The 68,627-nt window shown below is 52.6% G+C and overlaps 3 protein-coding genes across 8 annotated transcripts in view; all 3 read left to right on the top strand.

Moving 5' to 3' along the window:
* The first annotated feature begins 18,303 nt into the window (after window positions 1-18,303).
* ACTB (actin beta) lies at window positions 18,304-23,286 on the top strand. 3 transcript variants are annotated; one of them, XM_027656675.1, is made up of 6 exons: window positions 18,304-18,397; window positions 20,016-20,144; window positions 20,454-20,693; window positions 21,228-21,666; window positions 21,984-22,165; window positions 22,539-23,286. In XM_027656675.1, exons 2-6 carry the CDS (start codon window positions 20,022-20,024, stop codon window positions 22,680-22,682), a joined length of 1,128 nt encoding a protein of 375 aa, XP_027512476.1. In that variant the 5' UTR covers window positions 18,304-18,397; window positions 20,016-20,021; the 3' UTR covers window positions 22,683-23,286. The 3 variants fall into 3 exon arrangements, with proteins under 3 accessions (XP_027512476.1, XP_027512477.1, XP_027512478.1); XM_027656676.1 differs by lacking the exon at window positions 18,304-18,397 and adding an exon at window positions 18,558-18,653; XM_027656677.1 differs by lacking the exon at window positions 18,304-18,397 and adding an exon at window positions 18,620-18,731.
* A 6,189-nt stretch (window positions 23,287-29,475) lies between these two features.
* Window positions 29,476-53,523, top strand: FBXL18 (F-box and leucine rich repeat protein 18). Its single transcript, XM_027656744.1, has 5 exons — window positions 29,476-29,569; window positions 30,377-30,577; window positions 31,427-32,967; window positions 35,614-35,832; window positions 47,709-53,523. Exons 1-5 carry the CDS (start codon window positions 29,552-29,554, stop codon window positions 47,863-47,865), a joined length of 2,136 nt encoding a protein of 711 aa, XP_027512545.1. The 5' UTR covers window positions 29,476-29,551; the 3' UTR covers window positions 47,866-53,523.
* A 9,118-nt stretch (window positions 53,524-62,641) lies between these two features.
* Window positions 62,642-68,627, top strand: part of LOC113953525 — an 18,560-nt gene continuing 12,574 nt past the window's right edge. For 2 of the 4 annotated variants that reach the window (XR_003529899.1, XR_003529898.1), the window contains exons 1-4: window positions 62,642-62,865; window positions 63,944-64,011; window positions 64,678-64,862; window positions 66,734-66,797. Coding sequence is in view for 1 of the 4 variants with exons in the window: in XM_027656756.1 (XP_027512557.1) it covers window positions 63,092-63,189; window positions 63,944-64,011; window positions 64,678-64,862; window positions 66,734-66,797 (415 nt within the window). In the remaining 3 variants the exon portion in view is untranslated. Of the gene's footprint in view, window positions 63,190-63,943; window positions 64,012-64,677; window positions 64,863-65,847; window positions 66,134-66,733 lie in introns of those variants that run through there. The other 2 variants (XM_027656756.1, XR_003529900.1) reach the window with 2 other exon arrangements.

Here is a 68,627-nt window from a genome sequence, read left to right as displayed (position 1 = left end):
CAGGGCATTTTTCAGGACAAAATACCAGGCAGCAGGGGATGTTTTCCAGCCTTTCAGAAGAAGATTAAAAACAAAAAACAAAAAAAACAAACCAGGAAAAAAGTTAAAATCAGGACATGTCCATCCTTTGCCGCCCATTTTGCAAGTGGAGGGTGTGAGGGCCCTGGGGACTTTTGCAGCCAGGAAGACTCCAGTGCCAGCCCCATCACATGTCCCCGCTTTTAACTCCCCGCCGCAGCGCGGAGTCAGCACCGAGGAGTTTGCAGGGAAGAAGAAAGTGTGTTATCAGCATCTGCCCACACAGCTCCAAAATAACCCGGCCCAGGCAGCGCCGGGCGGAGCAGGTGACTCAGCGTGCGGCAGCGGCTCCTTTCTGCTCCGATTTCCTCGCTCGGTCATGCCCAGATCCATGTTTCCCACTGCAGTCCGTGCACTGTGTCCGATGCCACTTCTGCCCGTGGCCTCATCCAGGGCTGCCAAAGGGTTTGGTGGGTAGAGGAGGGGCAGGCAGGGAGAATTCAGGCATTCACTGCCTGAATCGCCAGAGCATGGCTGCTCTCTCCGGACCCACAGCATCCCAAAGCTGATCCGAGAGTGGCTGGGATGGTGATCCCCATCGCCGGTGTGACACCGCTGTGACCCAACACAACCCAGTGGTTCCATCCTCACCTTGGGATAGAGCACAGTGCATCCCAAAGAGAACATAGGAGGGATGGAGAAGCCTTGGAGCAGCTGGAAATGAGTCAGAGGGCAGCAGTGGAGAGGTCAGGAACAGAGGACAAGCATGACGATATGAAGCCACCGAGGACGGGGATGGGGAGGAGGTGACAGCTCACGTTTTTGTGTTTGCCATCTCCCCATTTTCTCGTTGCAGGATTTGGAGTGGACATGGACACCCTTTGCAGGATGCTGCTGCAGGGAACTGGTGCCAAGACCCCCCGTCCCCTCAGGGGCTGCACCCATGGGTGCACAATTCCCCTCTGGTGGGGTGACAGAGCCCAGGCTCAGCCTGCAGAGAAACCAAGGCCAAGCCCCAGCAGGACCAAGGGGTTCCCCAGACACCCCCAGAGCAGGGGGGGAATCTCTTCAAGGATGAGGTAGCGGTAATAGGAGCCGTAATAGGAGCAAGCTGGGATGCCCCAGGGGATCCCTATAAAGGGCTGAGAGGGACAGGGGGGCCTTTCATAGCCTGTGGCTTGGAGAGGAGGTGAGCGGGGTATTTGATTTCTTGGTGGAGGTATTTGGGCATGCTGGCACAGGGTGCAGGGCAGCAGCAGAGCGTGCACCCTCACCTGCAGGGGGGGACATGGCATTTTGGCCCAGGGAAGGGGGTGGAAGCTGTGGTTTTGAGGCTGGGGGAGGGGTGTCAAACTTCCCTGCCCAGCCCTGGCCCCACCAGCTGTGCCTTCCTGAGCCCGGAGATCCCCTTCCAGATGGATAACTCCATTGTCCATGGTGAAAAGAGGCCATTAGTCAGGATTAGGAATGGGGCCTTTGGGGATTAGCCCAGCACCTTCCACCAGCCCTCCCCACTTCTCTCAGGTGCTGGACAGGCCTCTCTCTACCTCCTTGGCGCACTGTAACCCCACCTTTTTTTTTTTTTGGATGCAGAAGGGAATGGGACTCTAGTTTAACTATAGGGCTGAGAAATGTGGGAGATGGTGGAAAGAGGTGAACTGGGTCCCCTAGTGACTCAATATCCTGTGCATCCTTGTAGGGAGGCTGGAGGGAGTTTTCACATGGGGAAACTGAGGCACAGGGAGTCCAGCTGTTTTCACCATTTGGCATCTGGAAACTGCAACTGGGATTAAAGTTCCTGTGGCATCTGCAAGGAGTGGCAGCTGGGGTGGGGGAACACCCAAAACCTGGAGCCCCTAGTTGAGTTGAGTGTGACTGGCCATGTGCTCTGCAAAGAGGGGCCAGATCCGCCCCCTGGCTCAGCAGACCCAGGGCCTGCTGGTGTGAAACCAGTGGCAGTGAGAGCTGGGGGGCTTTCAGCTACCCTGTCCCAGAGCTCCCTTTGCTCCCCATTGCTGGTAGACCAACTTTGTCCATGGGCAAATGGCTGCAGGGAGGGATGGGGGGCTCTGGCCGGGCTGGCCGTGGGAGGCCCCCCGGGAAGGCAGGAATGTGGGCGGGGGGGCTGCCCTGAAACCCAAAACCTCGGCACAGGGGCCCGGTCTGGGCATCCGGCCGGCGGCTGCGGGCAGGAGGCCCTGGGCTGCAGGCGGCCAGGGATGGGGATGGGGGGTGGGGGAGATGGCCTTTGCAGCCCCCTCTTTAGCAAAGGTGCTGGTAGCCCCCTCCCCAGCCCCTCCTGCTGTCCCCCAGATGGAGTTCAGTCCAGCCATTCCCCGCTGGAAATGAGGGTGAAGGAGAACAAACCCCAGTGATGTGGAGTTGGGGTCTGGGGGAACTGAGCACCCCCAGATCTGGGCATGCACCCCAAAAGAGGGCTGGAGATGGCTTCCTGGGGAGGGCACTGTGGCCCCTGTGTAGAGCCACCCTGAGGGTCCCTGGAGGGGACAGGAATGGCCATCTCTCTGCAGGATGAAGTGAAGGACTTTGGTGAGGGGTGGGGAGCAGGGAGAATGTGCTGTCTTGGGGGACTGGAGCTGGATTGCCCCTTAATCAGTGGGCAATCCACTGGGGCCTTTGATTCCTTGTGCCATGTGTGTGCTGGGGTGACCAGTCTGTGTGCAATGTGCACCTTGGTGTGTGCCATCCCGTGTGCAGGGTGCACTCTGTGTGCACTCCCGTGCCCAGTGTGCAACATGCATGTTGGTGTGTGCGCTCCCTGTGCACGCAATTCCTTGTGTGACCTGCATGTTGCTGTATGCACTTCCACATGCAGTGTGTTCCCTGGTACATGTGATCCTATGTGCAGTGTGCGTGATCCCCTATGAATTGTGCATCTGTGCAATCCCACGTGCCATGGGCATGTTGCTGTGTGCAATCCCACAGGTTGTTTATGCAATTCCTTGTGCACCACGCATGTTGCTGTGTGTAGTTCCATGTGCAGCGTGCAGCATGTGCAATTCCTTGTGCACCACGCATGTTGGTGTGTGCAATCCTGTGTGTGGTGTGCACATTGGTACATGAGTCCATGTGTGCTAGGATCACACCAGAGTGCGTGTGTGCGGTCTGTACCTCGGTGCACGTGATCTCACACACCGTGTGTGCATGTCAGTGTGCAAGGCCCCATGTGCAGCCTGTGTGATCCCATGTGAAGCATGTGCATCTCAGCAGACGTGATCCCATGTGCAGTGTGTCTCCACACACGGCAGGTGTATCTCAGCGTGCACGGCCTTATGTGCCACCAGCGTGATCCCACGTGCAGAGTGTGCATCTGGACACGCGTGATCCTGCGTGCAGAGTGCATGACCCCATGTGCATCTCGGTGTGTGTGATCCCCCACGTGTGACCCTGTGTGCAACATGTAACTTGCGTGTTCTCATGTGCAGCGTGCATGGTCCTGCATGCAGCATGTGTGCATGATCCCATGTGCAGCACGCATCTTAGTGTGCATAATCCCATGTGCAGAGTGTTTTGGCACGCATGATCCTGTGTGCAGCGTGCATGATCCCATCTGCAGAGCGCATCTTGACATGTACATGATGCCACGTGTAGCATGCACCTTAGTGTGCATGATCCCATGTGCACTGTGCATCTTGACATGCATGATCCCATGTGGAGAGTGTGTTTTGGTGTGTACGATCCCATGTGCAGCATGCAGGATCCCGTGTGCACTGAGCCTCTTAGCATGCATGATCCCATGTGCAGCATGGATGATCCCACGTGCACTGTGCCTCTTGGTGTGCACGATCCCACGTGCAGAGTGTGTTTTGGTGTGCGTGATCCCATGTGCAGTGTGTGTGATCCCACCTGCACTGTGCATCTTGGCACGCATGATCCTGTGTGCAGCAGGCATGATCCTGTGTGCAGCAGGCATGATCCTGTGTGCAGCAGGCATGATCCCGCAGGCAGAGCGCCTCTTGGCATGTGTGATCCCCTGTGCGCTGTGCCCCTCGGTGTGTACGATCCCACACGCAGGGTGCGCGATCCCGCGCACACGGTCTCTCGCTCCGCGTGCGCGGTCCCGGTGCGCGCACCCCCCGCGCACCTCCCGCCCGGCCGCGCGCAGAGCGCATCCCAAGAGCGCATCCCAAGAGCGCATCCCAAGAGCGCATCCCAAGAGCGCCACCCAGCAGCGCGCCCGCGCTCTGCAGCGGGACGGGCGGGCGGCTCCCGGGAATCCTCCCCGGCACCGGCAACATGGAGCCGAACAAAGCGCCGAGGGAGCGGCGGGGGGAGATTCTGCCTGCCCCGGCCCACGGGAGCGTTGCTGGTCCCCTCCTGGGATGCCGCGTCTCTCCGGGAGCAGGTCGCTTCCTCTTGGACATCGCTTGTGAAAACAAACCAGGGCTCTATGTGGCCGCGGGTGCTGCAGGGTGAGAGTGGGCATCATAGCACAGGGGGCTGGGTGCCCCGGTGCCACCAGTCCCTGCCAGTGAAGTCACGGGCTCAGTGTCGCTCACTGCAGACTTCAACTTGTCCGCTCGGGCTGGTTCATCTTGCGCTGTGATTTCACAAAGCCATGGTGTAACTGCTCACTCTGTCACAGCCTCATCCACAGCCTGGTACCCAGTGCAGGGACAAGAGAGGCTGTGGGTCCCCCAGACCCCCACCCCACATGATGCTCTCAGCATCATCCCCACTGCTGCTCCCTGTGGCTTGGGGGGCACCTGGCCCCCGCACAGACCTCATCACCTTTCACCAAAGCACGTGGGGAAACTGCACCAGGAAAGTATAAAGTACTCCAAAGCAGCCCCGGCCATCCCCAGGGCTCCCTTGACCCCTGGGACACTGCACACCTCATGGCCCTGCATGTGCCTTTGGTGCTGTGAGATGTCACCAATACTGTGGGACGTCACCAGAACATTTCCAGTCTTTTATTGCTGGGGTGAATCATTTACTGGGGCAGACAGGCTGTCTGCAAAACACTCATGATAGCTGATACCAGCTGAGCATGACCTCTCCAGGAGTATTTTGAGGTGTTTACCCCATCATGCAGTGGGGATTCCACCACCCTGATTCCCTTCCTTGACTGAGGGAAGGCTCCAAACCCCACAGCACTGCTGTGTCCCCATGGTGAGGTGAGAGGGATGTGTGGGTGATACAGCCACCCAGATCAACACCCAGGCTGTCTCCTGGGGCAATGGGAGAAAATGCCACTTCCTCACACCCTGGGGCATTTACTCCCTGTTATACTCCCAGGTGAATGTGACACACACGGGCAATCCTGCAGGGATGAGGCGAGCCGTGGTAGCACAAGGTGCTGGTCACTTCTCTCAGGCTTGTTTAAAGTACCCCAGGACAGAGCAGGTGATCAGCTCTGCTTCCTCCGTGGGGAAATCAAGGCAGAGCCAGGGCTGGAGGAGGTGGCATGCGGGGGACTCAGATGCCCCATGTCCCACTCTGAGCCAGATCTGGGGCCACCCTTGGAGCCATCCTGCCACCAGGATGGGATCAGCATCCGGTCCCTGTGCTCCGGAGGGGTCAGAGGTCCCTTATATTGATGATGTGCTCCATGACACCTGTCCTGCAGGCAGCAAACAGGCATCACCCACCGAACTGCAGGTGCTTCAAGGTGCTCCCAGGTACGTTCACACTTCCGTGTCTGTGGATGAAAATCTTGGCACAAAGTGATATTTTGGCACCTGACGAACAACGATGCCACTGCACCGGGTGCCAAACTTTCTGCTTTCCCCAGGACGTGCATTTCCCCCTTGGATCTTGTGTGGGACCATAGCAGCATGTCCCCAAGCCCAGTGTGTCCGGCAGCAGCCCTTGGCCGTGCCCGGAGCTTTCCACATGGTGTTGGCCGAGGCAGAGCCGCTCCGCCCTGTCCCCCCCGCGCAGAGGGGAGCGCGGGGAGGAAATTGCTGCTGACGGAGCTGCGAGCGCTGCCGGACTGGGGATGACTAAGTTTGGCAGTGCTACCTGCTGGCTGTTTTTCCTTTTATGGAGGATTTGAGCGAGCCGCTGGAGCAATTCTCCGAGAGAACCCAAAGGGATCCACCCTGACCTTGGGGATGGGCACTGCCGGGTTGGGGAAAGGGTGGCTGGGGAGCAGGGTGGGTGGTGAGATGTTGGGGCGGCGCACGGCTGGTGGAGGCGGGGATGGGCCCCCCTCGCCCATCCGGATGGGGCACCCAAATGTTTTCACTTTCTATTTTAAGGAGCTGGAATGTGGCCCCGAGCAGAGGCCTGGCCCACAGTGCCAGCTGGGGCGCGTGGCTGCTGGCACCCTCTGTACTACCCACCTTTGAGGCCACCCCTGCATCCCACGTCCGTCTCAGAGTGGCTTTTCCACAGGTTCTGGGGTGAAAGGGAGAGAGGATGAAGGGGGACGTGTCTCTGCAGGGGGACACCTCACTGGAAGGGGACACAGCTGCAGGGTTGAGGTCATTATCTGCTCAGGAACACGCTTCTGCAAGGTGACAGCATTGCAGGGACACATTGCTGCAAAGGGACACTCTTTGGGGGTTGGGGGCACAGCTCTGCACTCCAGGGCTGCTCTGTGGTGCTGAGATGGAAATGAGGCAGTCCAGCCTTGGAAAGTCCCCAGCTGGTGAGAAATGCAGAGAAAGAGAAACAAAAATAGCACCTTTCCAGTGACCATGGTGGAGTGGTTTGTGGAGTCAGGGCTGGGCTTTGGCCCGGCTCTCTCAGCACCTGGGGCCACCACCCCACAGCCCCCAGCCTGTGTCAGGGGCTGGGACTGGGCTCCTCAGCTGTGTCCTGCATTCTTGGCATTATTCTCCTTTTTTCTCCTCCTCCTCCACCCCGGGGACGGGGACGGCTCTCAAACCTCTCCATTTATGGACAGGAGGTTAGGTCAAGTGGGAGGGTGAGGGGACGCCTGGGTCCCTGGGGAGGGACGAGGGTCCCACTGCGGGATGGGGGCTGTGGCCACCCCTGGAGGTCACAGCAGCGATGATGTGAGGAAAGTTGAGGGTCACCTGGGCATTGCCCCAGGGATCATGATGCCCGGTGCCAGTGGGACCCCTACACAGGGTGGTGGTTGGGGGTCATCCCATCCCCTCAGGATGCTGGAGTAGCCTGAGCTGCTGCAAGCAACAGGGAGAAAACAGCCCCTGCAGGTGGGGAAGGGATTTTCCTCTTGTTTCATCATTTTATTTTGAAGCCAAAAGCTGCCAGTTTTGGGGGTGAGGCTGCAGCAGCTACACCCCACCCTGGGGGGAGAAGGCTGGATGTGTCCCCCGCCCCAGGCCACCGAGGAGTCACTGGGGCAGGGTGAGATGACTGTGAAGCCACTCCAGATGACGAAACGTCCTGACTCATTCTAATCATTAATATTATTTGGGAAAAAAAAAAAAAAAGAAAAAAAATAAGTGACTCAGGGCAGCTATACTCTGCCGTTGGGTGGTGATGGAGCAGCTGCTTGGGGTTAGGTTTTTGGGGTGGATTTTCCCCCGGTCTCTAATAATACCTTGGGGTGTTGCTGATGGCAATGAGCTGAGGGAGAGGCGAGTACCCAAGGAAGTGTGCTGCTGGGGACCCTCCCACTCTGCCATGCTTTAAAGGATGTTTTAAAGGGCAATACATGAAAGACCCCCAGCCTCAGGATGTCCCAGGTTGTCCCCCAGCTGGGGAAGGACTTCAGCATCTTGTTGGGACCAGTGAGATGAATAAGCCTCAGCTGTTCTTTGGTGTGTTAACCAGCCTTGCAGCCCCCCAGCAAAAACCCTGTCCCCAAGGGCTGGGGGGCAGAGGGAAGGACCCCAGGGACTCACCCCTGCACCCTGTGGGGGCCCATCGACCCCTCCCTGGCTCCCAGCTGACTCAGCTGGACAGGATTCCCACAATTTCCGTCAGATGCTGCCTGGAGTAAATGGGGAAGAGGTTTCACAAGCCTTAGTAATTAATGCTAATTACAGAGCAGCGACATGGGAAACATTTCTTCCCCAGGTGTCCTTCCAAAAATGGCTTTGTGCAGGTGTGGCACCATCCTTCGCTTGTCATTAGCGCTGCTCCGCCTCGGAGAAGGCGAAACCTTCGAAGGCTGGGACTGTGGGAACGGCGTGAGGGAGGACGGTCCCCGCAGCCCCGCGGGCGCCCGGCCCGGCTGCGGCTGCTGGCAGCTGGGTTTGGCTGGAGGGCAGGGCTCACACAACCCCGGGTCAAGACAACCCATGGGGAAAAAATACCCTCCGACCTCCTTGAGCAGCGTGACTCCTCCTGGCAGCTGCTGGCAGAAAAATAAAACCATAGAGAAGGGGCTTAGAGTCCCTTTTTTTTCTTTTTTTTTTCCTTTTTTTTTTTTTTTTGTGGCTTGGTTCTGCTGCCTGTATTGGAGGGACAATGGGGTCCTCCCAGAACCAGGAGCTCATGCTGAGTGGGGCTGAGCTTCTCTGAAGCTTGAAAAAGTTAGGCTGAAGGGGTTTAAAAACCCTTTTCATCTTTGTTTTTCTTCTCCTCTCTGAGCTGCTCATGCTCGACCTCCCCAGGTGTGAAGTGGTACAAATAAAGAGGGGTGGAGGTGGGCTGGGAGACCTGAGCAAGCTGAGATGGGTTGGAAAAAGCCTCTCCCACCTTAGAGCATGCCTTAGGCCATCCCCACTGCTTCTGCTGCAGGGAATCTCTGCTTCCCTTTATCTGGGTGGAGAAAAGAAGTTACAGGAGATACAACTGAGCAGAGGAAGGGACTACCTTGTCCCCCATGGCCTTGGTGACCGCTGGCAGAAATCCTGGACTGGACTGTCAGCAGCAGAGACGCAGAAAAGAGATGAGGAAACCCTCTCCATGCAGACTGTGAGGTCTCCATCCTTGGATCATGATTTTACATGATTTTTATGCAAGATTAAGCAATGGGAAGGAGCTTGGAGGTGGCCCAGTAATGCCAACTGTTGGTGGCAGCATCACCTTTAGTGGTGACAATCAGCTACCCTGGATGGTTGCAGGGATTGACTGCTCTGCTGGCCCCCCACAGCCCCATTTTGTTGTTTAAAATTGGGCTTAGAATTGTGGAATTTGCATCTCCACCCAGGGATGGTTGTGCCCTATTTATCTTAAGGCTCAGACCTTTTGGAGCAGAGGGAAATGAAGGGGCTGTTGCTTCTGTTTGATGAAGAAGAGCACATCCCATGCTGGAAACATATTTATTTAGGAGTGGAAACAGTGTCAAAAGACTTGGATGAAGCTCACAGAAGAGGAAATCAGACGGGATTAAATCCACCCAGAGCCAGTTTCCAGGTCATTTCCATACTTCTTCTCCCAGTCCAGGGGCTCCGGCTGCTGCGACTCCCCATCCTCTGGCCAGTTGGGGTGGGGACCCTGTGACAGAGCGGGGCTGGCGGGCAAAGCCTCATTCCCACTGGGCTGGCAAGCTGGGAAACTGGTCCTGGCACAGGAGAAAGCCACCTCCTCCACAGGCTCAATGGGAGCTGTGACTGTCTGCGGGGTGTTTAAATAATCGTGACTTTGCTGAGATGATTCCTGTTTGATGTGTGCAGACTTCTCCCTCTGACTTTCCCTTTGCAGTTTTCCCTTGCAGCAAGGGGAGTTGCTGAGCATATCCCAGTGGATGGGTCTTCTCCTACTGCTCGGTCCTGGCTCCTGTCTGAAGGTGGGGAGGAAAAGGGCCACACCAAACCCAGCGCTCCGGTGCACGAGCCAATTCCCCCAAGGACGGTTGCTTTAATGAGATGTCACAGCTAATGAGTCTGCTGGCAGAGTGCTCATGGAGAAACGTGCTGGGAAATGGTAACGCAGCAAGTCTTGGCGTTGGGAATCACACTGCTTTCCAGGTTCTGTCCTATCCCAGGGAATCCATGGGAATAGCTGAGTGAAGGACCTTGTTCTCCACCCCAGCATCAGCCAGGAGTGTCTTGCTGACAGCCCACTGCCTGCTCGCTATCAGGATGTGATTGAGCCAAGTGTAAGGAATAAATTCACCCCAAAAAAGTGGGATGGCAAATAAACCAGCCAAAGCGATTATTGAGAAATACACCAATACACCAGGCACCAGCACATGATCCATTAAGTGGGACTGGTGATTTATGGGAAGAAATTCATGATTCTGATGGGCTTGTCCTGCACTGTGAGACCCCCCTCTGCCCACAGCCCAAGAAAGAACACCAGCCTCGCTGGGGTCCTTAGGCTGCCAGGAGATCCAAGGCTTTCCTTTACGGCAGCTGAGCTTGAAAAAAAGCTGAGCCTCAAAATCCTCGAGGGAGGAGGGGTGGGACAGGGCCTGGGGCATAGGGGGGCTCCTGTCCATTGTTCCATGAGCTGATGCACAAGGGCAGGGAAATACAGACACTTCTTCCCTCTCTGTGCTTTTCCCAGGAACAGGGATGTAGGATGATCATGGAGTGCAGGATCTTTCAGGATGCAGGATTATCAGGGGGTGTAGGATGATCCAGGATGCAGGATGATCGAGGGCACCCATCCCATGAGGAGGGCACCCCCAGCACCCAGACAGGGCAGGGGAGGGAGGGGATAATTTCTCAGGTATATTCCAGGTGGATTTAGGGTTTACAAAGCGATGGAGGGGGGCAGAGGGCCTCAGCTGCTCTCTGGTTTCCGGTTTCCGCTGCCTTTCTCCAGCTGGTTACCGCAGACAGGGCCAGGTTTTGCCATTTAAGGCTGATTTCCCCAGGCTGGGCTGTGCTGAGAGCTGCTGGGGAGGTCAGTCCCTCGGCCACGCGGCGTTAATTAAAGTGTGTGCCCAAAGAGAGGTGGGTGCTCTGGGTGAGGAGGGGGAACTCTCACTATCCTGACCTTTCTTTGTTCCATGTCTTCTTTCACTGATCTCAAAGGCAGAGGAAGGAGCCAAGGCAAGGGATCTGGGTTCATCTGTGGAGCAATCTGTGGAGTGTTGGATGAGCAAGACAAAACCTTTCCTGCTCCCAGAAAGGCTCTGGCAGGAGGCTCTGGTCCCAGGGGGCTGGGTGAGCAGCCCCCCTGCCTGCTGAGCCAGCCCTGAGCGAGAGACCCAAGCTGAGCAATGCCAGGGTGAAGCAGGGACACCCTTTGCCCTGCCAGGCTGCTGCCAGGACCAAGTCCAGGCTGTGCCAGCCCATGCTCTGGGCTTCCTTGTTCTCGTCACTGCAGCTGGTGGCTTTGCCTTCCTCTTGCTTGTCCCCATCCCCTCCAAGCTCTTGCAAAACAAGAACAAGGGCTCCCACAGAGTGAAAGGTGCTGTGCAGCCATCTCACAGCCGTGGGTAGTGGGTTTGGAACCAAGGGGGCTCCTGCAAAGCCCCAACAGGAAAATCATTCCGTTTTTTCTGCATGCTGACTTGCCTCTTCTTTGGGCTGAGAAATTGTAGACAATGGCCACTCTTCATGTCTCTTTGAGCCCCACTATGGTCCTGGTGGCTCCTGTATCTTCTTGGCTTCCTCTGCTGCTCTGTGCTCCAGAGGTGGAGGAGCTCTGCAACCCACCTCTGTAATCCCACACATCTCTGCTTTGGCATGGGGAAGGGAAGAGAGCAGAAGGGTGGAAGTAATAACCCCAATTATTGTTAAAGGCTGGAGGAGGGAGAGATGTGCTCAAACACCACCCTGCATGTGCCAGCACGGGGTGCCTTGGGGACAGGTGAGGCAGGATGGGCAGGGAAACCCCAGGGCTGTGCCATTGCTCCAGTGAGTGCCACCTACGAGTACTCGAGGTTCTAATGGGACTTAAGTGCATTTTTCAAATATTCTCAGAGCTGATAACACCTCCACCACCCTGGAGGGGCTCAATGCCTGCCCAGGCACACATCACCTGCATGGGACAGCAGAGCACAAGGGTGGCACAGGGTCCAGGAGAGTGCACAGCTCTGCTGTCCTACTTCTGACAACTCACAAGTCCCATCGCATTTTCACCTTTTGGATCTTTGTCCCACAGCTCAGGCCGTGGTGGGATGAAGATCAGTGTGTCCTGGCCAGTCCCAGGTCACAGCTGGCAGCAAGGTACCTGAAAGTGTCAGGGGAGTGACAGCCAGCACAGGGCAGCCAGGGCTTTTGTTTGCCTTTCTCTTGAGATCTTATCACCTGCCGGCAGGAATGTGTGAAATGAGCCAAACAAAGCACACGTGGAAATACTGTCTGAGGGAGAGTGAGGGGCAGGGGGGCTTGGTGCCTCTGCACCTGGGCTTTGTGTTGGTGGTTTCCTCTTGTCCCCAGTCTGTGTTCGAGCTGCGTCAGGACGGTATCAGAGGGATGATATTGTTGCAAGCTTGCCGGTTTGCTCCTGGGTTTGCTACAGATCTCAGGGTAAGTTGGACCAGAGGGGCTGGTTGGGAGCAGCATCACCCTGCAGAGCACAAAGGCTCTCTCCTCCCCTTAGTGCCAGCCCATCGTGAGCCTCACTGTTATCTCAGCCATAGGGACCAGGAACAAGCCTGATTGCCTGGCACAGAGTGAAAACCACCTGGCCATCCTCCCATGCACCTGCTCCCCAAGGTGGGGGCGGATGGATGGCCACTGGGTTTCAATTCTGATGGCTCTGTGAAAGGGCTGAGTGCTGTGTAAGGGCTGTATCACCCCTGAGGGTTTATCTGAACCCGAAGGAGGGTGGGGAGTGGTTGGGGCATTGACTAGAGCAGGTCCCACTCCTCCCCTGCCGTCTCCCTGCCTGGGGTGAGCCGCTTGCGTCACAGCTCCGGCACCGGCTGTGCAAACAGAGCCGGGGGCCAGCCCGGGCAGGGATGGGGCTGGGACGGGGCCCAGAGCAGCTCCTGCATCCCTCCTTCTAGGAATGGGCAAACCCTGTCTTGCCTGCCTGTTCCCTGAGCACCCCTGGGCTTGCAGGAGGAGGAACCAGTGCAGTTCTGGGGTCACCTGGGGTGGGGGTCCCCATCTGTGCACCCACAGCATCAAAGCACAGTGGTCTCAGACCCCTGTGACCCCACTGCTGGAGATAAATGGGGATTATGCCCCAAACCCAAACCAGAACTGCCTGCAGTCACAAGTGCTTTCTATTACTTGGCACGGGTGGGAGAGACACCCTGAACAGGAGGCAATGAGCATCTCTGCTCTCCACACCTCTGTTTCTCACATGGAGAACAAAGGCAGCACTATTCCCTCCCTCTCCGAGGTGGGAGAGGTCACCTCTGCCAAAGACTTGAAGCTCTCAGATGGAAAGTGCCGTTAGCCCAGCAGAGATCAAAGCAAATTTCCCGGCGTGCTCAGGTAGCCCAGGATCTGTTTCATTTCCTAGGTATGGTACAAGCAGAAAACTCCATCCAGCTGCTTCCCTGCCTTTATCATCAGAGACCAAGAAAAATCAATTCCCAAAGTAATTAAGCAGCAGTTGAAAATGCACCGTATGGCTTGGCATAGCACTGTGTAACACTTGTGGGAGCCTTTTGCCAGGACAGGGAGACAAACACTAGGGAGAGTCTTTTAGGGAAAGACCTCCCTGGAGCTGCATCATGGAAGAGGGGTCATTCAGTGGCATTTGGGTGATGATGCCAGTGGGGTAAGCTGGGCCAAAGGGCTGAGACTTGCAGAAAAAAACCAGGAAGAATCAGCTTATCAGCTTTTTCTCTTCTGCTTCTGGTTTTTTTTTTGGGGTGTTTTTTTTTTTTTTTCAGCTGGAGGAAATATCCCCCAAAGTTGATGCCAGGCCTGGCTGGAGGGGAGGGTTGCTCCACCGCTCTCTGTCCCTCAGGGAAGCTCCAGCATAGGCTTTAGCTTATACCTGTCCCATTGCTGTGGAAGAGGTGGAGTCCAGGGATGCCCAGGGTGGCTGGGAAGGCTGAGTCTGGGAGCCTGGCCGGCATCGCCCCAGGATCTGGCTGTGCCGGTGTAATCATGCTGTGCTGGGGAATGACCTTGGGCTGAAAACAATTCAACACTTGGGCCTCACAGGCTCTTGCTATCAAGGTCAACCAAGACAGCCCTGGCAGCACATTTAACCAGTGGGGGAAGGGAGGGCTTTGCTCTGCTCTGGTGGAGCCAACACAGCCTGGGGAGGGTGGTACAGCTGCATGACACCAGGATGGAGCTGGGCAGAGGGTCCCAGCCTGGGGAACCAGCTGATGGATGCTGACCTGGCTGCCTAAAAGGCTGGGAATGAAGCCCTGCTTTCTGCGTGGGCTGGGGGACCCTGGGGTCAGCATCAGGATCTGGAAGTGTTGGCACAGGGGTCAGCATTGAAGGCACGGGACATGGAGAGATGAGACTGGAGGCAGCGAGGACAGGCAGGGCTGGGAAAATGGGTGGAGAAAAATCACCGCTCAGGGCTTCAATCCCTCCAGCAAAGTCCTGTTATCAGGAACAGCAGGCTGTAAAAACCAGGCACGTGTCCCCTGCCATCACCTCGGCTACCTGGGCAGGGCTGTGCCCTCTCCAACAGCCTCAGCAAAACCTGGCACAGGTCATCTGTGCCTTGAAAACGGAAAAGAGTGAATTTATACAGTTTTCCAGCATGATACAATGTAATGATTTTCCTTCCTTGTGGATGGGAGGGATGCTCGATGCACCGTTAGCCCACCCATGCGGATGCAGCAGATCAGGGGAGAACAGCCCTTGCACATGGAGGTCTGCGGAGGGAAAGGGTGTCGTCTCTCTCTGATAAAGGCACTGATAGATCGGAGAGAGCTCGAGGATCAATACAAAGGAGCAGGAACCTTAGGGAGGGATGTATGAGAGAGGAGAGGGATGATTAAAGGGGGAGAGGAGAGTCTGCAGCTCGTCAGGGATGAGCTGGCATCAGGGATGCAAAGCAACGAGCCAGGAAAATGTCAGGGGCTGTTTTGCTTCAGGTTTTAATGCTGAATATGTTCCCATAAAGGGAGAGGTGGGGGCTGCAGAGAGGCCCCCAAACATCTCCAAAGGGGGAGATGGGCCTGGGGTTCCTGCTTAGATTTTAGCTCATGCAAATTCCTGTTACAGCTGATGCTGCAAGGAGAAAACTGAAAGAGGAAGGTGCTGAGATGGTCCCTGTGCCTGTGAAACTGGGGATGTGGTCAGCACCTTTCCTTCTTCCCCTTGGGGAACAGGAAAGGAAAGGCAGCGCTCCAAAAAACCTCCATGATTTTTGTGTGAGGGTGATTTAAAGCAACTGGGGTGGATTCAGGAGTTTCCACCTCTCTTCTCATTGTCACAATAGCAGGAGGGAGAGAAGGGAGGCCCGAGCGCATGGCAGGGTTAGTGACTGAGGAGCTGGCACTGAAGGGGATGTGTAGAAATCCAAGCCAACTCCAAAAACTGCCAGGATTATTTTCCCACTTAGACTCTCCTCTCCCCAAAAGCGTGGCACATGCCATTCCTGCATGGGCAAAGGGCTTCTGCTCTAGGGGAAGGGCTGGAAGAAGTGAGTGGAAAGCAGAGCTCACATGTTGTCCCACAAGTGCAGTAATTCAAGCACGGCCGTATCTGCTAGTGAAGGGCAGGAGGATCCTCCCCTGGATAGTTTTGTCCAGAGTCAGTGTGAGCCAAGCACCAAGGACAAGCAGGAAGAAGTGAAGCAAAACAGGGAATCTGGGGAGCCAGTGATGTCTGCCCAAGGGTAACACAATGGCTGGGAAGCTCTTTGCTTGGTTCCTCTTTCTCTCCTCTCAGCTTTTGCAATACCCCAGGAGGGATGGGAGGGGAGCCCCAGCCATGGCCAGGGAGTTGGCCTGGTCCACCACACTGTGTGTGATCTGGGTGGTGAACACAGTGACTGGCTGGTGGCTTCACTGCCAAATGTCTTCAGTCTGGGAGGAAGCCGTGGCACTGGCTGTGTGCTGGAGGCCACATCCTGCTGTCCCCACCGAGGCCAGTGCTCGCCACCCCGAAAGCCAGGAGACGTGGGTCCAGTGCTGCTGCCCTCCGGATGCTGGTGGATTGATTGCTTTCTGATTCAGTCTGATAATCAAGAGACTCTAATTGCCCAGCACTTCCCTCCCTGCCTAATGGACTGTCTCGAACTGCGGCTCCCCAGCCTGGCTCCACCCAACCAGCTCACCAGGGTGCAGCGGAGCACAGCATCCCATCCCTCTGATGCCCGTCCCATCCAGCTGACCAAGACCCCCATGGGCCCTGGTGGTCTCCACACTTGGCCCTGACCTCCTGCTGATGTTCCCCACCCCAAACCTATCCCCCTGGTGCTGTTGTCGGACTTTTCCCCACTTCATCAGCACGTTCATGGACCACAGTTCACACCCTCAAGGGCCATCAGCTCTACCCATGCCTTGTGGCTCCCCTTATTTGACGTATAATCTTCTAATTAATAATCAGTCTTTTATAAGTGGAGCACAAACATTAATTAATTCCCCGTGAGGTAGGTAATTAACAGCGATGACTCCCATTTTACTGCAAGGGAAGCTGAGATACAGGGATCTTGCACCAGGCACCCGAGGTGGCAGAGGAATGACTGGGCAAAGGCAGCTCTGCTCTGGCACAGCCATGCAGGAACCCCTGGGTGGGTCCCCTTGCACTGAGGGTTTCCCATGGGGACAGTCCCTGTGTGCTGGGGTATCTTTGCTCCATCACCACGGCCACCTCTGCCCTGAGGGATGAGGCATGTCCCTGGAGTGGCCCAGAAGAGCCTGCAGGTGTCCTGTCTCTCCACACCATCCCCTCCAAAGCACCCATCCATGAGCAGCCATGGTGCTGGGATTTGGGGCACCTTCACCAGGACAAGGTGCTCTTGGAGAAGGGGATGCCATCCAAAAGGAAAGGACTGCTCTAGTGTTTCTATCCATGCCCAGTGTCTCATCACCTCCCATCCCCCCAGGTAATTACAAATCTCCATCTGAACAGGCTTTTGCAGGTTCTTTCTGCTGCTCTCCTCCTTTGTTTGTCCCACAGCAGGGAGCAATAAAGGGGGGGGGAATAATGCCTAGGTCCCCCCTCAGCCAGACCCCACACTGGCAGTCTGGGGAGGGAGCCCCATCCTCATCCCCTCACTGTGATCTCTGCAGCTCCCTGGTGACAAAGAGCTTGCTGGTGTGAGCTGCCAGACCCTGATGGCAGGGCTAGCTCCCCCTTCATGATGCTGGGCAAGGGGTGTCCTCTGGAGAACAGGCACTTTTAGCTTTTTTTTTCCTTGAGAATTTTATTTTTCTTCCCTGTCATCACTGTTTTCAGACGGCTGAGATTACACATCCAAGGTCCTCATGCTGAAGTCTGCGCACTTCCAACCGGCAACAGATTGCGAGTGGCTGCTGCTACTTTACTTACAGGGCTGCTTAATTAACTTGATTAATCAGCCTGTGTTCGCACAACACTCTGGAGACGCAAAGCCCTCTGGTCGCTGCTGCCTGCTGTTCCACGGCCACTGCCCTCGCCTTTATCCCCAACCAATATTGGATGGTCATAGCCAAGGAGGGAATCGCAGAAAGGCAGCCTGGGCCGGAGCAGCCACGTTTCCCACTCCAGCAAGGTTTGACTCAGAGGACAAAACAAATATTGCCCAAATCCGACCAAACTACTGCTCCCACGATGTCCCCTGCCAGCGCGGGGCAGGATGAGGAGCAGGGACCAGGGCCCCCTGCTTGACTTGACACCCGAGCCAGAGCCGGTGGAGCGTTCCCTTCTCCCAGGGTTCCCTTCTCCCAGGTGCCACCGCAGGCACACGGCCTTTACTGGTGCCCGGTGGCGTCGGCGGCGCTCTCGGTTGCCCAGGTGGGTCCAAGGGCCGAGGGCCTGGCAGGAGCCGTGCCCTGCTGACATCAGCAGTGAACTTGGCCCCGCGTCCCGCTCCGGGCCGGGGTCACCGGTGCCTCCCCGACCCGGGGGGTGCAGGTGACGGGCGCTCCACGTGCCCCGCGCGGGCAGCGCTGCGGGCAGGGACAGGCAGCACCCCCGGGGTCCTGCCCCACACCTGCACCCCGGGGTACCCCCATCCCTCCCGGGGGGCTGCAAACTCCCCGCTCCCGCACAGCCCGGGGGGGCGAACGGGCCGGGACCCTCCCCACCCGCGGGGCTTTGTGCGAGGGCTGAGGTGTGTGTGGGGGGTGCTGCACGGGGGCACCGGCGCAGCGCGAACCGCGGAGCGGGGCGAGCGCGGGGGCGAGCGCGAGACAACAGCCCCGTTCCCAAACCATCACGGCGACACCCGAGGGGCTGCGCCCCCCACCCCAATTCGCCTCGACTCCCCCTCCCCCCGATGCTTCCCCTCATGGCGGGGCGGGGGGCGCTGCCGGGCGCGCGCGGCGGGGGCGGGGCGGGGCGCGGGGGGCGTGTCCGGACCGGGACCAATGGGAGCGGCGCTCTCCGAAAGTTTCCTTTTATGGCGAGGCGGCGGCGGCGGCGGCCCGGATATAAGGCGCGCGCGGGCGGCGGGCGGGAGCCGCCGCGAGCTCTGCCTGCCCTCACCGCGCGCGCGCCCCGCTCCCGCCGCCGCCGCCTCGCGCCCGCCCCGGCTCCGACCGCGCCACTCCACAAAGGTGAGAGCGGCACCGCCGCAGCGTGGGTAGAGCAGCAACGAGATCAGCAATAACTCGATATTGTTGTTATTATTATCGGTGTCATCGGGGCTGTCGGGACAGCGGCGCGCCCTTTGTGCGCTGTGCGGGGTGGCGGCCCCGCAGCGCGCTGCCGTATTCTAAGGGCTGTAGGCGCAGTTCGCAGTTTAACGTTCGTTCGGGGTGCGATGCTCGCGGGGGGGTCGCGCCTCTGCCGCCCGTGGGGCTAATCCGCCCCGTAAGAGGATTGCTCGTGGGGCCGGGGGGAGCGGGTGGCTTGGCTGGTGTGTCCCGCCAGCGGCGGGGAGGACGCGGGGTGCGGGGCTTTGTCTGCTCCGGGAGCCGCCAGCGGGGGGCTCGGGACCCGGGGGCGTTGTCCCCGGTGGGGAGGGGCGCGGCTCCCCCACTCCGCACATGCGGGCAGCCCCCGTGGCTGCTGCTTGTAGGGAAGGGGTGGGGGTGGCAGCCCCTGTGCGGGGCGAGGCTGTGGATCGGAACAATGCGGAGTTGGGAGGCGGAGGAGGACCCCCCCCCCCAGTGTGCCCGGAGCCGTGGTGCGGGCAGGGTACCTGCTCCGGCACCGACTACACTTCCCAGGCTGCCCGTGCGGGGCGGCACATGTGCGGCAGCTGCCGCCGCCCCCCGACACCGGATTACACCGGCGCGGCCGAAGCCGCCGGGGCTGAGCCTGGGCGGGCGGCAGTTGCATAAGACTCTGGCTCCTTGGCGCTAATCCGCCTGTGGTGCCGCCGGTTGATGGGGCAGAGCCCCGGTCACGCTTGGCTGGTGGGCTGGGCGTGGTGGCCGGCGTTTGTCCTGCTGCGGTTCCTTATTAGTGGCGTGTTGAGGCTTTGGGGGCTGCCAGGGCAGCGCCGCGTGTGACCCCCGGGTCTGTGCAGGGACATCGAGCCCCGCTGGCTGTGCCTGACGCACGGTGGGGCACCGGGACGAGCACCGTGTGACCCCCGGGGCTGGGTGGAGATGTCGAGCCCCGCCGCTTGGTACAGGGTGGGGTGCTGGGATGAGCACAGGGCGTGACCCCCGGGGCTGTGCGGGGGCGTCAGACCTCACTGCCTGTGCCTGGCACACGGCGAGGCACTGCTAAAAGCACTGAGTGACCCCTGGGTCCGCACGGAGGTGTTAAACCTCATTGGCTGGCACACAGCGGGGTGCTGGGGCGAGCATCGGGCGTGACCCCCGGTGCTGCGCGGAGGCGTCGAGTCCCGCTGTCCGGCACACGGCGGGCGCTGGGGTGTGGCCGCCACGCCCGGGGTGTGGCCGCCGCCATCCCCCCCGAAAGCCGGTAGCGGGAGAGGCTCGGTGCTCCATCCATTGCCTTTTATGGTAATAATGCGAGAGGGCGCAGGGACTTCCTTTGTCCCAAATCCGCGCAGCGCCGAAATCTGGGAGGCGTCGCCCCCTCTAGCGGGCGCCGAGCGAAGCGGAGCTGCGCCGGCAGGAAGGAAATGGGTGGGGAAGGCCTTGGCGGCATCGCCTTCGCTTCCCGCCATCGCCTTCGCTTCCCACCCGCAGCCATGGGGACGGGGCTCGGTGTGGGACCGGGGATGCTCACGTCTCCTGCTTTCCTCTCCTCCTGCAGCCAGCCATGGATGATGATATTGCCGCGCTCGTTGTTGACAATGGTTCCGGTATGTGCAAGGCCGGTTTCGCCGGGGACGATGCCCCCCGTGCTGTCTTCCCATCCATCGTGGGTCGCCCCAGACATCAGGTAGGTGGCTGAGTTGCCTCTTACCCGACAAAAATGAGCAGTTTTTGGTGGAAGCGGTTGCCTTTCATAAGAGCAAGAAGCTCTTCTATTTGGTTTTATACCATTAGAGGCTTCTGTGCTGCAGCACAGCTGGTGGGGAGTGCAGCCTCCTGCAGAGCCTTTGTGCAGTGTGTGTTGGAGCAGCTGGCCAAATGCCTTTCCTGATAGAATAGGGACAGTAATTGGAGACTTAGCTTTAGGAAAAGCAGGTTATCCACCCAGTTGGACTTGTCCTTCAGCTGTACTTAATGCATCTTCTTTGTTGTGCAGGGTGTGATGGTTGGTATGGGCCAGAAAGACAGCTACGTTGGTGATGAAGCCCAGAGCAAAAGAGGTATCCTGACCCTAAAGTACCCCATTGAACACGGTATTGTCACCAACTGGGATGACATGGAGAAGATCTGGCACCACACTTTCTACAATGAGCTGAGAGTAGCCCCCGAGGAGCACCCCGTGCTGCTCACAGAGGCTCCCCTGAACCCTAAAGCCAACAGAGAGAAGATGACACAGGTATGTAGAACTCTGGAGCTTGGAGCTACAGCAGATGTTGCTGCAGGCGAGCTCTCCTCTTCCATGTTGTCCTCTCTCCTCCTTCACCACTATTCTCCCTTTTTGCCATCTTCACAGGGTTTTCCTTTCCTGACCTGAGTCTCCTCTTTGCTGGACCTTGACAGGTTTTGTTTGCTCTTCTAAGCTGGCTTTCTCTGAGACTGAACTAGCAACTTGTCTAACTGCTGTTTCTGACTAGGCACACTAATCCATTTACAGCCTTGAGTGACTGTACTGTAGTTTACTTGGCATTTGTTTTGTTCCTTGCTGTGGCATAGAGATGGCTCTGGTGGTGGTCTCCCTGCTCAGGCTCTGACCTGGCAGGTGCGGGTGGGGAACAGGTGAGATAAGCATGGACTCTGAGGGGAAGTGGAGAGATCTCTCTTATCTAGGGGCAAAAGTAAAACTACTTGCATGGACTTGGTATAGACTTGTAGCAAGAACTGTTGGGGTTTTTTTTGCTGTTGACTCAACCCTGTTCTTTTCTTTCCCTAGATCATGTTCGAGACCTTCAACACCCCAGCCATGTATGTAGCCATCCAGGCTGTGTTGTCCCTGTATGCCTCTGGTCGTACCACTGGTATTGTGATGGACTCTGGTGATGGTGTTACCCACACTGTGCCCATCTATGAAGGCTATGCCCTCCCCCATGCCATCCTCCGTCTGGATCTGGCTGGCCGTGACCTGACGGACTACCTCATGAAGATCTTGACAGAGAGAGGCTACAGCTTCACCACCACAGCCGAGAGAGAAATTGTGCGTGACATCAAGGAGAAGCTGTGCTATGTCGCCCTGGATTTTGAGCAGGAGATGGCCACAGCTGCCTCTAGCTCTTCCCTGGAGAAGAGCTATGAACTCCCTGATGGCCAGGTCATCACCATTGGCAATGAGAGGTTCAGGTGCCCTGAGGCCCTCTTCCAGCCATCTTTCTTGGGTAAGTCCAACTCTTGTAGGATATACCTTTTTGCCCCCCAATGTTCCTTATGTGACGGGTGACCTGGAGACCATGGCAGTGAGATACCATATTACTGCTTGTCTGTAGCAAGGTTTATGCTGTCCCACCAGTCAGCCTCACTTCCCACACAGCCTAAAGCTGTTAAAGGGATTTGGGGAGAATTGACCAGGAGCCATGGCTCTGTAGTGCCTTCCTGCTGGAGGAGCTGCTGGTCCCCTGGTTGCCCATAGTAGCTTCTCAGGCTTCCTTGGCTGTGTCTTAGCCCTTGCTGACTTGAGACTGCTTTTTCCTCACAGGTATGGAGTCCTGTGGTATCCATGAAACTACCTTCAACTCCATCATGAAGTGCGATGTGGATATCCGTAAGGACCTCTATGCCAACACAGTGCTGTCTGGTGGTACCACAATGTACCCTGGCATTGCTGACAGGATGCAGAAGGAGATCACAGCCCTGGCACCCAGCACAATGAAAATCAAGGTAGGATGGAGTTGTGGGAACATCTCAGCAGTCCTGCTAGGCTGAAACACAGGGTTGGGTGCAGGGGGGATAAGCTAAACTCCTGCTAAAAAAGATAGGAGGTGTCTGCATCTGGTGCAGCCTTAATGGCCTTGGGTCTGGACAGGATGGCACTCACCCAACCATATGAATAATGGGATTAGTGTAAAGACTGGCTGCAAAGGAGGGAGGTGGGGATGTGAGATTGTGTCTTGATCCTGTTTGGACTTCATAGTATCTTTGCCACGGCTAGATAAGGGAGTTAGGTGGCTCTGCCTTGCAGAGCTGTGTGTGGGCTGTGAGCGTAGTGTAGTGTGATGCTGTGTCTGACTGGTTCCTCCTCTTCCCTCTGCAGATCATTGCCCCACCTGAGCGCAAATACTCTGTCTGGATCGGAGGCTCCATCCTGGCCTCCCTGTCCACCTTCCAGCAGATGTGGATCAGCAAGCAGGAGTACGATGAATCCGGACCCTCCATTGTCCACCGCAAATGCTTCTAAACCGGACTGTTACCAACACCCACACCCTTGTGATGAAACAAAACCCATAAATGCGCATAAAACAAGACGAGATTGGCATGGCTTTATTTGTTTTTTTTTTGGCGCTTGACTCAGGATTAAAAAACTGGAACGGTGAAGGTGTCAGCAGCAGTCTTAAAAACAAAACATGTTGGAGCGAACGCCCCCAAAGTTCTACAATGCATCTGAGGACTTTGATTGTACATTTGTTTCTTTTTTTAATAGTCATTCCAAATATTGTTATAATGCATTGTTACAGGAAGTTACTCGCCTCTGTGAAGGCAGCAGCCCAGCTCGGAGGGAGCCGATGCCAGTTACTGGTGTTAGGTTATAATTGCTTGTCTGTAAATTATGTAACCCAACAAGTGTCTTTTTGTATCTTTCCGCCTTAAAAACAAAACACACTTGATCCTTTTTCTCTTTGATTTGTCAAGCAAGCAGGCTGTGTTCCCCAGTGATAGATGGGAATGAAGGCTTTACAGTCCCCCCACAGGGCCGAGAAGGGCCGGTATGTGGGGGAGGGAGGGGCTACCTGTACACTGACTTAAGACCAGTTCAAATAAAAGTGCACACCATAGAGGCTTGACTGGTGTTGATTGTTCATTTTCTTTTCATGCCATTTCTTGACAGTTGCTCCCTGCTCTGATCTTGCCCTGCCAGGCTGCACAGCTCTGCTATCGGGCTGAGGGGATGCTGGTGCTGCAGGGCACAAGGCAGGTGGCTCTTGGTGATATGGGGGTAGGGGTAGAGCTGAACATGCCAAACCTGTGGATCTCCAAGGCTGCCTTGGGCTGGAGCTTTCCAGATACTGACTGTGTAATGGAGCTGTGAGAAGAGCTGGATTTAGCGGGGATCCAGCTGCACCTTCCCAAATGCTGCCCTGTGTGTGTCTCCTCACTTGTATGTGTAGCTTTCGACCGATGGAAGCAAGTGGGGTGTGGGGAATGCTATAACTGTGCCAGAGCAGCTGCCTTGTCCCTCAGCCAAGGCTCCTTTGAGTAGTCTGCAGCCTCATGTGGGGCAGTATCCCATCTTCTCCCTGCTCCAAGTGTCAAAGCTTGTCTGTCCTGCTGGTTTGCCCTGGGAGGGGAAGCCTGGGTTCAGGCTGGGAGACTCATGCTCTTGCAGGGTGCTGGTTAGGTGGAGCAGCTTTCAGGTGAGAGCAAGAGAAAGTCTCCTGTGAAGTGGAAAAAATTTGACTTCAGAGAGCAGGGCCACTGGAGTGTTACATGGGTGGGGCTGGGAAAAAAGTGCAGGGAGGAGGGAGGAAGTTCTGGCAGGGTGAGTGACACAACTCCAGAACTTGCTGAGGGCAGTGCAGGTACCTGCCTCCAGCCCAGCCTCTGCCAGAAAGATTTGCACGGATTCTTGACTCTGACCCCATCTTTTGGGCTTCTGAATCCTCTGTGATGCTTCAGCCTTGTTTGATCAACTCCAGACTCTGGCTTCATGGAAGAGAGCAGCTGCATGGGGGTACCCTCTCAAAGCTGTGCTGGGAGATGAGACCCTGTTGGACATAGCAAAGTCCAGGAGTCCCTAGGGCTGGAGCCACTGCTGTGAAAAGGAGACAGGATTGAGGCTGCTGGATCAGGACCAGGGAGAGCCGAGCCAGGTGACACTGTGCATTGCCAGCTTGGGTAGACCAGACCTGGGAGCGTTGCTCTCAGGTGTGCTGGGTTCCCAAGGCTCCACCAGCCTGCCTGCCTTTGAAGAGCTAATGGCTGTGATTGTGTCATGCTTCCAGCAGATGAAAGGCAGGGAACAGGCTCCAGTGTCTCTAATTCTCTGACTGGCCTGATCCTGCTCTGGTCTCATGCTATACTCAGGGTGGACCTGCTGGTTTCTGCCCTTCATCTCCCCAGCCTCCCTCCTGGGTGCACTGGGAGCCTGGCAGGGCTGGAGGTACAGACACTGGGCTGAGCTGACAAGTTACTGGAAGCACCAGTTTGCAACAGAGAAGGTAAAACAGGTTCGAGCAAGGCCCAAACTGGGCTTATAACCTGAGGTCTTGGGGAAATGGGGTGAGGAGGAGGCAATGGCAGCTCCTGGGGAGGGAGCTGGTAGGAGCGGGGTAGGAAAAAGGCCAGGAGGCAAGACGAGATGACAGTAATAGGGAAATGGGGTGCCTTTCTTCAGCCCTGTCTGAAATGGTCACTGATCACTGTGGGAAAATGTGTTGAGACACAAAGAACAGAAGAGATGATGGTGAGAAACTATAGAGCAACAAAATGCTGGGGGCCGAGAGCAGCTCAAGTGGGCAGAGATGTAAGCACAGGGAGAGGGCGAGCGCTGGGCTGGTGCAGAGCTGTCAGATGCAGGGCAGCCAGGATGATTTTTCTGCTCCAGAGCCAGCTGAGGTTTGCTGTTAGTTAACACTTTGCAGAACTTCTCCCTTCTTCCCATTTCACTTGCTGTTTTGGGCAACCAGCTCCCCAGTAAAATGAGGCTGAGCCTTCCACAGCCCTTCCCGATGCCTCTCCAGCATGAGGCCAAGACTCTGTTTATCCCTCCTCTGGGCCATTACATGCTGGAGAAAAGAATGTGGTGCCGGGCAGGGACCACTGGAGCATTACTCACTGCTCCCGACTCCAGCAAGCAGGGGAGAGCCCCGAGTGATTTCCTCTCAGGAACATCAGGCGCTGGAAGAGGGGGATTTTTTTTAACTGTAGTTTCTCTGTCATCAAGTTTCAATTCGCCTTTCGCTGTTTCACAGAGTTGGGGAAATGCCAAGTGGCCTGTCAGGAAAGGCAGCAGAGAAGTTGGTTTAGCCATGGCCTGGCTCTAGCCATGTTAGACTCAAAGGAGAAGACGTGTAGGGAATAATCAGTGCCCTGGCTACCTCCTCCTCCTCTCCAGCACAAAAATAGCCAGGGGTTGTGGGGAGACCAGGAGGTTTAATAAGTCCACCCACAGGCCGGCCTGAGCGCGTCCCCCTGTCTGGCTCAGCCATGATGACATTCCAGGATTCCTCAGGCTGCAGAGACGGCGGGACTCAGCTGTAGATCCTTGCAAGCCACCCAGCCCTTTCCTGCCTCCCTGTAGCTGCCCCAGGAGTGATGGCTCAGCTCAAGGGAGCTGAGCAAACACGTTTTATGTCCTTCCTTCCCTCAGAGCTCCCAACTTTCGATCCCGCTGGAGACAGTCACTGGCACTTCACCTGCAATTAGCTGGTGACCTGGAAAGTCACCTCACTGAGCCGCTTATGGAATCAAGCCACCGCCGGGAATTAGTGATGTCCTTGGCAAAGGAGATGGTTGCAGCTCTCGGGATTTAGCCCTGAAGGGCCTCATTGTCTCTCAGCTGTGTCAGGGACAGTTGACCAGAAACGGTCCCTGAACGGGGAGGGTCCTGTTCTCTCGTTAGTGAGCATGTGCTCCTCTAGAACGGGTGCCAGCTGGCTGCGTGCAAAAGTCCCAGGAAATCCCAGAGCATTCAAACTACACTGACCTCCTTGTAGAAGTCCCCTCAGAAGGTACAAAACATCACCTTCAGAAAATGGCCTTTCTGAGGTACCATGTCAGGGATGGGACTATGCCATGGGCTGTGCTTGGGGCAGGAGCAGTCCTGGTCTCTGAAGTTGTTCCTTGCAGGATTGCTGACCTGGAGCCTGCCCTGACTTGCATTATACCCATCTGTAATCCACTTTAGCAGGCCTTACAGTATTAAACTGTATCAAGGATTGAGAATCACTTCCAGCAGTGGAGCTAGCACTCCACCCAAGCATACCAAGTGTTCTGGCTGCTGCAGTCCAGCTGGGCTTTAGTCACGCTGTCAAAAATATGTCCAGGTTGTATCAGTCTTAGGAATCAGAAGAGAGAACTGAACAAGACTTTTCAGAGGTAAAAATATAAAATCCCCAGGTCACTCTAGCCTTGAACAGTTAAGAGATTTTGCTTTATACAGAGCAAAATATCTTGACAAAATATCTTGACACTGGTATTAATTTGTTTGCCTACCTGGACTGGGACAGCAGGGTATGTGTCTGCCTTCCTTGGGCTGAGAAAACTTGTATTAGTTGTAAGATGACCAAAGTTTGCCCTGAGATGGCCCAGCCCTGAACAGAACCCAACCTAGCAGCAGGCTCCCAGGTGCCCACATGAAGAAGAGCATTCCCGAAGTGAGGCACAGCAGGGACGGTTTCTCCTCACTCTGTCTGGCCACCTCCCAGAGCCACCAAGAGAAATGCCAGAGTTCAGTGTAGTTGTTCATTTCCTTCCTCCTTTATCACCTGCTACCTCCTCATGTTCAACCTTCATGTCTTATCTGCACCAGTACCCTGTTCAATTATTTGGTGGATCGCAAGTTCAAAAGCAGCTCCTCTTACAAAGCCTGGTTTCTCCTCAGGAGGTCCTTACACCTATCTCTGTTCCCAGTTCTTATTTAGGGTTGTCAGCTGCTGTCTGGTCCATGTATGCCCCAGGGCTGGAGGGAACCTGTGGCTACTCCTAATTCCAGCTGCTCCAGCCGCCCTGGCTCTCTGGGCGGGGCCTTTACTCTGCCTTTGGGACTCCCTGATGATTTTATTTACCATTTGCATTGGAAATGCAGCTCTCTTCCACCCTGGTCTCCGCTTTCCCTGATGACTGCAAATATGGTAGGTTAGTATATTTCCCAGATGTCAAACAAGTTGGTCTTGACTGAAGGGCTTCCAGATTTAACTTGTCATTACCCTTTATTTAAGTGAAACACATGACAAACAAAGCAGGTACATATCCTCTTACTGAGGCTCTCCCTCATCTAAAGGTTGAGGTTTTCCTCTTTGATTCCAGACCCCTCTCATAGGCCTAGAAGCAAAATACATAATCAAGACTTGAGGCACTTGCTATTTCTAAGTGAAACCCCCAATTAACCCCTAATGTAATTCATGGCCTTAAATGGCAATAATCAAGCAGGAAGAAAATAGCAACTTATTCATCTTCATCTTTAAAACACATTTTCTATGGACAAAATTCCTGAAGCATACACGTAACTGGAAATTCCAGAGCTCTGGTCCTGTCTGTACTTGAGATTTGGGATGAGGAGCTAATATAACCATGCTAAGCCAGCTGCTCTCCTTGGACATGGCTGTGTGTGATGGATGTGCTCACATAAGCCCTAGGTGATTCAACATGGCCCTCCATGTATCAGTGAAGTGTAGGATAGTGATATTAGGAAGAAAGTCTTCCCTATGAGGGTGGTGAGGCCCTTGTACAGGTTACCCAGAGAAGCTGTGGCTGCCCCATCCCTGGAAGTGAACAAGGTCAGGATGGACGGGGCTTGGAGCAACCTGGGCTAGTGGAAGGTGTCCCTGCCCACGGCAGGGGGTTAGAACTGGATAAGCTTTAAGTCCCTTCCAACCCAAATCATTCTGTGGTTCTATTATTTCACAACCACAGCCGAAGTTAGAACATTTAACCTGGTTTGAGCCCAGATTGATGATGGCTGCACACACAGACAGTGAAACTGAAAGTGATAGGTATATATTTAGGGTTTTTACTGGGAGGAAGGGGTAGCTGCACCCACTTTGTTCATGTCAACCCATTCAGTACTCATGGGTGTTCTATCTTCCTCACCCACTTTGTGAACCAGGAGACGATCGTTCTCCCGAAAACGCTGTTGCCTCCATGGAAAACCAGGGTGCAAATGGAGTGAGCACCCTGGTGGCTGCAGGACATCCCAGCACAGGTGTCCTGCCAAACCAGCAAGGCTCCCTCTGCCCTCTGAGTCACTCCTGCACCCTCGGGCTCCTCGCAGGGTGGATTTACATCTTTGGAGCCAACTCAGGGCTTCATGGGCTGATGTGAGTCAGCGGCCGAGGGCAGAGGAGGACGAGCACCCCAGATACCACAGCGCTAGTGGCCGTGGGGCTGAGGCGAGGGAGCTGCCCCCTGAGCAACTCTGGTTTTGTCCTCAAAATGATGGTGTCCTCAGAGCCCGCTGAGATGTGAGGGGACAGCTCTACACCAGGCTGGATGGGGCTCTGAGTAACCTGGTCTAGTGGAAGGTGTCCCTGCCCAGGGCAGGGGGGTGGAACAAGATGAGTTTAAGGTCCCTTCCAACCAAAACCATTCTGTGATTCTACCATCAAGACTAGGGCAGTGATTGTCTGCCTGTACTTGGCACTGATGAGGCCACATCTTGAGTGCTGTGCCCAGTTCTGGGCCCCTTAATTCAGGAAAGACATTGAGGGGCTGGAGCACATTCAGAGAAGGGCAACGGAGCTGGGAAAGGGTCTGGAGCACCAGGAGCGGGAGGGAGCTGGGGGGGCTCAGCCTGGAGAAAAGGACGCTCAGGAGGGACCTTCTCACTCTCTCCAACTCCCTGACAGGTGAGTGGAGCCAGGTGGGAATCGGGCTCTTCCCTCAGGCAATGAGTGACAGAACGAGAGGACACAGTCTTAAGCTGGGCCAGAGGTGGTTTAGGTTGGACATAGGAAGAATTTCTTCACAGAAAAGGTGATTAGACATTGGAATGGGCTGCCCAGGGAGGCGGTGAAGTCACCATCCCTGGAGGTGTTTAAGGAAAGACCGGACATGGCACTGAGTGCCACGGTCTAGTTGACACGTTGGTGCTTGGCCAAAGGTTGGACTCGGTGATCCCAGAGGTTTTTTCCAACCTGATCCTGTGATCCTGTGACTCCACGGACCCGCCACTCCCACATCATGGCGGCGCCGCCCTCAAGATGGCGACGGGCAGCGGCCGCGCCGCGCTCAAGATGGCGGCGGGGCGGGCACTGCCGCGGAACGGGTCATGGCCGCGCCGGAAGAGCCGTGAGGCGGCCGGGCCGGCGGGGAGCGAGCCCGGAACGCGGCCGCTCCGAGCGGGGCGCGGGGAGGCGGTGGCGGCTGCGGCGGGGCCGCGCGGCCGCCGCCATGTTCCGCTCTGGAGAGGTGAGTCGGGGCTTGGGGGGCTCCGTTCGCCTCCCGCTTCCCTTTCTCACCGGCCCCTCGGGGCGCCGGTGACCGGGGCTGAGGGAGCCGGGAGCCCCTCAGGCGGGATCCGGGCTTGGGGACGGGGAGGGCGCTCGGCGATGGGGCCAGGCCGCCGAAATGGCCCTCCCTGGGGTGTTTTCTGGGGGGGTCACAGGGGCTGTCAGGTGAGAGCAGCCCCCCTTCCCCTCAGGAGGTGCCATGGCGTTAATGACTATTTGGGCTGTGGTTTCGTGGTTAAGGTGTGGGCATGTGGCAGGAGAGCTGTGGGTGGTCCGGTGCTGGAGTGCAGTGTTGGTGTGTGTATGTGTAAATATATATATATAACCATAAACACGCATATACATAGATGTGGTTATATAACTCTTAAGGTTATTGAAACGGATGGCGCTTGGAGGAAAGATATAGAAAGAGACGGCTGCGATATATTTAGAAAAGAATCAGGGACAGTCACTTTTCCAGCTGCAGACTAAGTGGAATGAATGAAAATGTTTTTTTCTCCCCATTCCAAAGCCCCAGCAGCGAAAAGTGGGTGAAAGTACTGTGGCTCGTGTGAAGTTTTGCACTGTCTCCGTGTTGTCTTCTTAGGGAAAGCTTTTTGGTTTCTTCATGCAGATGGAAGTACTTAAAGATCCAGGTGTTTCTGTTTTGTCTCACTTTAAAAATCCTTATCAGACTCGGGGTATCTGTTTACTCAAAAGTGTTGCTGAAGTTTCTGAGCCAGTAGCTTTGCTCTTTTTTCTTTTTGTTCTTCTCCCCCCCCCCCAGGGAGTTGTAAGCGAGGAGAGTGAGGAGGAAAGCAATGGTGTCAACTTGATGGAGTTCTCAGATGAGATCCTTCTGCACATCCTCAGCTACGTCCCTTGCACAGACCTTGTTCTGAATGTCAGGAGAACCTGCAGGAAACTCGCAACGCTTTGCCTTGACAAGAGTCTGACACATACAGTTCTCCTTCAGAAGGACTATAAGGTGGGGAGAGTAGCTTACTTCTTCTGTTAGCTGTGAAGACAAATCTGACTTCTGAAAAAACACCAAGTAGAACTTTCTAATGTGTCTGCATGAATGGACTGTTCTTGAACTCTGAAATCAAGCACACAATAAACTGTTTTATAAAAGCATTTGTTTTCCAGAATGCTTTGTTAGAACAGCTCTGTGCTCCCTTAGTTTTATAAAATACTGTCAGTGTAAACTTCTCTGTGTTTCTGGAAGCTAAAACAAAAGTAAACGTGACCTGCCATTTTGTAGCCATTTGAGTTACCATTTTCTCAAAATATGTTTTCCCTGTTGCTGTGCAAAAAATCTTGTGTGTGTTGCTCTCAGGCATGCAGTCAGTGAAACCAGAATTTGTGTATGTGCTATGACAGAAATAAAGCTTGGGACTAAACAGTGATAATGGTTTTATGGGAACTGTATCACCAAGTGTGGGCAAGGGAAAGCCTCTCTTACTCATTTCCAGAAGAGGAAACTGGATGAAGAAGAATGGAAACATTCTTGCTTCAGTTTGAGTTTCCATAGATAGTTCTGCTGAAATAGATTTGCTGGTAGAAAATGGAGGTGGTTCCCATTCCACTCTCAGCTGCTGAACAGCTGTAATGTAGAACTGTGCAGGCTAAGAAGCTAAAGGATATGTAATCTTAGGAGTCCAAAGCATGGCAGACTGAGGTGCCAGCAGTGTAATAATTCTTTGGCTGGGCTGCCATGCCCAAACCTTTGGATGAGCCACATAATCTAAGTGCCAAACACTCTTATTCCCATCTCCAGCTGGGAAACTGAGTCAGTGCCTTATATCTCATTGACTGTGGTTTTGTTTGGGTGCAGGTGAACAAAGACAAAGTGAAGCAGCTGATGAGGGATATCGGGAAGGAGATTTACCAGCTGAACATGGCCGGGTGCTACTGGCTGCCCAGCTCCACCATCGATCACGTAACACGCTGCAAGAACCTGGTGAAGCTCAACTTGTCCGGGTGCCACGTCACCTCTCTCCGGCTCTCCAAGATGCTCTCCACGCTCCAGCACCTGCGCTCCCTGGCCATCGATGTCAACCCGGGCTTTGATGCCAGCCAGCTGAGCAGTGAGTGCAAAGCCACCCTCAGCCGTGTCTCGGAGCTGAAGCAAACCCTCTACACGCCGTCGTACGGCGTCGTCCCGTGCTGCACGAGCCTTGAGAAACTGCTGCTTTATTTTGAGATCCTCGACCGCTCGCGAGAGGGGTTCATGCTCTCTGGGCAGCTGATGGTGGGCGAGAGCAACGTGCCCCACTACCAGAACCTCCGCATCTTCTACGCCAGGCTGGCTCCTGGCTACGTCAATCAGGAGGTGGTGAGGCTGTACTTGGCAGTGCTGAGTGATCGGACGCCTGAGAACCTCCACGCCTTCCTGATCTCTGCCCCCGGCAGCTTCGCGGAGACGGGAGCCACCAAAAACCTCCTGGACTCAATGGCTCGAAATGTACGTCTGGATGCTTTACAATTGCCCAAAGCCTGGATTAACGGCTCCGGGCTCCTGCAACACTTGAAGTTCAACAACCCTTTCTACTTCAGCTTTAGCCGATGCACCTTATCTGGTGGGCACCTGATCCAGAGGGTGATTAATGGAGGGAAGGATCTTAAAAGCCTGACCAGTTTGAATCTCAGTGGCTGTGTTCACTGTCTGGCTCCGGAGTCCTTGTTTCGGAAAGCGGAAGATGACATTGACAGCAGCATTTTGGAAAGCCTGGTAGTGTCTTGCTGCAACCTGAGGCACCTCAACCTGTCTGCAGCCCACCATCACAGCTCCGAAAGCATTGGGAACCACCTGTGCCAGCTGCTGTCCAGGCTAAAGCACCTGCTCTCGTTAGCACTGCCGGTTTGCTCCATCACAGATGTTGCTGCAACCGTGGAGAAGCCTCCCACGGCTCCTAGTTTGGTGCCCCAAACGTTTGGAAGGAAAGTTCGGATTGGGATACAGGCATATCCAAGGAACTTAGCGGACCAGGCAAATCAGAAGATAGAGTCCTCAGTGTTCTGGGCTCTGATGGGAAGCCTGCGGTTTTTGGAAACCTTGGAAATAATTGGGTCCAGTTTCTCCTCTGCCATGCCCCGCAACGAGCCAGCAATTCGGAACTCGTTGCCTCCTTGTGTCAGGGCACAAAGCGTGGGGGATTCAGAGGTGGCTGCCATTAGCCAATTGACTTACCTGCAGAGCCTCACCTTAGCACAGCTGCCAAATATTCTCACTGGCTCTGGGCTCGTTAACATCGGGCTGCAGTGCCAGCACCTGCGGACTCTTTCCTTGGCCAACCTGGGCATGATGGGGAAGGTGGTCTATATGTCTGCTCTCATGGACATGCTGAAACACTGCAAGTGTTTGAGAGATCTCAGGTGAGGGGCTGCCCTTGAACATCTCCCATTTTTGTTTGTGGATCTCCAGAAGTGTAGTGTTTGGTTTGTTGTGGTTACTGTTAAAACTGTAGGAGCTGCAATGGCTTGAAAACTGGGTATTTTCCTTCCTGACTTGTGGAGAATGGGAAGGCATCACATGTGTTCCTTGAAGGCTCAGGATGTGCCCTTTAACCAGTGTTTTAAGAGCAAAAAGTGCTGTGACTGCCTTCCTCTTAGATAAGAAAGAGTGGATGCTGCATATTTTGGAGCTAGCAGCCTGTCAGGGCTGGTTAAATACTACGAGCCTTTGCTGACTTTTTGGCTTTGTGTATATGTACATCTCTTAAATTTCCAGGAAAGAAGAGGTTCCTATACTGTCCAGATAATGTAGAGTTCTCCTCAGGTTTCCCAATGAGATATTTTTCTGCCTTTGGTTTGTATTAAAATCTCACCTCTTTGTTTTTTTATTTCTTTTCTTGATAATTTACCGAAAACATTCCAAATTTACAGTTTGTCCTGTTGGTGTTCCTCTCCTGGTAGGATTTAAAGAATCTGATCCTAAGGGGTGCACAAAGGAGCTTCATGGTAGCCAAAATGTGCTCGTGAAAGCAAAGGGCACAAACTGATAGTTTCCTTGCACCGCTCCTGGATGAACACAAATGTTATTACTTTAGAAAGATGCTTTTTTTCCTTCCCTTCCCCCCTTAAATCAGGTTATTTTAGTGAAAATGCAGAACCTGTTAGTCCCATTGTCACAATGGGACTGTTCACAAAAGGGTCCAAAATGCTGAATAGTTGTGGCAGCGAGGTCACTCTGTGGGCACAGTTCAGTTGCTGTGACTGAAATGGTTGCTCATCACCTGGGACTGTTTGTGGGCCTGTTCCTGATCCACTGCAACAGTGAAGGGATCCAGGGTGGCTAAAACACCTCAGGAGGGTTTTCATGTTCCACCACTTCCCATTTATAACAGGCAAGGAACATGGAGATCTCTCACCCAGGAGATGGCAGCTGTTGGAAATTCATTTGCTCGATGTCTTGGGTTACGTGAAAGTGTCTTTAACCTTCAGGAGAGCAAAGAGCCAGGGGAGGACTGAGGGCTGGGGAAGGAGGTTTGGGTGTGCAGTGTTCCTTTGCTCAGCCTGGGCTCTGTAGTTTCCAGAGGCTTTGAAATGGAGGCCAGGAGCAATAAATACAGGTGGGAGGCAGCATAGAGCCTGGAATAAAGGCTGGAACAAGGATGTCTCCTTGTACCATGCTTCCATGGAAGCTATCATTCCTCTTTCCTGACTAAGATCTCATGTTTTATGTGGGCTTAAGATGGTTTTAGTGTTTAGCACTTCCTCCTGATAATGTAGTTTCCTTTTCATTTGACTGATTCCCTGCTGTTCCCACCCTTTTTTTCCCTTCCCAGTATTCCAGTCTAAGGCGATCTTCCAAAGCAACATTGCCATCTAGCGAGTGAAGGGCGGCATTGCAAGCGTGGCTGGCGTGTCTGAGGGATTCACCTGCAAACCTGCTGTCAGGATGCTGAGCTTTTTGTCCTAAATTTTCTGAGCTTTTTGTCCTAAATTTTAAGTGACCCAATAATGCTGTTGAAAAATGGAAGACGATGCCCATCTCTTTAATATTAATTTTAATTTATTACCCGAAGCACTGATATGCTCTTAGGATCTCTTCAGGCAATGCCACCCGACAGCAGTTGCAGGCTGAGACTAAAACAGAATTTATCAATTAACAGGATTAAGTTGCTGAGATACCCCTGGGTACTACAAAAGCCTGTGCAGAGATTATCCAGATCAGGTTGGGACCGACAGCTTGTTATCACCTAATGGATTAACCTTCTTGGAGCTCTTGGCCTTCCTGACCCAATGACTGAGATTCCCAAGTGCTCTGAAGCCCTGTAGTAAATCTGCTCTAAGCAGATGAACTCTCCTGGTAACACCAGCCCTGAGCAGGTTCTGCTTCCTGCAGGCTGGTTTCTGTGAGGGAGTCACCCAGATATGCTGCTGGTTAAAACACAGGTCCCACATTGGCCAGGTATGGCTTCACTGTGTCATTTTGCTTTCCTGCTGGATTACCATGACAGAGGATCCTGTCTCTCTTCTCTGGGCCAAGTGTTTAGGATGAAGGTTGGGTTGATGGTGGTTGTTCTTCCCATGGGCAAGGAGTACCTCTGATCCTTTGCCAAGGATGGTTGTGGTCACTCTCTTGGTCCCAGAGGCTTAAGTTCTGCATCCCCCTGTGTGCACTGTGTGTTTTTCATGCCTGCTTCTCTCTAGGCAGTTTTGATCAGTGCTTGTGCACTGGAGCAGAATCCACATCACCTGCTCAGTGGATGTCAGGTAGCAAAAGCCAGGCTGTGCTTGTAGGACCAGAATGGATCTGGTGCTCAGCACCAAGGCTTGTCTTACCCAACATACTTTGTGGAAAACTTGCAAAACCACGGTTATTCCAGGGTTGCTCCCTGCGGGCGCCGGAATTCTGCAGTTTAGGGCCTTTGTGCCCATTTGTGTCCTTGTCTGTCAGCAGTGGCGACACTGCTCGATCCATTTGCCACCCCCCCATGAATGCGCTGCTTTCCCTCTCGTCTGAGAGCTGTCCCAAGTGTGAATTGCCCATTGACTTGTTTTTGTTTATTCCCGCAGGCTGGAACAGCCGTACTTCTGTGCGGGCGCCCAGTTCTTCCAGGCACTGAGTCACTGCTCCTCTCTCCAGCGGCTTTGCATCGTCTCCCGGAGCGGGACTCTGCAGTCTGACGCAGTGATGTCATTCATGGCCAACTGCCTTGAGGTCATCATGTGCCACATGTTTATGGGAGAATCTCTTACCGTTTGCAAAAATCTCCAGCAATCCATTGTGCGGAGGTGAGTGCGGAAGGGGGCCGATGTGGGATTTTTGGAGCTGTTGGAGATTTATCTCCCGTTTCCTTGCTTGCCAAGGTTTATATGGCTTGGAGCGCTTGTTCCAAGAAGCTAATAGGTACTGTGTAACTGCTTGGCACGTAAACCGGCCTCTTACTTTAATAAGAGTGAATCAGTGAAGTATCTGAAGGTATCATATGAATTTTTGATTCCATTCCCACCCATGTTCTCTGCAGTTCCGTAGGCTGAGTTGAAGCTCTGGATGTAAAGCTCCATCATAAATCAAATGACACTTTTTTGTGTAAACAAAACATCTGCCGACATTTTAAGTACTGAGAGATTTGACCTTGAAGCTTTCCTCCTTTCCCACAAGTGACTAAGATAATTCTCTGTCCTCTAATCACTTGTAAATGTCACTTGCTGATAATCCCCTGGCAGCGCAATTCAAAGCCTTTAAAGGGTTGTTGTGAAGGGTTTTTTCTTCTGGGGGATGCGTGAGGGGGGAGAATTGGTACAAACTGCCTTTGCACGTTTGGCAGTTCTTAAATGCATTTTGCTTGGCCCCTTGCAGTGTTCTGAGCCTCACGTGGTGGGAAACGTTTGTGTGTGAGCCGTGAACTGCATTTGAAAAGAGAGCTTTTAATTACGCTTGGCATTTGGAAATCTTCTAATAGTGGCAGTCACCTTACAAAATATTTCCCATGCAACAGACTTTCCTTTATTATTTTTTTTTTCTATAAGGCTTTTTTCCCCGCCTTCAGTCTGTTTTCTTTGTCACCTACTGTTGCTGGGCCCTGTTAAGCTCTAATAAAAATTTCAAATCACACGGCGTTATTAGTGCATCCTAAAGGGTGCTCCTCCCCCCCCAGCCTTCCTCCAGCTTCAAACTGACTTATTACACTTGGCTTGTTTCCGTGGAACAAATCCAGAAGAGCCTGTGACTATATTAGCTCCCTACCAAACTGCTCCCGAGATTGTTACTGCCTCTGAAAGCCTCTGTGTCCTTCTGGGATAGGGATTGTTGGAAGACTCTGAGTAAATTCCTTGTGATGCGACAAGGATTCTTTGAGTTTGTTTTTCACGGGGCTTCTTATCTGTAAAAACATTTCTGGTTTGATATCAGTTGTGCTTTGGGGATCCTTAGAAAGAACCACAAATCCACAGTTCCTGGTTTTTATTTTCCCTCGCCTCTGAGGTGCCGTTGCAGCACTGGCCAAAATTTAGATGTCCACTTACTGGGCAGAAATACACCATTCTGCAGTATTTTCTCCCTTGTTTTCTCTGTCATGGACAGAATCTCGCTGCATTCTGTACCTCTTTATAATCTAAACCCTGGGAACTTTCCAAAGAGCAGCTGATGCCTCATGGAAATGTTAAAGAACTATTTTTGTATTTAGCGACAGTTCTGGCTGTCAAACTTATTTTTTTCTTTTGTATTTTATTAATAGCGACACTTGTATCAAAACAGGATTTTTTGAAGGTTGGGTTTTATAATATTTTTTTCTTTTTCTGCTGAAGAGAGCATCTGCTCCCTCTGCAAATTCTACACCTGAAGTCATAATCCTCTGTGACATTGTAATTGGTGGCTCTGGAAACGATTTTGATGTCACGTAAGATTATGACTTCAGGAGGAGGATAAGTAGGGGGAGCAGATGCTCTCCTAAGCAACAAAGATCCCGTTCTCATGCAACTGTCTCTAGTAATAAAATGGAAGGAACAAAATACAGAAAATGATGTGTAAGCAAAGCCTGGAGTCTTCCACGAGCCATCAGCGAGTCTTTAACCACGTGACTTCTCCAGTGATCCCATTCTTATCCTTGCACAAATGTGCCTTCAGATGGAGTCAGGAATTGACTTTCTCTTGGCTGCATTTTGTCTGCTGCTCCAAGGGCAGAGACATGTGCAGTAAAATCTATGTGTGTGAGCTTCAACCTGTGGGTGAGGCTCTAATTCACACAGCATGGCTTCCCCTAAAAGTGTGCTGCTGTTGTCTCTTTAATCCAAGTTTTACATTGGAAGACCCCATTGGGCAGCAAGTTGGAAGTTATATATCCTTGTGGCAGAATAAAATAAAGTGAATTATCTTGATTTTTTTTCCCCCATTTGTTTGGAATGTGTGCAGGTGCTGCATGGGAAGCACGGAGAGGGGTGGAAAGGAGGGACCAGAATGAGCCTTTGTTTGTTCCCTATTCTTCAGGTCCCAGTGAGGATCAGAGTTCCTGCTTTAGGGCTGTGGAGATGGTGGTGTTTAGGCTGAGAGATGGTTTTGAACAGGGACATGGGGCTAAAGTGACTCCCATTCTCCCAGTGCCTCTAAAAAAAGAAGAAATGTGAGTGGGAATGGGAAAGGCCTAGGGCTGAGCACACACCAGGAGTTTGCTGCAGGAAGTAGAGCTGGGAGGGCTTGAAAATGCAATGTGTAGTGCAGGGTAGTCCTTTTTCAGGTGTGGATGCACCTGATGGGTTTGGGTCACAGAAGAGACTGGGACCCATCTGGGAAGAACAGACTTGTTTCAGCTGTGGAATTGTACTGGAAGATGGTGTATATACAGGGTGTGGTGATGGGAGCTTGGGAATTAAATCTGCTGCATCACACTGATGACTTACAGCATGATTCCCAAACTCTCCCCTTTGACTATAAAATGAGGTTAGTGTTATGTATTTCTGTTCCACTGGCCTGAAAAGAGACTTATTCTCATGTCTCGTGGTCTTGTGACAGCTCTGAGCCAGGCCCTGTGGTGTCCAGCTTTCTGGTGAGCAGTTTCTGCTTGAAGTTTGCTGATATTTGGGACAAACTAGTTCGTGTATTGAAGTCAGTAAAAGCCTCTGATTCAGTTCTGGCTCTTTTGCAATGACACACAAGAGGCAGAAGGGGCTCATCTGGAGCCTCATCAGCAAACAGGAGGCTTGCAAGGGCAAGGTCTCCTCTGAGCTGTAGAGAAGACTGTAAAGATTGTTTCCCTCTGGGCAGATAAATCATTGCAGTGTTTTTCTTTATTCTTTTTCCTTCACCGTGAATGGGAGGGGTGATCTCCTTTATGATTCAGGGAGATACTCTGCACATAAGAAGGGCCTGGTGGTTAGAGTGGGAGATGTGGCTTCAGTGATCCATATCCACTTCCCTGATCTTCCTCAGGTTTCACATGATGGTGGTCTAGTCTCCGTTTCTCTGTAAAATGACATTTTTTTTCCTGTCACATGGTGCTCAGCTGCTGCCACACTTCAGATAGCAGCACATCCAACAAACACAATGTTTTCCATTTTATGCTTGGACCCAAACTTTGCTGGAGTGCTCAGCCCCAAGCACGTGTTGTCCCTGTTTAAATAAGTCTCCTGTTCAAAGCACTGCAGCAGTAATTCCAGAAGCACTAAAATACCACAGTTTGAGGCCCCGTGGTTGTAGGTTCAGGAGTGACCCCAGACCTGTTGCTGTGCCAAGAGGCTTCTTTGCAGAAAAGGTAAAATTGCTTCTCTCTTTGGGGCTGAGCTGCTGTGCTGGGATTCTTTCTAAAGGCTTGCACAGAGCCTTGTGTCCCAAGGCAGGTCCGAGGGGGATGATTCTTGCTACCGAGAGCTTTCCCGAGGCTTTCCACACTGTTATTTTGTGGAGTAGTCAGTAGATGGAGCTGTGACCCATGGAAGGTCCCACCGCTTGCCGAGGCTGCGTGCTAAATAATCGTATTTATATGCCAGTATTTCTCTGCCCTAAAAATGCTGCGGGCAAGGAATTTGGATGACTTCAGGCTTGCACAGCTACATGGTGTGGTTAGTGGGCACTTCACAAATGTGCAGGAGAAGTTGCTTTCCTGGTGAAGCTTACAATTGGAAAACAGGCTGGAAGAGGGGATGGGAAATGCTTTGGCAAATATCCCCTTGGCCTCAAGGGCAGATTTTTATTTTCCAGTGTGTGCCTTTAGAATTTTGTCGGGTTTAGCTGAAGTGTTTAAATAGCTCCTGCTATTGTAATGATTTCAAGGACTTGACAACACCAGACAATAAAAGCCCATGAAAAGTCCTTGGAAAAACACCTTAGAAAAGGATCAAGAAAGCTAGGATAAAATAATAACTAAAAAACCGAAAACAAGCAAACAAACAACCACTCAAAAACAAAACACAAAAACCCAAAAAAAAAAAAAGGCAAAACAAAAAACCTCTAAGAACACAGTGTCATTAGGGATTCTTCATACAGATAGGGAAAGTGTCATGGTGTAGAGGTGAGCTGTGATTTATGGAAATGGAATCCAAGCTAAGCCACAGCAGAGAGAGGAAAACCATGGTGCAGCTGGAGTGTGTTTTGGGGTGGTGGGTGGGCAGCTGGGCTCTGCTGCTCCTGTGTCCCAAAAGTGCAGTTGTGAATTCCTGGGAGCTGCTGGGAGACAGTGCAGAGGGCTGGGGCTGCCCGGGGCGCTGGAGCAGCATCCCCCTGGAGCTGTGGGGTCGGAGTGGGGTCATGGCAGTCCTCACCCAAGCTCTCTGCCCCTGCTGCCCAGCCACGCTGGTGCCTGTCTCCAGCAAAAGGCACCGGTGCAACTCGGCACTGGTGAGGCCACAGCTCGAGTGCTGTGTTCAGTTCTGAGCCCCTCACTATAGGAAGGACATTGAGGGGCTGGAGCATGTCCAGAGAAGGGAACGGAGCTGGGGAAGGGTCTGGAACACAGGTCTGATGAGGAGCAGCTGAGGGAGCTGGGGGGACTCAGCCTGGAGAAAAGGAGGCTCAGGGGGGACCTTTTTGGTCTCTGTGACTCCCTGACAGGAGGGTGGAGCCAGGTGTGGGTCAGTCTCTCCCCCCAGGTAACAAGCGACAGGATGAGAGGAAATGGCCTCAAGTTGTGCCAGGGGAGGTTTAAGTTGGATATTAGGAACAATTTCTGCCCCAAAATGGTTGTCAAGCACTGGCACAGCTGCCCAGGGCAATGGTGGAGTCACCATCCCTGGAGGGATTTAAAAGCTGTGTAGATGGGACAGTTGGGGACATGGGCTTGGCAGTGCTGGGGGAACTGTTGGACTCAATGATCTTGGAGGGCTTTTCCAACCTAAGCAATTCTGTGATTCTTTGGCTGGAGTGACTTTCAGGTTAACCAGTGTTGGAAAGTGTGGAGAATTTTACTCATTTAGGACAATCTGCCCGTTCTGGGGATCCAAGACCCAGAGAAAGTGAAACACTTAAGTTACTCTGTCTTCTGCCTCTGTCAGGTATGAGCACTGCGTAGTTTGAAGTGACTTTCACAATAAGATTCCTACCACTTTCTAGGAATTGCTGTTTCCATCTGAATTGGATCTTCCTATTCAATCTTCTGTAGCATTACCTAAATTTCTCTCTGCTTGTTATTGCCCTTTTTTAACATGAAACTCTTGGCTGGATCTTACCTTTTCTGAAACTGCCGATTCCAGCAGCCCTGTGTGGCTGTGAGAGCTATCATGCTCACTGAAGGGAAGAAGCACCCTCCTGGGATTCAGTTGCAGAAATAGGGCTTCCAGGTGGGAGCAAGGAGCTGAAACTGAGTATTTGTAAAGTGCTGAGTGAGCCAGTTCCTCTCCTGGCATTTACAACAGGACTGAACTATCACAAATGAATTTTTGCTCACCTCAGGGCTAAGCATTCCTCCCTGCCCTGGATATCCCTGCAGTATTCCTCTTGCCTGGCTTCTCATTGTGGGCTCAGCCTCCGAAAATCCCTTTTTGGGTAATCCTTTTACTGTTAGAGGGGGCAGAGGGGGCTGTAGGAGCAGTAGGTGTGTGCAAGATCTTTGAATTCAGCTGAGTCCTGCAGCGTCGCTCCCGCACTGCTGCATCGGATTGATGCTGCAAAAACCTGGTATTAGCACCTAGGGCTCTTTTAAGATTTGCAGGCTGGTTTTGCATCCCTTCACCACCTTCTCTTCCTTCTGACCTTGAAGAAGTCCTGTGTCCCAGAGCCAGTGGTGGCTGCTGATCCCACCCCGGCAGCCTCAGCGTGCCGCGGGCTCGGCCCCGCAGAAGTGGGATTGCAGAAGACTTAATGTATCGCCAGGCTGGTGGAGTGAATCATTAGCATCCTGCTCAAGCTTTCATTGTCTGTTTCATTTCCTGCTCTTGGAAACCCCTGAATCATTCTGTCACAGACTGAGTAACAAACTGCATCCTTGTCAGCTTGCGTTGCCCAAGGATTCCTTGGCGGGCTTGGCAAAGGCTGACTGCTCGAGGTGTGGCCCAGACACCTTTGCTTCTACCAGGGATGTTGTTTATGGGTGGGTTCAAATACTTTACGAGCCAGCACAGCTTGTGGTACGGTCCCCAGTTTGCCATGTTAATTTATCGTCTTTTGAGGGTACTCACAAACCCCCTTCTTTAAATGCATTCCTGTGGTTGACCCAAATGGCTCGTTCTAACTGCCAGCTCATGTGTTTTGAAGGGAATTCAGTCCTGAAACCTTCCTCAGCGGGTAGATTGGTTTGTGCATGAAATAACTTTCAGGGATTGTCTTCTCTCTCTTGGCTGAGAAATAATATTGGAATAGTACTGTCGTGCTTTCTCTTCATGAGGGTGTAAAAGGCTGAACGGAAGCATTAACTGCAGCTTTAAAGCATTTCCATAGTAAAATAAATCTAATTGAGCAGTTATTGCAGTAGCTTTTTAATTTGTGGAAGAGATTAGGAAATAACTTTCAGCTTGCTCTGGCAGAGCACTCCCCTAGGACGTGTCCTGGGCTCTCTGGCATCGCTCTTTGGGCTCTTATTCCCTCCCCCTCTAATTGTCCAGTCACATTTGACTGATGCAGAGTTCAGCTGGCAAAATAATGTAAGAACCTCAATCTGCAGGCGTGTTTGATACAAACCTCAGTTCACAGGAGAAGTAGCAGAGTGCCATTCATGCCTTACAGGGAAACCACAGCAGAGAGATGTAATTTGCCTCGGCTCGGGATGAGTCTGATGTGTTATTGCTCCTTCCCTGTGGCTCAATGCAATGGCAGATGATGCTGCCTTGGAGATAACGGGGGAAGAGTTGGCAGTGATGTGTGTGAAGGATTTCCAGAGTCCCATCTACACCCCTTGGTCTCGAGTTGGAGGCTGTAGTGATGGGATTTACAGTGAGGGAGAATGACAGGCTTTGGGAGAATGTTGGTTTGTCTGTGTGGACATGAAGGGATGAAGACACCTCTAGAGGAAAACACCTTATGGAGAAAATATCTCATTGTGTGGAGTTAAGAGCAGCCAGAGGAATCACAACAGCTTTCCCTGGGAACTTTTTAAGTCCATTTCTGAGGTTTGGTAATGAAGTCTGCTCAGTGCTGGCACTCTGGCAGGACTGGAGAGAGAATGGCGCTAAGGAATGGGTCTGCTTTAGAGTCAGTGTGGGGAGGCTTTGCACCCCTCTTGAGGCTTCTGGGGGATGAGTGGAGGGCAAGAGTCCTCCCTGCTCACATAGGAAGGGGTCTGGGAGAACCCCACCTGCAGTTTCTTTGGCATGACTGGAAAATGCTCTGGAGAAGCTTCGCTGGCAATCACTGTAAGCAAGGAGAGCTTTTGCAGCTCCCTGGTACTGAGGTCAGGACACGGCCAGTGGAACAAATTTTAAGTGGTTGTCTGGCCTTCCCTGAGAAGACAAGGAAAGTGTGTGTGTGTGTTGGGTCATGCTGCTGCCAGCTGCTCCAGCTTGTCCTGGCACTTCCTCCATTCCACCCTGCCATGCTCAAGGAAGGGAGTTTCCAGCCTGGCTCAGGTAAGCTGGCTGAGGCTTTCAAGACAGATGCCACACTTGAACTTTGAGATGTGAGCAAGTCTCCCAGAGAAAACAGGCTTAGGCTGTGCCTGGCAGAGGATTAACAGGGGTTTGTGAGTGTAGATCAAAGAGCTGCGTACAGAGCAAAAAGTGAGTTGGTCCCAATTCTCTTCTCTTGGGAAACTTGTGCCTCTCCAGAAGCAGCTCACCAGCCTGTGGGGGAGGTCTGGACAGAGAGGGGAAAAGGTGTGCAACTGCAGCAGAGACTGGTTTGCATTTGAAAGTCATGCCAACCAGAGTCCACCTCTGCTCTGTCCCTGCTGTGCTGTGTTTCCCTAAATCAAGCTTCTCCTGGTTTCCTTCCTTCCTTTCCATCTCTGGAACCTCTTTTCCCATAAGCCCAGCTCAGTTTGTGGAGTTCAGAGATCTGGCCTTGATCCACTCCTGATACACTATATTTCCTCACTTTATCTGCTGTGTGCTGCTTTTGTTGGCAGTGCTCAATTATCCCACCTTGTGTGCCCTCTCTCTTGTTTGCCAGCTTCTGGGAAGTGGGATGTGCTGAAACACTGGAATTTGGCATAGGGCTTTCCTTGGATTTCTCTGGAAATCTCAAGGGGAAATACATTCCTTAGCCCCAAATACTGCCTTATCCTTTCCTTACAAGTAAAGAAGGTAAGTTTGAGCAGCACCCAACACAGGGGAGCTGTCATCTTCCAGAGTCTGTGGGTTGCAGGGGGTATAATCCATCCCTCCAGGCTGGCTGGTGAGATTCCCCATGGCTTTGGGCTGCCCTTTGGCTCTCAGCAGGTGGAGTCTGCAGGGGACTTGCTGGACTCTCTGGAGAGGTATGTCAGTGTTTGCCAGGAGATAACTGCATTCCAGGGAGGGACTCTTTTGTCTTGCTAAAATTGAGGAAATCTGATCAAAGTGCAGCCTTGCTTTAGACTTTTTCTCTTTCTTTTTGACTTTGTCACTGACCTACATATTGAATCCTACCACAGTGGCTGGAAATAAGTGAGAGTGTAGTGTTAGGCTATTTACCAAGCTGTTCACTTGAAAATAACCTTACTGTGTCCAGTCCACACCTGTTCTGGGATAATTTTGGAGACAAAGAGCAAACCATCGTTAACCCTTTCACCCACATACAACCTGTTCAAGATCTAACAGCAGGGAGACATTGTACCTCTGCTGATGCCAGGAGGAATTTGTGACATAGGGTGTGCTTTGGCGTTGTTTCCCGGCTCTGTGGATTATTCCAACCAGCTGCTGAGGCCTGACTGGCTCTGTGTCCACATCCAAATGAGGACACTTCAGAGACCTTCTTGTGAAAGCTCCTGCTGGGTGGTTGTTGGTTTGGTGTTGAGTCTGCTGGACCAGAGGCTATGCTGGAAAATATAAGTGTGGGGGGTGTGTTTTCTTTGTTATCCCAGTGGTTGTTTCTGATTAAAGGATCTGTTTTGGAGGGGCTGCAAGTCAGTTGCCTAAAAAACTTGCTTTCATTTAATTAATCGTGATGAGTTAGTCTGGAGGTTTTGTAGAGCAGAGCAAGCAAGCATATCCTTGGCTTTTTCCCTCGGAGCAAAAAAAAAAAGCAAACAGGGCTTCATGTCTGAAACTGCAGCTCTTTTGTCTCCCCAGGTCAACATCCTTCTCTGTCCTTTGGGTTTTAATTTTACAAGCCATGCGTTTGCAGAGGTGGATGGAGTTTGAAGTCCATCCAGGTGTGGAATGAGGAAAGAACCCTCGAGAAGATTACAGGAGCTATTCTGCAACTCATTAACTCACTCTCTTCCCCTTCTTGTTATCTCCTCCCCATGCCTGAGGCCTTTCAAACTAGTACTCTAAGTGCCTCTCACTTAATCTAGCCCACCTGGACAGGTGTATGAAGAAAGGAATTGCCTTCCGGGGAAGGACTAAAGGAGCATAGATTGCAGAGGGAGGCTGCTTTTGGGAACTGCTAATCCCAGTTTAACATTATGACAGCTGCTCGTTAAAATCAGGGTGTTTTTTAACAGGCAGTTAAAGGAGAGGCTTTGCACGCACATTTAGCTGAGAATAATAGTGAACCATGTGCATTTGATTTTTTTTTTTTTACTTAAATCACGCAAATTGTACATGGAAAGAATTCTCCGGCGTCAACTTGCTGGGGTTTGGAATTTACAAGGTTTGCAGTAACATACAGTTTCCTGTTGAGGGGGGGGAGAAAATTACAAAGCTTTCTTTTTTTCCTTTTTTTTAAGATGAAGTTCAAACCCATCATACAGACCCAGCCTCTCTGGAAGGGACACTGAGTGCATTGGGGTTTTTTCATTTGTCTCAGTGGCAGTTCATCATGTAAACTTGTCTGGGTTCTTGTTTTTATAGCTACATGTAAAGGCTGCTTATAAACTACAATTTTGTATATGGTGAGAAGGCAGCATGCAGATCCAATTTGGGAGAGTCTGTATACAAAGGAGGAAGCAGAGGTTTGTTTCCCTTGGGGAGATGGCAGTTTCTTCCTTGCTGAACTTCAGTAAACTTGGTCTATTAACATGATTTTCTCTGCAGGACTGTGGTGTTGGATAAGAAACATGAAGAGCTGAGGCAGAGGAGGGACTATCAAAGAGACATTTGGCTGTATTTTATATGAAATCACTGCAGACTTTACCAGCTGCCTCCCAGATCAGCAGTTATTTTGCTGGTTGATTTCTTGAGGGCAGTGCTGTAGAAGTAAGAAGCTGCACAGCTCCTACACGAGCCCCCAGATCCACTCGAGGAGCTGTGTCCTCTTCTGTCAGCCCTTAGGCATGAGGCATGATGGGCAGGTCTGTGATGCAGAAAGATATAAAATTGCCCCGGGTAGTGCTGGAAATCCTTACTCCTGCAGCTACTTAGGCAAATGAATTTAACCCACCAGGACTGAGCAACTAGCCTGGGAAAGGGTGTTTCTCTGCCACATTTTTGGCAGCTCCAAATAATTTGTGGATGGAAATATCCTTTCTGTCTCCCAGGAAATGCCAGTCTCTTGTGTCCCTTTCTTCAGCTTTGGTTGTGTTGCTACCTGGGGTTTTCGTGTGTGTTTCCAGCAGCCGAATCTCCAGCCGTTCCCTCTCTGACAGAAATCTGACCATTTCAGAACTAGTGATGAGCTGGGAATCTTCCAGGCACTCATCTGTCCAAGAGAAGTTTGTTGAGCAGTGAGCTTCTCTTTAGGCTCAGCACGGCCTCCAGGGACTGGCACTGCCAGTGTGACTCTGCCTTCCCTGAGAGTGATAATGAACTGGTCCTTGTCACACCGTTCAGGGGAAGCATCTTGGTGGCACAGGGCTAAGAGTCACAAGCCTTTTTAATCTTAAGGTGTAGCTCTTAAGGGAAATTATGCTACAGTTTTACCCCCCAGCTTTAAAAGACTGAACTCTTGCTATACCACACTGAGTAATACTGTTTCTCTTCCCCCACTCTTCCTCACAGGTTGCTGTCATGTAGGGTACTGGCTGATGGGGACTTGATTTTTTTTTCTTTTTGTATGGTTCTTTCTACATTGTTTAATGGCTTTAACTTTTGTAGATCTCTTCCTCTGCTCTGCAGCCTGGATTAAAAAGGAGGCTGCAGTGTGTGTGTGTGAGAGTGTGAGCACACTTAAGTGCTTATCTGCACATCTGAGCTTTCTAAACTTGCCTGTGCTCTAATTGCAGAGTGTAGACTCTGCATGCAGAACAACCCAGCCTGAAGTGATAATCCCAGGCTCAGCCCCCAGGGAATGCCTGGCACTGCTCTGGCCTGATTTTCCTAATGGCTCTGCTACTTGCTGCTGGTTTGCAGGTGGTTTAAATTGTTATCTCTGAGCACCTTGCCCGGCTTGGGCAGAGCTCTTGGGATCTCTGGTCCTTTGAGAATACCTGTATTTTGTGATTTAGTTATTAATTTAGAAAATCTTCTTCCTCTCTGCCTGTTTTAGGTGCAATCTGGGCTTGTGCCAGCTCAGCACACTCGCTGAGAAGGGGTGCAAACCCAGCCTGCACTCCCTGCTAACACAGAGAGGGAAGAGAGGGAGACCTGGAGTTCCAGCTGCCCCTCCTGCCTCCTCTGAACAACCCTTCCGTGCCCCCACCCCTGCATGATCGATATCCATGCCATTCCTTTCTCTTGCACTGGAGAATTGGTATTTTTCCTTGGCTAATAACCTGTGTCTGATTTAGTTTCCAGGCAGAACGCCCTGCATTAAATGTCGTCATTTTCCCTCTGCTTCATGAGGACTTGACAGAGGTCATCAGAGATGTCCCCATGCGGCACTTGGATGAAATTACCTTGTTTAAGAGCAGAGTGGCCGAGGAACCTCCCAATTTGTGGTGGTGACTGTCACAGCAGGGAAAGGACAAGTCAGCGTGAACACATGGAATAGCTTCTTGTTGGCCTGGATTGCCCGTCTTCGGCTCCTGGCCACCTCACTGGATGCTGTACAATCACTTTAACCAGGTGCAGTTGCAAAATAATAATAAAGAAAAAAGCTGGTCCTTTGCAGTGGGGAAAAATCTGTTGGATGTTTGCTTGCATCTGAAAATCCTGTCTCAAAGGCTTCTGGAATCTTGATGAGTATTTCCTTGCGGTTGATATGAATTGTTTCGTTATTTTGCTGAAGTTAAAGGTAAGAGAGACTGACTTAACGATGCTCTTTCCCCCGTGTCGCCTGGTGTCTTTCCCAAGGGCCCCTGTGTACGTTGGCAGTGTGCTTTGTGATGTTGGTGGAAATCATTCTTTGCTTCGGTCTGTTTTTGGCAAAGTAGAAAGCCTAGGCCAGCTGAGAGGCACAAAAATGTGTTGCTCAATTGAAGTGCATCACATCTTTTCTATGTTACAAATAGGCATTTGTAGTCACACACGTGCAGTCCTGGATATTGAAAGGGTTTTTTTTGATGGAGAAGTACCACAAGGACTCTTCTTTCTATTTTTAAATAACAAATTAAGGTCATTAACACCTCAACCATGGTATATTCTTGCTGATGCTGTTTCCAGTGGTCTGGTGGAAGAAGTTCTCAGCTCTTTTGGAAATCCTTGTCTTAGGGTAGATGGTGCCTACAGTAAATAAGTTGAGGCTCAGATCTGATTTATATGCAGTCTGTCTTGCAGTGTAGATGGGAATGTAGTGTTCCAGTTTTGTCCTTATATCCCATGCCTTGAGCTCATGCTAATTTTAGAGATGTTATGAAGTATTTTCACAGTGTGATTTCAGTCGGCTTCTCTGCTCCACAGAACTTCCTCAGGCATCAGTAGTGGTCTGGATCACTTTCATATTGCCTTATTTACTGAGCACTTTTGAAAGCATCAGACAGCTGTACCAAAAGCCAAGTAATGAATTCCTGGAGCTACATTTCTGGGTGGCATAATTTCCCTTGGTAGCAAACCAGGTCTTTCTTCTGCAAAGCAGCTACTGACCAGAGCTGTCTAAATTCACCTAAATCCCGAATGTGTTGAGCAGTGCTTTCCTGGGGAGGCCCAGAGTTGTCCAAAGATGATATCCCCATCTCCTTGTCAGCATTTTCTGCACAAGATGCCATCTCCCAAACAGTGTTCTGCCCTCAGTGTTCATAGGAGCCCTGGTCTGATGGGCTAGATTTGAGAGTAAAGTGCATGTCCCAGCTTTGCAGGACTTTCCCTCCTTATTTTCCTGTCAGCCAAGTGTGAGCCTGCCTGAAAGTCTGTCCTGCAGATGTAAATCTCGAGCCAGGCTGTGATAACCCTTGTGCTTGGAGAGGTTACGGTGTAAGGAGCAGGTAAATGTCAGGCTCCTGCTGGCACAGGTCTGTGCCTCGATGGAACCCAGCCCTGCGTGGTTTGCTGGGGTTCCCTCCCTTCCCCTCTCAGGACAGGGAGCCAGCACAGTCTCTGGTTTGCAGTTGGCAGCAGGATGGCGAGGCTGGCTCGTGCTCCTCTGGGAATGCTGCAGCTGAGCTCTGAGCTCTCCAGAAGCGTTTGAGGCTCTGCCTCAGGTTCGGCTCTGTGCAGGTGAGTGTCAGGAGCTGGTGCCCTGTTCTTGGCATCCTGCTGCTCTTTTTCCTCCCGTTCTCCCTGATGAGGTCATTCTTTCTACCTCTTGTCATATTACTTGCCTGTTTGACTCCCTCTCTCCCTTTCCAATAGCTTTCTGCTCTCCTTCTACCCTCACTTCAGCGCATCTGATGGATTTTTTGGCAGAAACATGAACTGCTGCTCTGTCCAGTTCAGGCCACTTCAGCTCTGCCTGGTTTTTGTCCAGGTTTCTTTCCTAGGATAGCTAGTGAGGGTTAGGGAGAGTGTTTGCAAAGCTACTTTCACCTCCTTGTCTGAAGCACTGGCAAAGCTGCTTTCTCCTCCTTGTACCTCTGGCTGCAGGGCAGGGCAGAGGGAAGGCTCAGGATATGGAACCAGCTCTCTGATGCCTAAGGGAACCTGTGTAGTCCTGTGAAGGAATCCCAGCAGTTTGGTACGTGCTACAGGAGCGAGGCTGTTCCCACCCTCAGCAGGGATTTCCCCTCCACAAACAGGCTGTGGCATCAGCAAGAGCTTGGTAGTGCTGCCAACTCACCTGTTCCTGTCCCACTGGAAAACCTGGATGGGGGACAGAGGTGTTCAGAAACCAGCTGTTGCTTGATAGTGCTGTTAACCCTTTGGTCTTGGGATTGCAGTCAACTGATGTAACAGGCTGTTCCTTTGGCTTGGCACATCCATATCCACCTGCCTTCTGTCTTGCTGGATAGGGGCAGCAATCAGGCATGTTTTATGATGCTGTTATTCTGTTGTCTGGGATATGTTGTTTAGGCATCTGTATTTGTGCAAGTGGGTCAGAAATCAGGTACAACCAGGGCTAGGAAAGGTCACCCACAGGTGATAAAGGTAGTATCCCAAATTGTGATAAAAATTCCTTTCACTCCCAATTCCGGGCCAGTGCTCGATATCTACTAGAAATCCTCTTATGGTGAGTGAGAATTTCCGCTGCTTCTGCACTCCAGGCAGGATTCACCAGATGTTAATAATGTGCTTATTTTCTCTAAGTGCTATTTTGGCATCGGTGTTAATTACAATTTATATTCTGCAACATTTACACTGGGAAAAGAACCCACCCTAATAGTCCCCAATTGGCAGAGCTGGGCTATTAAACACAGCTCCATATGTTCTGAGCGGAGCAATGCTTGGGACTCGGAGCCCACTCAGCACTCAGGCTCCTGCAGGAAGCCGTAGAGGAGAAGAGGGGAGCAGAGAGATGGGTGTTCTGCTCCTGGCTTTTATTTAATATGAAATCCCCCCTCCTTTTCTCTGTCCCCATCTCTCCAGAAATCTCCCTCCTGCTGTCTGTGAGCATCTAATGAGGTGATCTCTGAGCCTGCTGATGCTGCTGTCCGTAGTCTAAAATAAATGAATTCAATTCCAGAAGGTGCCCTTCTCACAGGGAGTGCCTCTGCAGGATCCTAGTCCCTGCTGGCCTGTTCCTTGCTGTGCTCCAAAGCAGACCTCCAAGCTTTGGGAACTGCAGCAGAAGTCTTTGCTTTGATCACCAACAAGGTGTCCATGCTTCTGTGGGAGAAGGATATTCTGGGACAGGTGCTGTTAGTGCCTAAAATCCGCTGTTGTTTGCTGCTCTGCTGATGTCCAAAGTCTTGTTTGGTGAAGTGGCATTTGGTTCCTACAGGCTGGGAGGCTCTGGAGCGACAGTGGTTTTGGTGTGGGGAATTCAGAGTTGGCTAAGTCATCAGTATTCCCCTGGGTTTCTTAGGAGCAGTGTAGGTTAAAGGATTGCCTCCTCAGCTGTTTGCAAAGCTGATTTCATGGTCTCTTTGGGAAGTGACAGTGTATCCACTGCTCCGTCTGGGGAAGGAGCTGTGTGGTGACAGCCTTTCCTCCCTTTGGAGAGCTTGGGCTGCAGTCACTTGTCTGTCGGGGAGGGGGTTTGGCAGGAGGAGATGAGAGGAGATAGGGCAGGATGGAGTCACAGACCTCGCACTGGAAGCCAGACACACATCGTGAGGCTGGACCTCAGTTTCCTCACTGTGGAAGGGAGGAGACTCATTTGCCTGGCAGGGAGCCCCCAGGGGTGCAAAATGCTCTCCCCTCCAGGCGAGGTGTTGCTCCCTGGGGAGCACAGGGCAAGGCTGGGGCTGCCTCCTCCTCTGCGAGGTGTGTGAGATCCTGGGGAGCAGAGCAGGACTGTCCCCTCACCTTGGTCTCCAGAGGTGTGAGCGTCCTGTGGGGGACTGTACACGTGAGGTGCTGGGTGCTTTCTCCCAGCAGCACTTTTTTAGGATGGGGCCACAGAAACGTGAGACTTTTCCACTGATGGAGTGCAGAAGGGTTGTTTCACCTGCTTAAGGGAGATGCAATTCCCTCTTGGCCAGTCCCAGCAGAGTGTCCAGCCAAAGCTCCTCTCCCTGTCCACAGGGAGAGCAGTGCAGGAGCTGTGCTGGGTGTTGCAGAGGCGAATCTCCTTCCACTGCAGCTCTCCTGCCTGTGTGATGAGATGCACAGGCAGCCGGGGTACTCCAGCAGGAGAATCATTTCCATAGAAACCAATTGGGATCTTGTATGGGGAATAATGATTAATAGTGAAGGGATGTTGCCTCAGGCCCTTTTCATTTTTTAGGGGGCAGTGAGGGACAAACTGGGGCACAGGTAAAGGGACAGGCAGACTCGAAAACTAATGGAAACCATCCCTTCCATTAATTTCCAGGGCAGCTCCCCCTCTTCTCCTCCTACCCAGCCCCCAGTGCTGCTTCCCAGCTTTCGTCAAATTTTCAAAATGGCTAACCTGGTTAGAAATAATCATAATAATAAAAAAGGATGGATGAGGTCTGACTACTAACATTGTTGCTGTTAGCAGCAGGATTTCAGCCATAAAACATGAAGCAAGGGAGGCATTGACCTTTCCGCTGTTTGAAATGAATGGAGACATCAATATCTATTGTTTTGTGGCATTGACCTCTGACGCTCTCGGTTCGCCCTCCCCTTTCTTTTTTTTTAATTTCCCCCTGACACTCGAGGAAAGGGGTCAGTTTGTACCATCTATTGATCCCGATCTTACTTGGTGATAGGGAAATAATTAGAATTTTAAAGATCTCTGCTGCATGCTGGCGAAATACATACAGAGAGGCACAGGCTAAGCCCCTGCTTGCTGCGTTGCGTTCTCCCCCCTTCTTGCAGAGATCCAAAGCTCTGAGATCTGAAGGAAGACAGATCAATATAGGTTTAATCATGATGGGGGTTTTATTTCAGTTTTTTAAATGGTAAAGTGTAACATTTTATGTTAATGTTGTCGGAGTCTGGCTGCCTGGTGCCTTGTTTTATTTATTCTTTTAAGTAGCCCCTTCTTTTGTGAACTTCATCTATGTACAGAGAATGTGAAATCAGGCATTGCTAATTAGCTGTATGACAATTAAGTAATGTAGCACAAAACCATTAGGACACTGGATTTGTTTTTGAAGTTTGTCCTTTGAAGTGGAAGCTGCAACTCCCTGCCCAAGGCTGCTGGGGAAAATGTTTTTCTATCAAAACTTTCTTTGAAAATAAAATGTCAGTGTAAGAGTCCCTATTTCTGTCATCTCTCCCTCTAAACAGCGGGTGGAAATTGTTTCTCCTTGTAAAAACTGCTGGCATTGATAGAAAAGGGGAATTCAGGAAAGCATTAAATGGGCAGTTGGTCTCCAAACACCCTCAGTTCTGGTGGAGATGTTACCAAAAATGCTTTTTTGGAAGGGAAGGGTGCTGCGTTAGGAGAGAAGACCCAGCTCACGACCTCGGAGATGGCAAAGGGAGGTGGCCCTAAAACTGTGGGTTCAGCTCTGACACCCCAAGTGCCATCAAGGTGACAGCCTGGTCACGGACACCGACAAGCTCCTGGGTTCGGGCTCCTCCATCCGTGCGCTCGTTCGACACTTGTGTTTGCATCTGGCCCTTTGTCCTCGTAGTGAGTCGAATTCTGAATGTGCAACTTTCATGTACGCTGGTGGCATGTAAAACTTCGAATAAAGAGTGAAACATTTGGAACCAGGTCTGTCTCCTTGCCTCCTGCTTCCTATTTCCCTCTAAATCCAGAGCCCAAAGCCGCCCTCCCAGGAGGCACACTTTGGCACTGCGTTTTGAGGTGAGGAGTGTGTGGGCAGGGATGTGCCTTGGTGCAGCCCTAGCCTGGACTGGGAGCTGTGGAATGTCGCTAGGAGCACTGGGGTGAGCGCTGCTGAGGGGGTTACAGCCCCACTCCCCCAGGCCTGAGGTTTTGGGATGCTGCTCCACTCACCATGGTGCTTGTGGCTGAGGGCTCTGCTAAAGAAGGAGCTACTTTGTGTTTAGGAAATGCTTCTCCTCCATGGATCTTGGAGCACTCAACTGCTGAGCCGTGCTGCTGTGGGACAGAACACTCAAGGTCAGGTTGGATGGGGCTTGGAGCAACCTGGCCTAGTGGAAGGTGTCCCATGCTCAAGAAAATGTGCATCCTATTGAGCTGTTTCTTGTGTTGTTGTTTCTAGGGATAGTGGTACACGGAAACTAGGCTTCAGCACCTACTTTGGATTGAGAAAACCTACAAAATAAATATGCAGGAGGATCAGCTTTGTGGAAAATGGTGCAGCTCAGGTACCCACATGCTTAAGTCAACTCACCCCAGGTAGGTGAAGTAGAGGAGAGCGTCAGAATGGGGATGTGATCAGTTTTTAAAAGGTGAGTGAGTCTGTGCAGGACTTGTGTTGGGACTGTGTGCTGGGATCTCTGCCTGCAGTGATCCAAGGTTTTATTCCAGGGTGGATCACGGGCCCTCCTCTGTTGTTTTTCAGTTCTGGCAGATCTGCTCACTCAGGCATGGAGCAGAGACCCTCCCTCCATCCCTCCTGTGCTTGTATTTAACTTATGGATTTTATTGTTCCAATAACTTTTATCTAAATGTGGTTTGGGGGGAGGGAGGAAGGAGATAAGGAGGGAGGAGGCTGAGGAAAGAATGTGCTTTTGGACTCTGCTAAGCCTCCATCTTATCACTGGGCCTTGCCGTGGGGTTTTGGCATTCGAGATCCCAGGGGAGGACTCCAGTGGGAAGTGGCTGAAAGGGCCGTGGTTGATGTGAAACACTCTTGGGAGGAAACCCGAGGAAGGCCCATGCAGAGCATCCCCCTTCCCGTTTGGTACTGATCTTGTGTCCTCTGCCAGCTTATCTGTTGGCAAGGAGGGACCTGACTTGGTTTCAAGCAGGAAGAACTGGAGCAGAGGTGTGGAAAGGCTGAGGGAGAAGAGCTCAGCTTGGCACGGGGAGAGATGGATGTCTCGGTGTGTTTCTGGTTTTACCCTCACCTGTACAGCCAGTATTTGGGCACATGGAGTATTGATGTCAGCGAGGTGGGCAAGAGTCCCTGGTTCTTCCACCTTCTGGGACCTTGTCTGGGAGGTCTCCAGCCTGGGATGGCAGGAGGAGAGGTCTCCTGAGTCTGTGCTTTGTGTAACTTCTCACTCCCTGGGTCAATTTGGGAGCAGCGTGTGCGTCACTGGCTCCAAGGTGGAGGTAGGAGAGAAGGGAATATGGAGAAGAGCAGCCAAATTGCTTCAACTCCCAAAGGCTTTGTTTGTGGCCACAGGATGCAGCTAACAATCTGCAAGGTGCTAATTTTGGGCTTGGTACTTCCCAGCCCCAGAGGTGGCCTCTCCCCAGGGTGCATGCACGAGGGAGAACCTGCATGTGAGGGAGGTTTCTGACCATGGGGAAAGGTGGAAAGTCTTGGGAAGGACCAGAAGGAGAGAAGTTATGGTGTCAGGGCATTTGGTAAACCATAGCCTCTGTTCAGTCCCCGTCATCCAGCCCTTTTTTTTTGCTTTCTGGTTGGCATCACAGTGGACTCCAGAGTCACATTCCCGTTTCACTGTGCTTGAATTTGGTTTTGGTGTGGTGGTGAAGGTTTGCATGGAGAGGGAGAGCCACAGTGAGTGGAGAAGAGGAGAAAAAGGATGAGCTTTCTTTCTCCTAGGAAGTACAAATGGATGGAGCGGTGTTTCTGAACAAACAAGTCTCTCATCCCTATCTCCTGGAAGCTGCATTATTAGAGCACCATCGCTGTCCTCTCTTCTCCTTCCTACCCCCCCCCCCCCCGATGAGCAGGAATTAAAAATACAACTAATAAAACCCTTTTACTTTCTCCAGCAGGAGAAAAAAAAAGAAAGCAAAGCAGCCTTGAAAATGCTAAAGGACATAAAGGGCATTCATGAAAGGGTTGGATGGTGGTTATTGCAGCAGGGGGAAAAACATTATTTCACTGTGCAGATAAAAGGAAGTGGAAAAGCAGCATATTTATAGCTGGGGAGCCTGGATTCCTTGTTAAGCTGCTATTATCAAATTAATGTCAAAATGCATCAAACAGGCACGAGTGTTCTGGGCCCCTTATGCAAAGTGCTTGCAAATTGGTTACAAATACATTTGTTTACAGGGGACGAGGCAGGAGCGAGCTAATTAGTCATTGTAGCAGGGCTGTTTTCTGTCCTTTTTTTTCTATTTTTTTTAACATTTTTTTGGCAATTACACAAACAAGCTGTTTTGAAGTATAAATACGTGCTGCATTACAGCCCCTTTTAAAGGGAATCAAATAGGAATTGTGGATGCAGAGGGCTTGACGTGAGCATTGTTGCCTCTCCTCCCTGGACACTGCAGCCCGGGCTGGGCACTCGGCTCTGGGATGTGGTGTGGAAACCCACAGGAGAGCATCAGCAGGGTGAGGTGTGGGTGGAAAGGGAACAGCTTGTGGTTTTGGGTCATCCAAGGGGGTTAATAATGCCTCATAGGGGGCACAGTGTCAGGATGGGGGTGGCTGTAGCTGCTCCAGCTTGCTGAGCACTTTGGATGCCGTGAGGCTGCAGCCACATCCCGTGCTGGGGATTGGCCGCTTGGATATGGGATCTGTGGAGGTTTCAGTTGCTCGCCAGTATTGTGGGAATTCCCTTTGGGTTTGGGATATTTTGAGATGCTTTGGCTGTAAGCAGCAGCTGCCAGCTCAGGGTATGAAGCACTTTGTGCCCAGCTACTTGGTACCAACATTGTTTTGGGGGATGCCCTGACATACAGAGCATCCCATGGTTGGGTGACAACATCCACTCAGTGTGAAGAAAGGAGTCTGGTGTTCCCCCAGAACAGGTGAACGTGTCTTCAGGGCTTCTTTAACCAAACCACAGGCTGTGCCTCCCAAACCTGTTAATGAGGAAGGGAAGCAGGAAATCTTATCTGATCTTCAGTGTGAGAATGGTTGGGGAGTTTGATTGGGGGGCAGATGGAAACTTCCCGCTGCCCTGCATCTTAATGCATCCCGTTCTGGGATTAAATCACACCTCTGCCACTTGGGGGAAGCTGCTAATTGAATCTGCTCTGATGGGAGAGAGGATGAAGCCAAGAAGAATTTACTACCATTAGTATTATTTTTAATTTACTAAGAAAGAGAAAGGAGAGAGGAAGGAACACGCTGTTGCCCCTCTCGTGCTGGAGGCCCCGACATTTCTTGGCAGAAGGTGCAAACAGCCCCGTGGCTGCTTCTGCATTTGGATTTGTTTGTGGTAAATCTGCCCTTCAGGCTGGAATAACCCTTCTGAGCAGGTCCTGTGCTACCAGAGGTGCTGGGAACATTGAGTTTAATGCCATCATAAAACCCTGCTGTGGTTTCCATTCCCTTGGGGGGGCAGTGACCATGCAGGATGGTCGTGCTCAGCACGGCTTTCACGCCAGCAAAGCCTGGGGTGCTTCAGGTGCTGCCGTGGATGGAGCTGGATGGCTTCCTGGGGTCCCTCTGGGATCAGAGCTTTCCTCTCAGAAGCCCATGGCTTGGTGCAGTGAAGGGACATGAGCCTGGCTGAGCTCCCCAAGCCCCGTTCATGAGGGTAATTGATGATGAAGAGATATTTTGTGTCTCCAGCCTCCCAGCTCCCCCATGGTGTGCACATGTTGGGTGCAGCACACCACTAAGCTCATCTGGGTGGGAACAGCACGGAAGAAAATCTTGGAGGACCAAGAGCACTAGGAGAGGGAAGGGCTTTCCCTGGCTTTCTGCAGGATCTCTGATGTTTGCTCCAGGTTTTATTCTTGTAAAACTCAGGGTATCGTTTCTCTGCACCTTGGACCTGATTTTCAGTGCTACCTTCAAACTCCAAACCTCTCGTTACCATTTCTTGTCCCGTTGACTTTGGCGGGCTCGTTGACCCACTCCATTGGGATCAGGGTGCATGATTTTGAGGAATGTTCCCATTTCCAGCGTAATCCTACCCCTGCCCTATGAGCTCTGCAGGAGCACAGCTCAGCTGGTCAGCAAATGTGTGAGCAGTCCATTGCAATCAGGCTTTAACTCACGCCCAGTTGTTCCAATCAGAACGTGTCTCTCTTCATTTACAGCAGGGCTCTGGCTCCAGTTTGACTGTCACCTCTGATGATTGTTGGTGACCGTGGTGTGGGAATGGATCCTGCTGTGGTTTGAGCTGTGGGTGTTTCATGCCTGCTTTTCTTGTGCAGGGGTGTGCCAGCATCTCTTTGCTGTGATGGTCAGAAGCAGACCTCCAGTTCCCACCCTCTGTAAGTCACACTGCTTTGTACCCTTTCCCTTGGAGAAGGCTGTGGAGTCCAATGGTTTTGCCTTGGTGGGATGGGACAATGGGGCACAGACCTGGGCTTGATTTTCTTCTGCGCTGTTAATTAGTGTAGTGAAGGCACAGCCTTTCTTGGAGTGACCATCAGGATTGTGTGTGGCAGTGACTTCCAGCTTCCTGGTGACCTCTTCAGTTTCCAAATGTGCCTGAAGCACACAAGGACCTTCTGTAGTGTGTCCTTGGACATGTTTCTCAGTGGCCTCCTCTTCCATGTCCAGAGGGGATGAACACACTGCCCTTCAGTTCTGGCTCCTGTACCCCCCAGGACAGGAGGTTTCTGTAGGATTGAAGTGTCCAAGATTTCTTAAACTCTTGCAACAAAGAGCAAAAAACATTGCAGTTGTCCAGTCCTCGTGCTTGCTGAGCAAATGGGAGAGGATGAAGAGGTTCCCTCCAGGCTGAGGGACAGGAATTGGGTCTTGACCATTGTCCACCCAAGTGCCAGGAAGGGTGTGGAGATGCAGGAACAGACACAGCTCCAGGGAGGGCTGAGGACTCACGTACAGTGCTTGGGGATGTGCTGAGGGTTTGCTTGGCTCTGTTCACAGCCCAGAGCTGATGGTTCCTGTATGGGAGCCATGGAGGTGGTGATTGCCCCAAGCGTGGGAGCAGAACTCAGCAGGGGCAGGGAAGGCGCTGCCCGGCCGATAAGGCTGCGGGTGCTGCTGGCAGTTAATGGTAACCCAGCATCCTCTTCCTCCCCCCAGGAATCCCACGTGGGCAGCACGAGGGCTGAGCCGGGTTGGGAGCGATGTGGCCTCTCCTGATAAGCAGCTCCAGTTCCTGCTCCTGCAGATTTACAGCCGGGGAATGGGGAGGTGGGTGCTGTGCTTTTTGGTGCGGTGATTTATAGCAGCGCAGGGCAGCAGCTGCTTCCCCCTCTGGCCACATCCCAGCAACTGCATGGAGTGTTAGGACTCCATGACTAAGCCATGGGCAAGGGAAAGGCTCAGCCCAGGTCACTGCACTGTGGGACACAGGTGGGAGCAGGTCTCTTTCATCCAAAGATGAAAATGTTCCCACCACCAGGCTCCCTGGGGAGAGGCTGCCTCGTGGCGTCAGGGATGCTTCCAGCTCTTCAATCCCCAATCCCAAATGCTGGAGCCCATCATTTGGGATTGGGGATTGGGATTGGGATCTCATCACCAAAGTCATGAGAGATGACAGGTTCTCAGCTCTCGGACCCACGTGGGACACCCATGAGCATCACCAGCCCCACTTAGCAATGCCTGCACTGCCAGTTGGTTTTCCATGAGTCCCTTTGATGCAGACCAAGCAATGCTGGGGGGGATGAGTTGTGGCAGGCAATGAAGGGGAGGATGATGAGGAAGGAAAGGTCAGATGCCATCACTGTGCTCCCTTCCACATCCCAGCTCCTGCCTGGGTGAGCTTCCCAGCTCCTCTGGTTTGTTTTAGAGGCAGCGTGGGGGCCCCAGAGCCCTGCAAACCCTCCACGCTCAGGGTTTTATAGGCATGTGGAAATAGTTTCGTCTGGTTTCAGATCTGGCTGATCACTGACTTTCCTGCTGCCCTCCCCCCGAAAAGGGCTGACAACCACACTCATCTTCCTCCCTCTTTCTTCTTTCTCCTCACATTGTTCTCCGAAATCCCAGCTGCTGCTTTTCTCCCCCGCTCCCTTTCCTATCCTCTCACATCAGCTGGGATGGATCTATCTGTTTTTTTGTATAAAAGTTCTTTTTTGTTGTTTGTGTTTCTCCCTCCATCCTGGGGGTGTCAGGGTGCCTCGCTGTGCCCCATCCTCTCCTCCAGGGACAGAGGGCTCTGGCCACCCTCACTGTCACCCCTGAGCTGGTGGTGGCAGAGGGGGGAGTCTTGGCAAGCATTGGCATCTCCATAGCCCTCATTTTACCTCTCTGAGGGAGAAACCTGGCAGATCCTGGGGCCAGAGCTGCCACATTTCTCCCTTATTTATCACTGGTGAAGTGCTGACACAGGGGATTCCTGGCAAGCCAGCTCCCACGGGGTGGGATGGGATGGGATGGAGCTGGTCTTCTCGTGACTGTGGGCTGCTCCCTGATCCACTGTGGGCTCTTTCCAGGATGGTATATTTATGTGTCAGTGCCTGGCTGCAGTTCCTGTCAGCCCCGAAGCAGATCCCCTGGCACTCTCTGGCATCAGTGGGAGCCTCCACCCTGGGGAGGTGTTCAGGAAGGGACCCCAGTGCTGGGAAGGGGCTGAGCTGGGCTGCCCCTGGCTCACTGGTGGGGTAGATGCTGGGATTCCTTCTGTGGTTCCTTTGGGTCTTGTCCCCTGACCCTGGGAAAGGGGATACAGTCAAGGCAGTGGACAGCAAGACTAAGCAAGGACTGGAGAGGCAGGACCCAAAGAGCTGTTGATACTTGAAGAGATGCTTGGTGTGAGCTGGTCAGGGAGTCCTCAATGTCGCCATCACCCTTCCTGGCTGCTGGCACCCCTTCCCAGTACTCAGTGGCTTTTCCCACCTTCTGTCTTCCCACCCAGCTCCTGCCCCATGAAGGCACCTGGGCAGCCTCAGCAGGGAGGAGGAAGCTTTTCTGGACTTCTGTGCCCTGGGGTCATTCCCTGTGCCCAAACCTCTGCCTGTGTCTCCCCTCCTTCCATGGACACTTGACTGCCAGGCCGCAGCATATAATAAATGGCTCCCTCGTCAAATTTGGATGAAATACTGTGAATTAACTCACCAAGACTGTTTGTCCAGGCTGTCCCAGCTGAAATGGAAACAGCTGCAGGCTGAGGATCACTTGACCATCCCAGGAGCTGACAGGGGCCAGGTGAGGATGAGGAGCAAGAAGTAGAGGAAGGCAGCACTTGATGCCCATGAGTGAGTCCCTTACAGGCAGTGGAAGAACCCTCCTGTGGGCTTCATCTTCCTGGCAGCCCAGAAAGCAGCTGGTGTGGTTCTGGTGTCTCCCTCTTTCTCATACGCCTCCCCATGGGACCGTGCCTCCGAGTCAGCATCTCCTGAGGTGGTCACTTTTTTTTCTTTCTTTTTTAGAAAATAATTTTAAATGCATGACTGGCAATTCAAGAGAAAACAGGAGGAAGGGTTGTTATTGCTGAGGATCTCAGCCCAGCCGGAGGAGACGTGTTCCTTTTGTGGAATCAAACATCCGTCAGGGATCCGTCATGCAAATTTATTTCACTTTTCTTCTTTTTTACCTATTCCATTGATCCAGAGCCTGTAGCAGTTGGCTCATGGAGAGAGAGGTTTGTTAATTCAGGAGCCTCAGTCAGTGAGGATGGGAATTTGCCAAAGCTCCTGGCTCAGGGGGGTGCTTTGTGCCTTGCATGGGGACTGTGGCACTGTGGGCTGGGACACATCCCTCCAAAGGAGAGGGGAGAGGTATTTGCTGTGTCCCCTGGGCATTGTGTGTGCCTGGAGTGACTTGGAAAGGCAGGAGAGTAGCTGCCAGCTCTACCAAAGCTGCTTCCCACCATGGGAAGGGACAAGGACACTTGGTCATGCTGCTGGGACAGATACTGCCAGCCCCAAGGGGTAAATGTGAGTTAAACCCTTAAAATCACAAGATGGTCTTAAAAATATCCAACTATGAAATTACATTTTATTTTATTATTATTATTATTATTATTATTATTAGACTCTTCAGTCCCTCTGGGTGTTTTCAGGAGTGAGCTGCCAAATTTCTCTCTGCAGGTGGGAGGTTCAGGGTCCTGTCAATTCCAACGGCATCTTCATGTTGAAGAGAGATGATTCCAGCCTGACTGCTGGCTGAGGATCCATGGCTGTGACTTGGGGAAGGTGCCAGGCTGCCTTGCATGGTCTGAGTCTTCAGAGAATCCCAGAACAGTTTGGGTTGGAAGGGACCGTAAAGATCACCTTGTTCCAACCCCCTGCCATGGGCAGGGTCACCTTCCACTAGACCAGGTTACTCAAAGCCCCATCTAACCTGGTCTTGAGTCTTCTCTCCTTCATCAGTCTCTTCTCCTGGGCATGAAGAGCAGATGGAGCTGCCTGGGCAAGGGCCAGAAGCTGGTGCTCTCACTGCTGTGGAGAGTCTTCTGTTCTGGAAGGAAGAGCCAAACCCCTCCGGGAGCCGGAGCACATCCAGCGGTCGGTGCCTGAGAAGCCTCACTCTCTGTGACATTCTCCGTGTCCCTGCAATGCTGCTCCTCCTGTGTTCTGCTGGAAGCACTGCTTTGTCCTTCAAGAAAATTTCTTTTTTGCTTGAATTGAGTATTTTTATTCTTTTTCCCCCCAAAACCCATCTCTGTGTGTCTTTGCAGGCCAGCTCTGGTCCACTGTGGGATGCAGAGGCCAAGCCCTCACCTGACGACTCTGGATGAGTTAAGACACGTGTGGGTGTCCCCACCACGTGGGCTTGTGTGGCTGCAGAGGAGCCGCTGAGCATCCCTGCTGCCGGGAGAACCAGGGAGATTCCTCATTAAAACAATTTGGGAGACGTTCATCCGAACAGAAATCTGAATTTATTCTGCTCGCGCTGCCTCTCCTCCGTCTCCTCTTCCTCAGGCAGCGGAATTTGCTGGTAGGAAAACAGAAAACACAGGGATGTCTGGGGGGCTTTTGGCTGGAAATGGAGGGGGGTGGTGGAAACCCAACGATCTGGTGCCTACTCCACATCCATCCCCTCGCTCCTGTGTCGCCTCCGGCCGCGGTGCCAGGTACCGCTGGCACTGTGGACACCGAACAATCACAACGGTGCCGCGTCCTCGGCGGCCACCGACTCGTCCTGACGGTGATTCTTCCTGTCGTTGCACGTATCGCCTCCTTTCCCCGGGCTTCTCCTCAGCCCCAGCAATGACTTGTCTGAATAATTCAACTGAAAATTCAGGATCGCAAGTAAATACGGTATAATTGCTAACAGCTCCCAGGCAATCCGCTGCCAGAGGGCGGCTAAACTCCCGGTGAATTATTTATCCGCTGTGAATTATTTGCCTGGCCCTGCTACGGAAGAAAAGCTCCTTCCCAACCTTTGCCTGACGAATGGCCTGGCTGGGGGCGACTCTCCGGGTGCTGACTCAGCCCTTTCCCAGCTCCCTGCCGGCTCCTGCTGCCTGCAGCTCCCGCTGCCAGGTGCTTGGGTAATTCCTAAAGCTTTGGGTCACACTGGCAACCTTCGGGGTGGGTTATGAGGGTCTTAATCCTGAACCATCCTGCGGCTGCAGAATTCCATGTCTCCGCCCCTCACTATATGAGGTGGAGTGTCTCTTGTTCGGGGAGATGGAAAGGGCTCCCTGGCTGCACCTCCCACCCCTTTCCTGCCCTGGAAAGAGCAGCTGGTGCAGAGATGGAGTTGGGGATGGTGTCAGAACAGGGATGCAGGCTGGAGAGTTCCTCTGGGATGCTTGCTGGCTTAGATGACATACTACTGAGAAACTGATTTGTGATGATGTCCCTCATCCCGCCCCATCCATGAAGGTGTCCCTTATCCCACTCCTCAGCAAGTACCTCCACATTGAGCCAGGTGCTGGGAGCTCTCTCCTGCCCACAGATGATGGGGTGATGGCCTCTGTGGGCTTGTGGGCATCCCTCTGCCCACTCCTCCCCCCAGGAACAGAGAGAAATGGCCCTCAGAGGTGAGGAGCCGCTGGCCTGGGCTCATCAATCTCCATTTACATCCAAAGAAGAAGGGAAAAAAAAAAAAGAGATTTAGGAGCAAGATCAATACGGAAAGAGCCTGTCTTTTTTTCTTTCCCCTCTGCTCCTCTGGGGGTGGGAAACTCAAGGCAGGTACTGCAAGTAAATCCTCCTGGCTACCTGGATGTAAATCAGGAAGGAGATGATGGATTTATGGGAGCCCAGCCTGATTTACACTCCCGTGTCTGGTCCCTGCAGGTCGGCGCGTGGCCCTGGGGAGGTGAAGTGCCGGATGGGGACTGGAGCCACCTCCTCCTGCAGGCAAGGTGGGACTGGGGGTGGTGTGTGTGGGAGTTTTCTGTACTTTTTAAACCCAGTTCAGGGAATTTAGGACTTTTTGCTTCGCCTCTTTTTTGCTGGAGTTCAGCAAAGTGCATCCGCTCAGAACTGAGTCCCAGATGTCCTGCTGGGGGCTGACTTGGTGGCTTGGTGGAGAAAAAGGTTCTGGCATTGCTCCCAGTGATGCTCTCTCCCCCTCCACCCATCCTCCTGTCCCATCCCAAGAGCCAGTGGGGATTTGCTGTCGGTGCAGTTAGTTTCTCCATGGAAGAGGGGGAGATTTTTCCTTGGAAAAGTCCTTCTCTGAGGACTTTGGAAGGCCCGGGGGTGGCTATGGGAGGTGAGTTGTCTCAGCTCCAGAGCTCCCATTCCCAACCTTCCCATGTCCCTGGCCATGGCAGGTCTGGAGCGGGCACAGGGAGGTGTTGTTATTCCTCTCATGCAGCAGGAAGGATTTCTGCGAGTGCCATAAACCATCACGTGGGCAGAGCCTGGGTGAGCTCTAATTGCTTCTATTTGCATAACGAGGCGAGGCTCAGCATCCTGCTGATATTTGAAAGAGGAAAATCAAAATCAGCTCTAGATAAACAACTCCCCCCCCCCTCCAATCCCTGCCCCCACTCCTAATTTGTGCATTTTCTCCCTTAATGCAGGTTTTTCAGCTCTTTGGTCTCTTCAGAAGCATGGAGACCACCCCCTGGGACTCCTCCCGAGGGAACGTGGGGGCTGGGGAGTGCTACCCCTCTCCTCTGGCTGCGGTGATCTGGGGGCTTTCCCAGGAGCTAGCAGTGAGAGATGTGGTGTTGAGGTGTCTGAACAGGAGCTGGAGAGGATCAGGGTGGGCTCGGGGCTGGAAACACGGAGCCTCAGCTGGAGGCTCTGGGCTTAGTGTGGGAGCGGGTCCTGCTTGGGGGTGGGGCTGTGCAAGGCCAGAGGGGCTGTGGCCAACCTGGGCTGGGGGGTCCCCAAAAGGGAGCCCAGCAGATGTCACTGCAGCCCAGTGTCACTGCAGCCTGGACCTGCCACCTTCTGGGGACCTGCCAGGGGTGGGGTGGGATGGGATGGAATGGGACCCTTCCTCACCTGCAAGCCCCCAGGAAGGGCTTAGGTTGCACCCCACGTGTTGCTGTTTAAGGGGATGCTCCTGCTCTGTGACCCTGAGAGGACCTGGGAGAAGGTCCAGGAGGACCTGGTAAAGGGGGTGACATCCCCTGCCTGTGCTGTGACAGCAGGCTGCCCCCCCCCAGATGTGCTGTCCCTCTGGAAGCCCCTTTCCCTACTCACCCACAGCCCAGTGGACCAGAAGCATCCCTCCTGTCCCCTCGGGTCCCCAGGGTCCTTCAGCCAAACCCAGGTGTCCCTTTGGAGGGCCCTTGAGCATTGCTAACACTTCCTTGGTGCCCAAGGCTTTGTGACCTGTAGGGGCTGTTCTGCTGGTTGGGGTTCCAGGGGATGGAGCCTTGCTCTCTCCAGGCCAGGTAACAGACACCAAGCAGAAACCTGCTGTGTCCCTTCCCTGGGGGACAAGGCAAATGGGCTTCTTCCTCCTCCTCTTCCTCCCCAGCATGAGGGCTGGTGTCCTCTGAACCCTTTGCTGCCCTCTGAGGGAGAAGTGCTGACTCCAGATGTTTCTCTAAATGAGAACCTTCTGCAAACAGTGCTGGATTAGATTTGATTTTTGGGAAGAAATTCTTCCCTGTGAGGGTGGTGAGCCACTGGCACAGGTTGCCCAGAGAAGCTGTGGTTGCCCCATCCCTGGAAGTGTCCAAGGCCAGCTTGGATGGGGGTTTGAGCAACCTGGGATAATGGAAGATGTCCCTGCCCATGACAGGGAGTTGGAATGAGATGATCTTTGGGATTCCTTCCAACTCAAACCACTCTGTGATTCTATGATTTTTACTTTCTTGGCCCACTGGTCTTCAGTGACCTTCAAAATCCCTCCAGCAGCTCTTAAAGGTGGGGGAAGAGAGGGAACAAGATGGGAGGAGAGGTTGTGAGCAGGAGATAGCTGGTCCTTGCAGCACACAGGGGGTGTGTTTGTATGTGTGTGTGCATGGACTTTCTATTGGGCTGATGAAAGGACTGGGAGCTCTTGAAGCTGGAGCCAAGGTGAGTAACCTGTGGCTGTCCCAGGGGTGCTGGGGAGGGGACGGCCTGTTTACTCAGGAGCAGCAGGGATGCTCTGCCAGGAGCTGGGATGTTTGGTAACAGCTTGCCGAGGAAGGGTTGGGATTCAGCATCCCAACCCGTGCTGTGGGGAGGGATGCTGGCCAGGCAGCTCCACTGTCAGCCCCCAAATCGGTGGTCCAGGGGGATGCACTGGCTGGGGGTGCAGGATGTAGGGGGTTTGCCTCCTCACCAGCTCCCTGCAGCTGAGCAGGGGTAGCTGGGGCTGGTCCCTGCTGTGGTGGGATTTTGGTGGAAGGGACAGCCCAGACTCCAGCTGGGAAGCAGTGGCTTTGTGCTGGTCTGGGCAAGGGGTCTCTGTCCCAGGCAAGGGGTCTCTGGTCCCTCCTGCCCCAGCAGCGAGAAGGTTTTTCCTCCTCCTGTGTGGAAAAGAAGCTCCAGCTGCCATCACACAGCTCTTTCTGCCTTGCCTAGGGTCTTGCTTGCACCCCACCTCCAAATTTCCAAGGGCTTCCTGGGCTCTCTTGTCACCCCCATGTTGCATTTGGGATTTGTATTTAATTCTTATTTATCTCTCCATAGGTTTGTCGCTGTCATTGCTGCTGTTCCCAGCTTTCCAGCAGGTTTGCTCTGCAGAGAGCTGCAGGTTGGCTATGAAATATGACAAAGCGTTCATTTAAATGCACACCATGATGTCGGCGAGTCCATTAGGGGAATTAATTTGAATGGTTGGCATTTAATAAACAGCCTCGTCCCTCCTCTCCACACACAACCCTCCCCCCCCCCCTCACCACCGCCGGCATCTTGGAAGGGTTAAAAAGAAACCACATGTGGATATTGGAAGGAGTGGGGAGCAGGTATCTGGGTCTGGGGAAGGGGGGGGGGGAATAATAGAAGAGATCTGGTGTTAGAAGAAGAATTGCAGTTTGTTTTGTTCGCTGTAAAAAAAAAGCACATGTGGAAGGGTTTTGGGTTCACGGGGTGTTTGGTGCATGGAGAAAACAAGGGGGTGAAGGAGGAGGACACGCTCCGGCCGGAGGGTCCCAGCCTGGCTCCGAACACGCCGGGCTGGGGGGAGGCTGAGGGGGCTCCAGGGACGTGGCTCCCCATATGGTGTGTATTACAAGCTCCTTTCTAGTTGTAAAGATTAATTTAAAGCCTTTCTCACCTCCCCCCCGTCCCTCTTCCATTGACAAATGAACATCTGGGCTGAATGCTGCCCAGATCCTAATCAAAGCATTTTTTCCAGGGCCGTTGTCTGCCTTTATGGCTATCTGCTCTTCGGGTGCTCTTGCAGTTCCAATGCACTTGGCAATTCAGCCTGTAAATACCCCTCTCCGGGATTTATGATTCGGGATAATGTGATTTTTCTCTTTGCCTCTGGATTCGTTTGTTTGGTTTAGTTTAACGACATTTCCTTGTCTGTGCATAAGTGAGGGCACGCAGGGAATTTTTTTCCCCTCCCCTCTTTGCAGGGATTTATTAGCAATGAGCAAAAATGGCTTTTTTGGGGGGCTGATGGACACAGCGGGGGGGCCAAAGCCAGCCCTGAATCCGTGATGAGCAACCCCAGTCATCACAAACCATCTGTTTTTTCCTACAGAAAGCTTGTTTTTGAGATTTTACCGAGAAAGCAGCTTTCCACCAAAGAAAAGCCAAGCCCTTTTCACAATGTTTGAGGGCTACTTCATCAGGGAGAGGCAGCAGGAGGCACAGTCCAGTATGGAAAAGCTGTTTGCTCCCCAAAATGAGGCTCGAGAAGCCAAATGAGATGCTTGAAAAACCGTGAGTGCTGCGGCTGGAATCCCATTCCCATCAGACTTGATTTTTCCCCTGCAAGCTCCAGTTTGGGAGTTAAGGGATTAATATATAAAACCTTAGATGTTGAACAGTGTTGGCATGTCCCAGGTGCTGTAGGAAAGGATGGTGCTTGAGATGGGGCAAAAAGGCAGGAAAATCCCTTTAAGGCAAATATAGGGACTCGCAGAGGATGTGGCACTGGGTCCTGTGTTTGTCCCTGTACCTGAAGGGGGAGAGAGCTGGGAAATACAAAGATGATGGGTTTGGGGTACTCTTGCAGAAATTCTGCTCCCTGGACCTGGGCTTCCCTTTCCCTCTGGCAGAATGGCAGGGCCAGTTGTTCATCCCAGTGGATGGTGTGTGACTTCAGTCCATTTAAACCACCACGGAGGGGTCGTGTTTATACAGCAAGTGCGTGGGGTAATGGCACCTGTAATTAAAAACGTTCTCCCAAGTGAAATAAAAAATCACTGTGGTGGAAAGCTCTTGGCTGCTTCTCCTTGGCTCTCCAGGACAAGGTGCAACCTGGATTTTGGTGATGCAGGGCTGGGAATCATCCATCACTGGGACCCTCTCCACCCAGGGATGTCACTGGAGAAGCAGAGATGCAGGTAAATCCCCCATTACAGGCCCTGGGCTTGTTTTTCCTAAGAAACTCTGAATTTCACACAAATAC

Source organism: Corapipo altera, unplaced genomic scaffold (genome assembly GCF_003945725.1).
Source record: "Corapipo altera isolate COAL_440 unplaced genomic scaffold, ASM394572v1 104, whole genome shotgun sequence".
In the NCBI taxonomy this organism is placed as follows: domain Eukaryota; kingdom Metazoa; phylum Chordata; class Aves; order Passeriformes; family Pipridae; genus Corapipo; species Corapipo altera.
The sequence above is the reverse complement of the archived record's forward strand: the minus strand, read 5'-3'. Positions and strand labels throughout refer to the sequence as shown.

What these genes read in the sequence shown, in the direction of transcription:
- FBXL18 (XM_027656744.1), top strand. An exon ending in TCCTTCAGAAGGACTATAAG is followed by an intron (nt 30,578 to 31,426) that starts GTGGGGAGAGTA and finishes GTTTGGGTGCAG; the next exon opens with GTGAACAAAGACAAAGTGAA. An exon ending in CAGCAATCCATTGTGCGGAG is followed by an intron (nt 35,833 to 47,708) that starts GTGAGTGCGGAA and finishes TGTCTGATTTAG; the next exon opens with TTTCCAGGCAGAACGCCCTG.
- ACTB (XM_027656675.1), top strand. Translation starts at nt 20,022, where the DNA reads ATGGATGATGATATTGCCGCGCTCGTTGTTGACAATGGTTCCGGTATG. An exon ending in ACAGAGAGAAGATGACACAG is followed by an intron (nt 20,694 to 21,227) that starts GTATGTAGAACT and finishes TTCTTTCCCTAG; the next exon opens with ATCATGTTCGAGACCTTCAA. An exon ending in CCAGCACAATGAAAATCAAG is followed by an intron (nt 22,166 to 22,538) that starts GTAGGATGGAGT and finishes TTCCCTCTGCAG; the next exon opens with ATCATTGCCCCACCTGAGCG.